General features: G+C 40.7%; 1 long non-coding RNA gene across 1 annotated transcript; it reads left to right on the top strand.

Moving 5' to 3' along the window:
- Positions 1-38969: 38969 nt before the first annotated feature.
- LOC117521708 lies at positions 38970-58022 on the top strand. Its single transcript, XR_004564027.1, has 3 exons — positions 38970-38980; positions 49349-49355; positions 57950-58022. It is a non-coding gene; the product is annotated as an uncharacterized LOC117521708 (long non-coding RNA).
- Positions 58023-72089: the final 14067 nt, after the last annotated feature.

Raw genomic sequence — 72089 nt, 5'->3', positions numbered from 1 at the left:
AATGCTAAAATATCCTTGGCTGTATGAGCACTGTCATCTTTATAATTTGCAGTAGTTTAATTAGTATCCCTCCGAGTACAGAGTATATATGGATGAGGGAATCTATCTATCTATCTATCTATCTATCTATCTATCTATCTATCTATCTATCTATCTATCTATCTATCTATCTATCTATCTATCTATCTATCTATCTATCTATCTATCTATCTATCTATCTATCTATCTATCTATCTATCTATCTATCTATCTATCTATCTATCTATCTATCTATCTATCTATCTATCTATCAAATATATTGTAAAGTGAAATATGATACCATTTTGGTGCCACATCAGTCATAATTATGAGTAATAGAGATTAAAAGAAAAACAGAAAGGAGGCAAGACAGCGCATGATTCGTCTCATTACTCAATGTAAGGTCATCAGTGAGGTATTTTAATGTGAAACTAAACAAAAGAAAGAGAAGGGTAACTAGTGCGGCTCTGTGCTGTGACTTGTTTGCGTTCTGTATTTTTAGTCCAGTGTTCTATCTCCAGTGTTCACTTGATCAAGCTGCAATCAGATCACCTCACAAAGCTTTTATTTTTTGAATGCACTGGTCATTGTGCCAGATCAGGGAAACTGCACACTGTATTTTCCATTGTAATTTTTTTCTTTCTTGTCGGGTCAGGTCTGGGAGCATGCACCTGTACCCACCACACCATGGAAACACCTTGGGTCCTGGATGGCAATGACCCAGGAAAAAAAAAAAAAAACAACCAGTCCATCCCCACCACTTCAAAGTAGCCATCTATCTGCTGCAATCAGGTGATACGTTGTCATGTCCAAAGATCCTCCAAAGATACCTAGTATCTAAGACATCAAGTTTCCACCTCTGGTCACTGGTTAGCACTGCGATCCCACAGCTGCACAGTAAGACAGGAAGCACCAGCAACCTTAAAGCATGGACCATCGTTCTCCTGGAAAGATATCAGCATCGCCAAACATTTGTGTCCAGCAACTTCATGACTCCATAACCTCTTCCCAGACCTCTGCAGATCTCGAAAGCAGAGAACTCTGAGACATGAATGTCACTGCTTAGATAAGGGGAGGCAATAGTCCAGTGGGTGATTGTGAGGCATCACTGCAAATGCTATGCAAATGCAGTCCATTTATAAGTGATCGTCACTACAACTTTGAAACTTTCACCACATACAGATACACTTCTGAGGATTGAGTCCGGAATGTCTTTAAAAATCTGGATCTTAGTTTTCATCCAGGACCAAACCTTTCCTCGTCAGCAAAGGTACATAAATTGCTGGTTTCCACAACCCTACCCAACAGCCAGCCCATGCAAGCATTGAACAGTGTAGGAACCATAACACATCCCTGATGAACACCAGTTTTCACTGCGAAACATTTAGAGATTGCGCCCCTGATCCTTACAGCACTCACAGTATCTGTATACAGATGAGCTATTCAGTCCAACATCTTGTTGGGGAGCTCAAGAATTCTCAGGATGTTCCAGAGAGCAGCCTGTTCATCTTATCTAACAGCACATATAGGAGAAATCCAGATTAGAGAGGTGGAATTCCCCTTTGGCTGACCTGGTAGAGTGTTGGCTTAGTAAATGAGGAGACTGATGTTCAAACCCTACACTAAGCCACAAAGATATATCACGTGGTTACAAACTGGCACCGTTGGCAGGATGTGGTAGCTAACCAAACAGACACAGGTGAAGGTTACGCCGCAGTGACCTCGGGACAACGCTAAAAATGGGTTGGCTTCGTGAGCACAGAGTGTGGTGTTCGAATCCCACTGGAAGCCACAAACATATAACAGTTGGTAACCAATGCATTACATTTTAATGAAAAATCGCAGAAAGTGAATTATTTTTATATGCTTACACGGTATCTTGGAGTCACTTCCACCTGAGAAATCCTGAACGTCTATTGATAAGAGTCAAGGTAATAAGAAAAAACAAATTCTTTCATCACTTTATAACTGAATACGTTTGGGAGTCATTTCTTTTTCTTAACCTCTTAAAGAAATCAACATGCTTGATAAGTTGGACGGATTCCTCTTTCACATGTGCGGTAATTTTGTTACCTGGAGTAAATACACTTTGATTTGGGGACAATAAACGATGCACCCATAGTTGAGGTTTTGATGAATCATAGTCAAAAATGAAGCTGCACAGGCGCCCTGCAGACAGTCTCACACAGTGCAATTATCCACTTTAAATAAACACAGCATGACACCTGAAAGACAAGATATTGTGATCCCATGCCTCTTAAGACAGTTTTAGGTTTGTGTTTACATCTTTTCAGATAATTAAGTGTTGCAGAATTCTGTACCTGCTTCTGGAGAATTAATAAAAACTGTCCCCTCAGAGGTCTGTAGATTTTACAGGGCAGCTGGCACATTATTTCTGGAAAGGAACTTGAACATGACGATCTAGGAAACAAGTTCTAATGTAAAGTTCATAATGCAACTGCGTTTGGGGCATGTCCAACTCCACTTTGCTGTTTATACAGTGTAGAGTCATGAGGATCCTGACGTACGGTGACACCTGGATGTATTTGGTAACAGGTCTCTTTGATGATCCTTGAATCCTTGACTTAAGGAGAGTCAGAAGAGGTGTATTGGTTGCATTGTCACGTTTTGGCTATGTGGTACCTTTCTTTATTTATGATTCAGCACTGAGGTGCCTCAGTATTGAGGACCCCAGTGGCTGGAAAAGGCCAAGGGGATGCCCACCTGTCAATAGGCTGTAGAAGATAGATGGTTACTTCTGAGAGGTGGCATACGTAGATCGGTTGTCTGTTTAGATGGTTTCCATCCAGATCCTGGGGTGGTTCTGTGGTGTGGTTCATGCAATGACGTGTGGCACTAGCACATGCTCCCACACTTGATTGATAATCTGACTGCAAAGTAGGGCACAGGATGCCAATGGCTGTGTTTCAGCCATAACAATAAATAAACCAATCAGTGTGTGGAGAGGTTGTTTGGATCAGTTGTCTGCCTGGGTGTTTGCCATCAAGGAACCAAGATGGTTCAGCAGTGTGATGGGTGTGGTAATGTATGGTACCAGTGCATGCTAACAGACCTGACCTGAGAGTGCTCCCTGTCATTCCTTTTAAAATGCAGGTGCACCAGCAACTGGCGCATTGCTATTTAGATGGCGAGCACAGAAGTGAGAGGTTTTCTGGCAAGGATACATTTCCACCTGCAAAGCTTCAAAGCGCACGAGCAGTCAAACACCACAGCTCCCTGAGGTGAAGCATTTGAGCGCCTCATTCAACACCTTATCTTCCTCAGTCCACCCAATCTCCTACATATCATCCCAGGTGAAAACAGACTGTGGTTGTGGCGCTCCACCAGTCACATGGTATAGTTTTGAGTAGTGTAAGGTGACAGAACTGTGTCATGGCTCCATGGATCTTATGGATACGTCAACTCACTTAATAATATCATAAAAAGCTCTCAAGCTGACTAATCAGGTCAGCACAGGATTCTGGATGGTGACTAAAATATCACGATGCGTTAAAGCCATAATAAATGTAAAAAAAAAAAAAGATATTATTAGTATTATTGTTATTATTAATTAATTTTATTTAAATTATTATCTATTTGACTCAAATCAAATCAAATCAATTTTATTTATATAGCGCCAAATCACAACAAACAGTTGCCCCAAGGTGCCTTATATTGTAAGGCAAGGCCATACAATAATTACGGAAAAACCCCAATGGTCAAAACGACCCCCTGTGAGCAAGCACTTGGCAACAGTGGGAAGGAAAAACTCCCTTTTAACAGGAAGAAACCTCCAGCAGAACCAGGCTCAGGGAGGGGCAGTCTTCTGCTGGGACTGGTTGGGGCTGAGGGAGAGAACCAGGAAAAAGACATGCTGTGGAGGGGAGCAGAGATCAATCACTAATGATTAAATGCAGAGTGGTACATACAGAGCAAAAAGAGAAAGAAACACTCAGTGCATCATGGGAACCCCCCAGCAGTCTGTCTATAGCAGCATAACTAAGGGATGGTTCAGGGTCACCTGATCCAGCCCTAACTATAAGCTTTAGCAAAAAGGAAAGTTTTAAGCCTAATCTTAAAAGTAGAGAGGGTGTCTGTCTCCCTGATCCGAATTGGGAGCTGGTTCCAGAGGAGAGGAGCCTGAAAGCTGAAGGCTCTGCCTCCCATTCTACTCTTACAAACCCTAGGAACTACAAGTAAGCCTGCAGTCTGAGAGCGAAGCGCTCTATTGGGGTGATATGGTACTATGAGGTCCCTAAGATAAGATGGGACCTGATTATTCAAAACCTTATAAGTAAGAAGAAGAATTTTAAATTCTATTCTAGAATTAACAGGAAGCCAATGAAGAGAGGCCAATATGGGTGAGATATGCTCTCTCCTTCTAGTCCCTGTTAGCACTCTAGCTGCTGCATTTTGAATTAACTGAAGGCTTTTCAGGGAACCTTTAGGACAACCTGATAATAATGAATTACAATAGTCTAGCCTAGAGGAAATAAATGCATGAATTAGTTTTTCAGCATCACTCTGAGACAAGACCTTTCTAATTTTAGAGATATTGCGCAAATGCAAAAAAGCAGTCCTACAGATTTGTTTAATATGCGCATTGAATGACATATCCTGATCAAAAATGACTCCAAGATTTCTCACAGTATTACTAGAGGTCAGGGTAATGCCATCCAGAGTAAGGATCTGGTTAGACACCATGTTTCTAAGATTTGTGGGGCCAAGTACAATAACTTCAGTTTTATCTGAGTTTAAAAGCAGGAAATTAGAGGTCATCCATGTCTTTATGTCTGTAAGACAATCCTGCAGTTTAGCTAATTGGTGTGTGTCCTCTGGCTTCATGGATAGATAAAGCTGGGTATCATCTGCGTAACAATGAAAATTTAAGCAATGCCGTCTAATAATGCTGCCTAAGGGAAACATGTATAAAGTGAATAAAATTGGTCCTAGCACAGAACCTTGTGGAACTCCATAATTAACCTTAGTCTGTGAAGAATATTCCCCATTTACATGAACAAATTGTAATCTATTAGATAAATATGATTCAAACCACCGCAGCGCAGTGCCTTTAATACCTATGGCATGCTCTAATCTCTGTAATAAAATTTTATGGTCAACAGTATCAAAAGCAGCACTGAGGTCTAACAGAACAAGCACAGAGATGAGTCCACTGTCTGAGGCCATAAGAAGATCATTTGTAACCTTCACTAATGCTGTTTCTGTACTATGATGAATTCTAAAACCTGACTGAAACTCTTCAAATAGACCATTCCTCTGCAGATGATCAGTTAGCTGTTTTACAACTACCCTTTCAAGAATTTCTGAGCGAAAAGGAAGGTTGGAGATTGGCCTATAATTAGCTAAGATAGCTGGGTCAAGTGATGGCTTTTTAAGTAATGGTTTAATTACTGCCACCTTAAAAGCCTGTGGTACATAGCCAACTAATAAAGATAGATTGATCATATTTAAGATCGAAGCATTAATTAATGGTAGGGCTTCCTTGAGCAGCCTGGTAGGAATGGGGTCTAATAGACATGTTGATGGTTTGGAGGAAGTAACTAATGAAAATAACTCAGACAGAACAATTGGAGAGAAAGAGTCTAACCAAATACCGGCATCACTGAAAGCAGCCAAAGATAACGATACGTCTTTGGGATGGTTATGAGTAATTTTTTCTCTAATAGATAAAATTTTATTAGCAAAGAAAGTCATGAAGTCATTACTAGTTAAAGTTAAAGGAATACTCGGCTCAATAGAGCTCTGACTCTTTGTCAGCCTGGCTACAGTGCTGAAAAGAAACCTGGGGTTGTTCTTATTTTCTTCAATTAGTGATGAGTAATAAGATGTCCTAGCTTTATGGAGGGCTTTTTTATAGAGCAACAGACTCTTTTTCGAGGCTAAGTGAAGATCTTCTAAATTAGTGAGACGCCATTTCCTCTCCAACTTACGGGTTATCTGCTTTAAGCTGCGAGTTTGTGAGTTATACCACGAAGTCAGGCACTTCTGATTTAAAGCTCTCTTTTTCAGAGGAGCTACAGCATCCAAAGTTGTCTTCAATGAGGATGTAAAACTACTGACGAGAGGATGTAACTCTATCTCACTTACAGATTTTAGGTAGCTACTCTGCACTGTGTTGGTATATGGCATTAGAGAACATCAATCAATCAATCAATCAACTTTTTTTTTTATATAGCGCCAAATCACAACAAACAGTTGCCCCAAGGCGCTTTATATTGTAAGGCAAGGCCATACAATAATTATGAAAAACCCCAACGGTCAAAACGACCCCCTGTGAGCAAGCACTTGGCAACAGTGGGAAGGAAAAACTCCCTCTTAACAGGAAGAAACCTCCAGCAGAACCAGGCTCAGGGAGGGGCAGTCTTCTGCTGAGACTGGTTGGGACTGAGGGAAAGAACCAGGAAAAAGACATGCTGTGGAGGGGGGCAGAGATCGATCACTAATGATTAAATGCGGAGTGATGCATACAGAGCAAAAAGAGAAAGAAACAGTGCATCATGGGAACCCCCCCACAGTCTACGTCTAAAGCAGCATAACCAAGGGATAGTCCAGGGTCACCCGATCCAGCCCTAACTATAAGCCTTAGCGAAAAGGAAAGTTTTAAGCCTAATCTTAAAAGTAGAGAGGGTATCTGTCTCCCTGATCTGAATTGGGAGCTGGTTCCACAGGAGAGGAGCCTGAAAGCTGAAGGCTCTGCCTCCCATTCTACTCTTACAAACCCTAGGAACTACAAGTAAGCCTGCAGTCTGAGAGCGAAGCGCTCTATTAGGGTGATATGGTACTACGAGGTCCCTAAGATAAGATGGGACCTGATTATTCAAAACCTTATAAGTAAGAAGAAGAATTTTAAATTCTATTCTAGAATTAACAGGAAGCCAATGAAGAGAGGCCAACACGGGTGAGATATGCTCTCTCCTGCTAGTCCCCGTCAGTACTCTAGCTGCAGCATTTTGAATTAACTGAAGGCTTTTTAGGGAACTTTTAGGACAACCTGATAATAAAGAATTACAATAGTCCAGCCTAGAGGAAATAAAATGCATGAATTAGTTTTTTCAGCATCACTCTGAGACAAGACCTTTCTGATTTTAGAGATACTGCGTAAATGCAAAAAAGCAGTCCTACATATTTGTTTAATATGCGCTTTGAATGACATATCCTGATCAAAAATGACTCCAAGATTTCTCACAGTATTACTAGAGGTCAGGGAAATGCCATCCAGAGTAAAGATCTGGTTAGACACCATGCTTCTAAGATTTGTGGGGCCAAGTACAATAACTTCAGTTTATCTGAGTTTAAAAGCAGGAAATTAGAGGTCATCCATGTCTTTATGTCTGTAAGACAATCCTGCAGTTTAGCTAATTGGTGTGTGTCCTCTGGCTTCATGGATAGATAAAGCTGGGTATCATCTGCGTAACAATGAAAATTTAAGCAATACCGTCTAATAATACTGCCTAAGGGAAGCATGTATAAAGTGAATAAAATTGGTCCTAGCACAGAACCTTGTGGAACTCCATAATTAACTTTAGTCTGTGAAGAAGATTCCCCATTTACATGAACAAACTGTAATCTATTAGACAAATATGATTCAAACCACCGCAGCGCAGTGCCTTTAATACCTATGACATGCTCTAATCTCTGTAATAAAATTTTATGGTCAACAGTATCAAAAGCAGCACTGAGGTCCAACAGAACAAGCACAGAGATAAGTCCACTGTCCGAAGCCATAAGAAGATCATTTGTAACCTTCACTAATGCTGTTTCTGTACTATGATGAATTCTAAAACCTGACTGAACCTCTTCAAATAGACCATTCCTCTGCAGGTGATCAGTTAGCTGTTTTACAACTACCCTCTCAAGAATCTTTGAGAGAAAAGGAAGGTTGGAGATTGGCCTATAATTAGCTAAAATAGCTGGGTCAAGTGATGGCTTTTTAAGTAATGGTTTAATTACTGCCACCTTAAAAGCCTGTGGTACATAGCCAACTAACAAAGATAAGTTGATCATATTTAAGATTGAAGCATTAAATAATGGTAGGACTTCCTTAAGCAGCCTGGCAGGAATGGGGTCTAATAAACATGTTGATGGTTTGGATGAAGTAACTAATGAAAATAACTCAGACAGAACAATCGGAGAGAAAGAGTCTAACCAAATACCGGCATCACTGAAAGCAGCCAAAGATAACGATACATCTTTGGGATGGTTATGAGTAATTTTTTCTCTAATAGTCAAAATTTTGTTAGCAAAGAAAGTCATGAAGTCATTACTAGTTAAAGTTAATGGAATACTCAGCTCAATAGAGCTCTGACTCTTTGTCAGCCTGGCTACAGTGCTGAAAAGAAACCTGAGGTTGTTCTTATTTTCTTCAATTAGTGATGAGTAGAAAGATGTCCTAGCTTTACGGAGGGCTTTTTTTATAGAGCAACAAACTCTTTTTCCAGGCTAAGTGAAGATCTTCTAAATTAGTGAGACGCCATTTCCTCTCCAACTTACGGGTTATCTGCTTTAAGCTACGAGTTTGTGAGTTATACCACGGAGTCAGACACTTCTGATTTAAAGCTCTCTTTTTCAGAGGAGCTACAGCATCCAAAGTTGTCTTCAATGAGGATGTAAAACTATTGACGAGATGCTCTAACTCTCTTACAGAGTTTAGGTAGCTACTCTGCTCTGTGTTGGTATATGACAATAGAGAACATAAAGAAGGAATCATATCCTTAAACCTAGTTACAGCGCTTTCTGAAAGACTTCTAGTGTAATGAAACTTATTCCCCACTGCAGGGTAGTCCATCAGGGTAAATGTAAATGTTATTAAAAAATGATCAGACAGAAGGGAGTTTTCAGGGAATACTGTTAAGTCTTCTATTTCCATACCATAAGTCAAAACAAGATCTAAGATATGATTAAAGTGGTGGGTGGACTCATTTACTTTTTGAGCAAAGCCAATAGAGTCTAATAATAGATTAAATGCAGTGTTGAGGCTGTCATTCTCAGCATCTGTGTGGATGTTAAAATCGCCCACTATAAGTATCTTATCTGAGCTAAGCACTAAGTCAGACAGAAGGTCTGAAAATTCACAGAGAAACTCACAGTAACGACCAGGTGGACGATAGATAATAACAAATAAAACTGGTTTTTGGGACTTCCAATTTGGATGGAAAAGACTAAGAGACCAGCTTTCAAATGAATTAAAGCTCTGTCTAGGTTTTTGATTAATTAATAAGCTGGAATGGAAGATTGCTGCTAATCCTCCGCCCCGGCCCGTACTACGAGCATTCTGACAGTTAGTGTGACTCGGGGGTGTTGACTCATTTAAACTAACATATTCATCCTGCTGTAACCAGGTTTCTGTTAGGCAGAATAAATCAATACGTTGATCAATTATTATATCATTTACCAACAGGGACTTAGAAGAGAGAGACCTAATGTTTAATAGACCACATTTAACTGTTTTAGTCTGTGGTGCAGTTGAAGGTGCTATATTATTTTTTCTTTTTGAATTTTTTTTGCTTAAATAGATTTTTGCTGGTTATTGGTGGTCTGGAAGCAGGCACCGTCTCTACGGGGATGGGGTAATGAGGGGATGGCAGGGGGAGAGAAGCTGCAGAAAGGTGTATAAGACCACAGCTCTGCCTCCTGGTCCCAACGCTAGACAGTCACAGTTTGGAGGATCCAAGAAAATTGGCCAGATTTCTAGAAATGAGAGCTGCTCCATCCAAAGTGGGATGGATGCCGTCTCTCCTAACAAGACCAGGTTTTCCCCAGAAGCTTTGCCAATTATCAATGAAGCCCACCTCATTTTTTGGACACCACTCAGACAGCCAGCAATTCAAGGAGAACATGCGGCTAAACATGTCACTCCCGGTCTGATTGGGGAGGGGCCCAGAGAAAACAACAGAGTCCGACATTGTTTTTGCAAAGTTACACACCGATTTAATGTTAATTTTAGTGACCTCCGATTGGCGTAACCGAGTGTCATTACTGCCGACGTGAATTACAATCTTACCAAATTTACGCTTAGCCTTAGCCAGCAATTTCAAATTTCCTTCAATGTCGCCTGCTCTGGCCCCCGGAAGACAATTGACAATGGTTGCTGGTGTCGCTAACTTCACATTTCTCAAAACAGAGTCGCCAATAACCAGAGTTTGATCCTCGGTGAGTGTGTCGTCGAGTGGGGAAAAACGGTTAGAGATGTGCACGGGTTGACGGTGTACACGGGGCTTCTGTTTAGGGCTACGCTTCCTCCTCACAGTCACCCAGTCGGCCTGCTTTCCCGACTGCACGGGATCTGCCAGGAGGGAACTAACGGTGGCTAAGCCACCTTGGTCCGCACCGACTACAGGGGCCTGGCTAGCTGTAGAATTTTCCACGGTGCGGAGCCGAGTCTCCAATTCGCCCAGCCTGGCCTCCAAAGCTACGAATAAGCTGCACTTATTACAAGTACCGTTACTGCTAAAGGAGGCCGAGGAACAACTAAACATTTCACAACCAGAGCAGAAAAGTGCGGGAGAGACAGGAGAAGCCGCCATGCTAAATCGGCTAAAAGCTAGTAGCTACGCAACCTAGTGGATTCCTAAAAACACGCAAAGTGAATAATGTGTAAATAATTTAGAGGTGATTCAGCAGAAGGAGTGCTTTAGTTAAGGCACCAGACAGGCCATGAAGCAGCACAAGTAACGCACGGCAACAGCGAACGCACGACAACGGTGCAAAAATAAAATAAAAATCCACTAGACAGGCTGTGGAGCAGCACAGGTAACGCACGACAACAGTGGCAAAAAACAAAATAAAAATCCACTAGACAGGCTGCGGAGCAGCACAGGTAACGCACGACAACAGTGGTAAAAAACAAAATAAAAATCCACTAGACAGGCTGCGGAGCAGCACAGGTAACGCACGACAACAGTGGTAAAAAACAAAATAAAAATCCACTAGACAGGCTGCGGAGCAGCACAGGTAACGCACGACAACAGTGGTAAAAAATAAAATAAAAATCCACTAGACAGGCCATGAAGCAGCACAAGTAACGCACGGCAACAGCGAACGCACGACAACGGTGCAAAAATAAAATAAAAATCCACTAGACAGGCTGTGGAGCAGCACAGGTAACGCACGACAACGGTGGCAAAAAACAAAATAAAAATCCACTAGACAGGCTGCGGAGCAGCACAGGTAACGCACGACAACGGTGGTAAAAAATAAAATAAAAATCCACTAGACAGGCTGCGGAGCAGCACAGGTAACGCACGACAACGGTGGTAAAAAATAAAATAAAAATCCACTAGACAGGCTGCGGAGCAGCACAGGTAACGCACGACAACGGTGGCAAAAAACAAAATAAAAATCCACTAGACAGGCTGCGGAGCAGCACAGGTAACGCACGACAACGGTGGTAAAAAATAAAATAAAAATCCACTAGACAGGCTGCGGAGCAGCACAGGTAACGCACGACAACGGTGGTAAAAAATAAAATAAAAATCCACTAGACAGGCTGCGGAGCAGCACAGGTAACGCACGACAACGGTGGTAAAAAATAAAATAAAAATCCACTAGACAGGCTGCGGAGCAGCACAGGTAACGCACGACAACGGTGGCAAAAACAAAATAAAAATCCACTAGACAGGCTGCGGAGCAGCACAGGTAACGCACGACAACGGTGGCAAAAAACAAAATAAAAATCCACTAGACAGGCTGCGGAGCAGCACACGGTAACGCACGACAACGGTGGTAAAAAATAAAATAAAAAGCCACTAGACAGGCTGCGGAGCAGCACAGGTAACGCACGACAACGGTGGTAAAAAATAAAATAAAATCCACTAGACAGGCTGCGGAGCAGCACAGGTAACGCACGACAACAGTGGTAAAAAATAAAATAAAAATCCACTAGACAGGCTGCGGAGCAGCACAGGTAACGCACGACAACAGTGGTAAAAAATAAAATAAAAATCCACTAGACAGGCTGCGGAGCAGCACAGGTAACGCACGACAACAGTGGTAAAAAATAAAATAAAAATCCACTAGACAGGCTGCGGAGCAGCACAGGTAACGCACGACAACAGTGGTAAAAATAAAATAAAAATCCACTAGACAGGCTGCGGAAGCAGCACAGGTAACGCACGACAACAGTGGTAAAAAATAAAATAAAAATCCACTAGACAGGCTGTGGAGCAGCACAGGTAACGCACGACAACAGTGGTAAAAAATAAAATAAAAATCCACTAGACAGGCTGCGGAGCAGCACAGGTAACGCACGACAACGGTGGTAAAAAAAAAAAAAAAATAAAAAAAATAAAATAAAAATCCACTAGACAGGCCGTGGAACAGCACAGGTAACGCACGACAACAGTGGTAAAAAATAAAATAAAAATCCACTAGACAGGCCATGAAGCAGCACAAGTAACGCACGGCAACAGCGAACGCACGACAACGGTGCAAAAATAAAATAAAAATCCACTAGACAGGCTGTGGAGCAGCACAGGTAACGCACGACAACGGTGGAAAAAACAAAATAAAAATCCACTAGACAGGCTGCGGAGCAGCACAGGTAACGCACGACAACGGTGGTAAAAAATAAAATAAAAATCCACTAGACAGGCTGCGGAGCAGCACAGGTAACGCACGACAACGGTGGTAAAAAATAAAATAAAAATCCACTAGACAGGCTGCGGAGCAGCACAGGTAACGCACGACAACGGTGGCAAAAAACAAAATAAAAATCCACTAGACAGGCTGCGGAGCAGCACAGGTAACGCACGACAACGGTGGTAAAAAATAAAATAAAAATCCACTAGACAGGCTGCGGAGCAGCACAGGTAACGCACGACAACGGTGGTAAAAAATAAAATAAAAATCCACTAGACAGGCTGCGGAGCAGCACAGGTAACGCACGACAACGGTGGTAAAAAATAAAATAAAAATCCACTAGACAGGCTGCGGAGCAGCACAGGTAACGCACGACAACGGTGGCAAAAAACAAAATAAAAATCCACTAGACAGGCTGCGGAGCAGCACAGGTAACGCACGACAACGGTGGCAAAAAACAAAATAAAAATCCACTAGACAGGCTGCGGAGCAGCACAGGTAACGCACGACAACGGTGGTAAAAAATAAAATAAAAATCCACTAGACAGGCTGCGGAGCAGCACAGGTAACGCACGACAACGGTGGTAAAAAATAAAATAAAAATCCACTAGACAGGCTGCGGAGCAGCACAGGTAACGCACGACAACAGTGGTAAAAAATAAAATAAAAATCCACTAGACAGGCTGCGGAGCAGCACAGGTAACGCACGACAACAGTGGTAAAAAATAAAATAAAAATCCACTAGACAGGCTGCGGAGCAGCACAGGTAACGCACGACAACAGTGGTAAAAAATAAAATAAAAATCCACTAGACAGGCTGCGGAGCAGCACAGGTAACGCACGACAACAGTGGTAAAAAATAAAATAAAAATCCACTAGACAGGCTGTGGAGCAGCACAGGTAACGCACGACAACAGTGGTAAAAAATAAAATAAAATCCACTAGACAGGCTGCGGAGCAGCACAGGTAACGCACGACAACGGTGGTAAAAAAAAAAAAAATAAAAAAAATAAAATAAAAATCCACTAGACAGGCCGTGGAACAGCACAGGTAACGCACGACAACAGTGGTAAAAAATAAAATAAAAATCCACTAGACAGGCTGTGGAGCAGCACAGGTAACGCACGACAACGGCGGCAAAAAATAAAATAAAAATCCACTAGACAGGCTGCGGAGCAGCACAGGCAACGCACGACAACGGTGGCAAAAAACAAAATAAAAATCCACTAGACAGGCTGTGGAGCAGCACAGGTAACGCACGACAACAGTGGTAAAAAATAAAATAAAAATCCACTGGACAGGCTGCGGAGCAGCACAGGTAACGCACGACAACAGTGGTAAAAAATAAAATAAAAATCCACTGGACAGGCTGCGGAGCAGCACAGGTAACGCACGACAACAGTGGTAAAAAATAAAATAAAAATCCACTGGACAGGCTGCGGAGCAGCACAGGCAACGCACGACAACAGTGGTAAAAAATAAAATAAAAATCCACTGGACAGGCTGTGGAGCAGCACAGGTAACGCACGACAACGGTGCTAAAATAAAATAAAAATCCACTGGACAGGCTGTGGAGCAGCACAGGTAACGCACGACAACGGTGCTAAAAAATAAAATAAAAATCCACTGAACAGGCTGTGGAGCAGCACAGGTAACGCACGACAACAGTGCTAAAAAATAAAATAAAAATCCACTGGACAGGCTGTGGAGCAGCACAGGTAACGCACGACAACAGTGCTAAAAAATAAAATAAAAATCCACTGGACAGGCTGTGGAGCAGCACAGGTAACGCACGACAACAGCGCTAAAATAAAATAAAAATCCACTAGACAGGCTGTGGAGCAGCACGACAACAGTGCTAAAAAATAAAATAAAAATAAAAACGAAAGCGTTAGCAAGCTAGTTAGCTTGCCAACGCTGATGAAAGTTAGCTGATAAAAGTGCTCCGTCGCAATGTTTCGACCGTTAGAGGTCTTCTTTAGGCGTTGGAGCACGGTGAAAAAGTAAAAAAAAAAGAAAAAAAAAGTAAAAAGTAAAAAAGTCTTGAAAAAGACTGTTAATTCAAAGAACTCAAACAGCTCAGTTCAAACAGCTAACAGATACAGCAGAACACCGCTGTGCTCCGGAACAGGAAGTCACAGGAAGTCAGGAATATCTCATAAAGAAGGAATCATATCCTTAAACCTAGTTACAGCGCTTTCTGAAAGACTTCTAGTGTAATGAAACGTATCACCTGACTCAGTGTAAATGAAGCCCAGAAGAAGAAGTCATCTATTGTTAACATAGCATAAATAATATAACTATCTTGTTCTGAACCGGTGTGACAGTATGAACAAATTATGAATAAAACATAAAGTTCAGACTGGTACAGTTAGACCACCTTCCACTATTGGATATGGTGATTTTGTTTTACCACAAAGTTAAATTTTCCTGTCAACAGTCTCGTAAGAAACTTACGCCAACCTCTGACCTTTGATGAGGGTTGGAAGACTCGGCAGTAGCAGCAAAATAGTGTAAATCAACCGATTAGCATTAAAATCGAGCCATCGATCGTTTGCGGTACAATTAGTTTGAATCGAGGGTCCGGATATTGATGTAGTCATACAACCCCAATTCCAATGAAGTTGGGACATTGTGTGAAATGTAAATATAAACAAAATGCAATAATTTGCAAATCCTTTTCAACCTATATTCAATTGAATACACCACAAAGACAGTATATTTAATGTTCAAACTGATAGACTTTTTTGTTTTTGTGAAAATATTTGGTCATTTTGAAATGGATGCCTTTTGAAAAAGCTGGGACAGGGGCAACAAAAGACTGGGAAAGTTGATGAATGCTCAAAGAACACCTGTTTGGAACATTCCACAGGTGAACATGTTAACTGCAAACAGGTGTGCCATGATTGGGTATAAAAGGAGCATCCCCAAAAGGCTCAGCCATTCACAAGCAAAGATGGGGCGAGGATCACCACTTTGTGAACAATTGCATGAAAAAATAATCCAACAGTTTAGGAACAATGTTTCTCAATGTTCAATTGCAAGGAATTTAGGGATTCCATCATCTACAGTCCATAATATAATCAGAAGATTCAGCGAATCTGGAGAACTTTCTATACACGTAAGTGGCAAAACTTCGATCCCTCAGGCAGCACTGCATTAAAAACCGACATCATTGTGTAAAGGATCTTACAGCGTGAGCTCAGGAACACTTCAGAAAACCATTGTTAGTTAACACAGTTCGTCACTACATCTACAAGTGCAAGTTAAAACTCTACCATGCAAAGCGAAAGCCAAACAGCAACAACATCCAGAAACACCGCCGCCTTCTCTGGGCCCGAGCTCATTTGAAATGGACAGACACAATTGTGGAAAAGTGTGCTGTGGTCTGATGAGTCCACATTTCAAATTGTTTTTGGAAATCATGGACGTTGTGTCCTCTGGACAAAAGAGGAAAAAGACCATCCAGATTGTTACCAGCGCAAAGTTCAAAAGCCAGCATCTGTGATGGTATTAGGGTGTGTTCGTGCCCATGGCATGGGCAACTTACACATCTGTGATGGCACCATCAGTGCTGAAAGGTACATCCAGGTTTGGAGCAACACATGCTGCCATCAAAGCAACATCTTTTTCAGGAATGTCCCTGCTTATTTCAGCAAGACAATGGCAAGCCACATTCTGCATGTGTTACAACAGCGTGGTTTCGTAGTAAAAGAGTGCAGGTACTAGACTGGCCTGCCTGCAGTCCAGACCTGTCGTTCAGTGAAAATGTGTGGCGCATTATGAAGCACAAAATACAACAACGGAGAAAGCGGACTGTTGAACAACTAAAGTCGCACATCAAGCAAGAATGGGAAAGAATTCCACCTACAACGCTTCAACAATTAGTGTCCTCAGTTCCCAAATGCTTATTGAGTGTTGTTAGAAGGAAAGGTGATGTAACACAGTGGTAAACATACCACTGTCCCAGCTTTTTTGAAACGTGTTGCAGGCATCCATTTCAAAATGAGCAAATATTTGCACAAAAACAATAAAGTCTATCAGTTTGAACATTAAATATCTTGTCTTTGTGGTGTATTCAATTGAAAATAGGTTGAAGAGGATTTGCAAATCATTGTATTCTGTTTTTATTTACATTTTACACAATGTCCCAACTGGAATTGGGGTTGTATGTTTTACTTTAAAATTAATTTTCGGTTTGCACTGGTTCATTGTTAGACCCCGCTGCTTACTTTAGCCTAGCTTTCCTCGCTCTGCGCTGCTCTCCATGGAGTGATTCAACCTGGTTTCACACCAAGTTTGTAACGGTGTCGTGAAAATTGATTCAAGCTATTAGTTTGTTATACCGACACGAAATGTGTTACATTTTTGTGATGGTATCACAAAATTATTTTGGGACGGTATTGCGAAATTTGGGGTGACACAGGGTGGTGGTGGGGATATGGGGGGGGGGGTAGGGGGTTTGGGGGTATTGCAATTCCAGAGAGGTTTAGGGTTATAGTTAGGATTAGGTTTAGGAATAGGCTGACTGCAACGTAACTGCATCACAAAAATGTGACACATTTCGTGACGGCATCATGAAAAAAAAAAAACATGAGACTGAGCTAAGTGATTCCAAATGGACTGTCAATGACAGGCAGTTGAGTTTTTGAGTTTTTGTCCCGAATGACAAAATGACCCCAAAACATCTCACATTAAAGCCTAGGTTGTAAAACTCTGGAGCTTGCCTTTAAAGTTTAGCTTCACCAATGAGTTTTACATCTATTGTTATTCCTAATTAGTATAGAAAAAGAGGGACCTCAGGGCCTTGTTCTTGTTTGGAGGTGTTTGGGGGGGGGTTATTTTACCAAAGATGTTATCAGATGATGAAGCTTTTACCTCATTGGTGTTTTCTGTAATTAAAGAGTCGCCTTGATTTAAAGCTGTGACCACTAATCACAAACAGGTTGCCCTTCACTAACCTGTTTGCTGAAACCTGATTTAAAAAAAAACTTTGAATTTGGAATATAATTGTCATTTATGTATTTCAGACAATTGTTCTCGTCTTAATTAGAAAATAAGCTGACGTCTTTCTCTGATGTGTTTTGAACCACGTTGAAACACGACACCACCGCCTGAAGCCTACAAGAACCCCAGAAAACCAAAAAAGACGCCCTGACTGTGTTAAGCTGGACAGCTTATCTATAACACATCTGTCAGGCTACTTAAAAAGTCTGAAACTACAGGTTGTCACGGAGACAGGATGATGAGTTCATTTCTGATGATGGAACAAAATGGACAAACTTAGAAATCTACCTCTGATTTCCACTTAGTCCACATCACTGAATGATTCATTTTTGCCATTTCAGTCACAGAAATATGAAATACAATTTGGCTGCAGGCATGAGAGCGCCTCCTTCTAAAGCTGTGAAGACAGAACGAGGGTTTTTAATGCAAATAAACAAAATCAAAAGTGTTCAGAGAACTCAGCATGCTGAGAAAAATATTTTTAAAGAGTGATGTTCAATAGCAATACACTTAGATAAAATTAGCAATTTTACGATATGAACTGAAAGATATTTTTAAATCTTATGCCCCTTTTTCTGTAGTCTGCTTGGTTCAGAAACATAAAACGTGTTTGAATGAAAAGATTCCTGAGCGACTGTGTGTTATGACATTAATATGTTGGACGAATGTGAATTTTGAATTGCGCAGTGGGCGATCGCTGGGTATTAATAAGAAGCGGCGTGATGTCACTTCCGCTTGGCGTTGAATTTTGCAGGATCAAGGGAGATTAAAGGTTTTCTTATGCACTTCCTCTCTCAGAAGTCAAACCCGTGTGCCCCTTCTAATTTGCCTCCTACTGCAATTAGCTTTGTGCAACGGTTGGCCTTTGAAGCGTTCTCTTTCATATGATGTAAAGGTTGCATTCGTGTGTGTCCGCCGCTCCAGTGCTGTGCATGCAAATGTAGCAGAGCTGGTGTGATGCTACAAAATATAAGAGATCAGCAAAGTGTAGGTTTCCTCCCGTCCTCATTCCCATGTAACACAATGCAGGCAGACAATGGAAGCGGCTTATTCACCATCATTAGGCACCAAAATCCAGTGTGAGCTTCAGTTACACGAGCACCAGTGAGGAATTACACATCCCCCCAGTGTCTCCACTGGAGACGTAACTTCTGGTTTATCTGCTTGACCGTCAGTATAAGGTTGCATATGAATACTTGTGTTTCCAAAAGATACTGTATCTGCTTTTTTAAATTATTATTATTTGTTTTTTTGCTGTTGTTGTTTTTGTAGTTGGAGTAACACAACTCTGCTTGTTATATCAGTCACTCTTTTAAAAAAAATGAAATAATTTATGAGGTTTACTGAGTTTCAAGCAGACACTTGCACAGTGCATACAGCACTTCACTTTTTCCATATTTTGTTATATTACAGCCTTACTCCAATGTGGATGAAATTCATTTTTTTTTCTCATTAAAATAATACACACAACACCCCATAATGACAATGTGACAAGTTGTTTTTTTGTTTGTTTATTTGTTTGTTTTTTATTTAAACTAGACACTTGAATTTCTTAATGCCCTGCCAATAAGCACACGAGAATAAAAAAAAGTGTGTGAGTGCTTGCATGTGTACGGTGTATTCAGAAAATATTCACAGCACTTCACACTATCCACATTTTGTAATGGTACAGCCTTATTCCAAAATGAAATAAATAATTTTTTTTCTCAAAATTCTACGCACAATACCCCATTATGACAATGTGAAAAAGTTTTTTTTTGTTTTTTTTTTTTTGCAAATTTATTAATAATAAATAAAAAACTCTAAGAAATCCCATGTATCACATGTATGTAAGTATTCACAGCCTTCACACTATCCACATTTTGTAATGGTACAACCTTATTCCAAAATGAAATAAATAATTTTTTTTCTCAAAATTCTACGCACAATACCCCATAATGACAATGTGAAAAAGTTTTTTTTTTTTTTTTTTTTTTTGGCAAATTTATTAATAATAAATAAAAAAACTCTAAGAAATCCCATGTATCACATGTATATAAGTATTCACAGCCTTCACACTATCCACATTTTGTAACGGTACAACCTTATTCCAAAATGGAGTAAATAATTTTTTTATTAATAATAAATAAAAAAAAACCCTAAGAAATCCCATGTATCACATGTATATAAGTATTCATAGCCTTCAACATGAAGCTCAAAATTGAGCTCAGGTGCCTCCTGTTTCCACTGATCATCCTTGAGATGTTTCTACAGCTTAACTGGAGTCCACCTGGGGTAAATTCAGTTGATTGGACATGCTTTGGAAAGACACACACCTGTCTACATATAAGGTCCCACAGTTGACAGTGTGTCAGAGCACAAACCAAACATGAAGTCAAAGGAATTGTCTGTAGACCTCAGAGACAGGATTGTATCAAGGCAAAAATCTGGGGAAGGGTACAGAAACATTTCTGCTACTTTGAAGGTCCCAATGAGCACAGTGGTGTCCATCATCTGTAAATGTAAGAAGTTCAGATCCACCAGGACTCTTCCCAGAGCTGGCCGCCCGTCTAAACTGTGCAATCGGGGGAGAAGGGCTCTAGTCAGGGAGGTGACCAAGAACCCGATGGTCACTGTGTCAGAGCTCCCACATTCCTCTGTTGAGGGGAAAAAATTTACTCCATTTTGGAATAAGGCTGTATCATAACTAAATGTGCTGTAAATACTTTCTGGATTCACTGTAACTCACTGACTTTCTGTGTATCTGTGATCTGTAATGAGCTTACACAATTGCAACTGTTTGTGTGTTTGTGGGAAACCAAGATCGCACTATGATTTCAGCAGTGTTTGTCTTAGGTCCTTTGTCCAATTTCCACCAAACTTGTAATGTGGATACAGTTCAACCCCAGAATTGCACTTAAAAGGTTAGTTTCAGTAAGGGTCAAGGTCATTGGAGTCAAAGGTCAAATGTTTCATTTATTTATTTATTCTGATGCCCAACAAAAGTGGCATTCACACTGTATGTAGGTGGGCTCTGGAATTCCCCATGCAAGATCAACTTTACCAAAGGTCAGTCATGGTCACTGGGGTCAAAGGTCAAAATTTAGACATGCTGTAAGTAAGTCAGTTTTGAATTGTCCATGAAAGATTAACTTCCCCAAAGGTCAGACATTGCAGTTAAGGTCACTAAGGTCAAAGGTCAAAATTTCAATTTCTCTCCCCCCACTCTGAAGTATTTCAAATGTGGCACACATACCGTATATAGGTGAGTTCTGGAATTGCCCAGGCAAGGTCATCTTTACCAAAGGTCAGTCATTGCGGTCAAGATCATTGTGGTCAAAGGTTAAAATTTGAGTTTTTCACTCTGGTGTTACTTGGCACAGATATAGAGGTGAATTCTGGAATTTCCCTGGCAAGGTCAAATTTGCCAAAGGTCAATGGGGTCAAAGTCATCCTGTTGTTCAATTCCTCCCAGATCCTTTTGCTGATTTCTACCAAACTCAGTACAGTATGTCAGTGAAGGCTGACCTCTGAATTGCCTTTAAAGAATTAATTTTGACAAAGGTCAAGGTCAAGACATTGGGTTTTCAATCTGATTTAGACCAAATGTGCACACACTAAAGTGGATTCCAGAATTGTCCTGGCAACCCAGCTAACAAAATAAAGTTCCCAAAACATTATACAATTCAGTTCAGTTCAATTCAAGTTCAATTCACTTTATTCATTTTATATAGTGCCAAATCACAACAGAGTTGCCTTAAGGTGCTTCACACACAACAATTCAAAAAACAAAATAAAATGAATTAAAAGATTAGAAAAGACACAGTAAAAGAGTAAAAAAGTAAAAAGCATAGTAACATACTATGCCAGTGTGTTTGCCATACAAAAAGGAAAACAAGTGCATCTGGACTTGAACGTCTCTACAGAATCTGACGGGTTTATTGATGCAGGGCGATCATTCCACAGAACAGGGGCACGATAAGAGAAAGCTCTATGACCTGCAGACTTTTTATTCACCCTCAGGATACAAAGTAGTCCTGCACCTTGAGAATGTAAAGCCCGGGCCGGTACGTAAGGTTTAATTAGGTCAGCTAGGTAGGGAGGTGCCAGTCCATGAACAATTTTATCGCTAGTAGCAGAACCTTAAAAAAATCCGATCTCAGAGACAGGAAGCCAATGAAGAGATGCCAAAATGGGTGTAATGTGGTCAAATTTTCTGCTAATAACATTGTTGAATGTTATCACAACATTAGCTGTAAAGCTCTCAGAACGTTTTTAAGGGAAGTTTCTTTTTGGTTCCCAGAACATTTGATAGTAACACCAGCACAAATGTTTTGAGAACATTAGGCTTAATATTCTGGGAATGTTTTTAAGGGAAGTTGCTTTTTGGTCCCCAGAATGTTTAATAGTAACCTCAGCACAAATGTTTTGAGAAGATTAGACTTAATGTTCTGGGAATGTTTTTAAGGAAAGTTTCATTTTGGTTCCCAGAAAGTTTGACAACATTAGCACAACCATTTTGAGAACATTAGACCTAACGTTCTGGGAATGTTTTTAAGGGAAGTTTCTTTTTGGTTCCCAGAATGTTTAATAGTAACCTCAGCAAAAATGTTTTGAGAAGATTAGACTTAATGTTCTGGGAATGTTTTTAAGGAAAGTTTCATTTTGGTTCCCAGAAAGTTTGACAACATTAGCACAACCATTTTGAGAACATTAGACCTAACGTTCTGGGAATGTTTTTAAGGGAAGTTTCTTTTTGGTTCCCAGAATGTTTGATAGTAACATCAGCACAAATGTTTTGAGAACATTAGACTTAATGTTCTGGGAACGTTTTTAAAGTAGACCTGCATTGAAATAAATGCAGTGAGATCTTTGGACCAAAAAAATGACTTACATTTACACATAAGATCCTTCTGAATGTAGTAAAGTAAATCTGGAAGCCCAGATCTGTCATTCAACAGAGAAATCTTCATTTAAAAATGACAAATTTACAGCTAACATTTAGCCCTCCGCAAAACTGTCCCTCTCATCATGGATGCTGCCGAGACGTCACGGAGAAGACCCTCTTTCCCAGCATGCATTGCGCGCCAACTGTAATTTGTGGATTTACGTCAGTTTGCATCTGCACCTTTTTCTTGTCTTATACGGAAGGATCTACTTTTTTAAAAACGTCATATTGTCTTGCGGCACGCTTGGTGAGTACACATTTCTTTTATTTGTGCTTGAAAATTATTTTGGGGGACTTTTTCATACGCCCGTTTGATTGAGTGGTGTCGCAATGAAAATCTGTCTTTCGCCTCTGGTACCATTGCGGGATATGGAGGCGGGACCCGCAAAGAATCCCAGTCATTAAAAATATATAAACCTCTCTCAGCGTCCATGGAGCTCTGGGGCTCCGATTGCCGAGACGTGCGGTGCTGTGGATTTTGCCGCAAGAAGTCTGTCCTTGCAGCAACAGGTGTACCGGCCGCTTCGCATCAAAACAGTGAGCGTAATCTCAGGACTTGTGCCAAGTGTGCTGCAGCTCCATTCAGTAGACAGAGAGGTGATGCCGGTGTTGTGCGCTGAATCTGGCACAACACTGGCTGCAAAGCAGACACGGGCGGTGTGAGTGGCCCGCGTCGGCGGTTAACGAGCTCGTTAACGAGCCTGCAGACTTAATAAGCGCAGCGGAGGCAGAGAGCGGGAGAGGAAGAACGGCGCCCACTGTCGATGTCGTTGCTGATCTGAGCACACAGATCTGTATCTCACATTCATTGCAGCTTACGTTTGGATGTTGAAACCAGGACATGTATAAGTAACATTACTAACAGATAAAATCAATTTCAATGCGGGATCGGACTGAAGGCTGGAGCACGTCGTCTTGACCCTGACGTCATGGAAATGATACGGCTGTACAAACTGTTTTCACAGAGGGCTAAATTTTAGCTGTAAATTTGTCATTTTTAAACGAAGATTTCTCCGCTGAATTACAAATTTGGGCTTACAGATTTACTTTACTGCATTCACAAGGGTCTTAGAAATACATATCAGCTATTTCTTTCTGAAATCTGACCACATTTATTTCAATGCAGGTCTACTTTAAGGAAAGTTTAATTTTGGTTCCCAGAAGGTTTGACAACAACATTAGCACAACCATTTTGAGAACATTAGACCTAACGTTCTGGGAACGTTTTTAAGAGAAGTTTCTTTTTGGTTCCTAGAACATTCTGGTAATGTTACATAAAGTCACCTAAAGGTATGTTTCATCCAGACATTTCCAGAACATTCTGGTAGCACTACATAATGTCATAATCTAGTCATTGAAAGAAATCTAGAGTTAAGAACGAGAGTGAGACTAGAATTAATATATTTGTCAAATTTCCCTCAACTATAAACATGACTTGTCAATATATAAAAAGAAGTAATAACTTCAGGAAAATATTCTAGAAACATTTTTGATAACCATAATCTAAATATAACCAATATATAACATTACCAAAATGTTATGTGTTAGCTGGGAAGGTCAGTCAGAGATCAGACATTTTAGAGAAGGTCAACATCACTGCAGTTTTGTCTTCATGCCCATGGGAAATATGCCACAGTACTTTAAAATATAATGGGCAAGCACTGAAATTTTGACAAAAATCTGCCAGAAAATTTCTTCCTTTATTTTTCTGGAACAATTTTACTTTCTGACTTCACAAATATCTAACGGACAGAAAGCCTCTGTTGCTAGCCAGTATAAACCTGCACTGAAAAAAGAGAATTTTTGAACCAATTATAAAAAAAAGTGTTACAATTTGTAAAAGCCTGAATGAATTAAGTTGTTTGAACTTACGTTTGAAAGTTAAATCAACTCTAACTTACAAACTTAAGTTCAAACAACAAATTCATTCAGGTTTGTACAAATTGTAACACTTTTTAAGTTGGTTCAAAATTCTCTTTTTTCAGTGTGGCAGATGTGCACGCTCTCCGAGTGCACACCTATTTATGTTTTAGCTTCCCTTTATTCCACAACCCTGAGCTCTTTCAGTTCACGAGATGCAAAACAGCCAACCTGCATACAGCAACTCCACTCTTACACATCAACCTGTGCAAATAACATCATATACACTGAAAAAGAACCAACTTAAAAAAGCATTACAATTGGTAAAACCTGAATGAATTAAGTTGTTTGAACTTAAGTTTGTAAGTTCAAACAACTTAATTCATTCAGGTTTTACCAATTGTAATGCTTTTTTAAGTTGGTTCAACTACTCTCTTTTTTCAGTGTATTGTACTGCACATCATTCATCTAAACTGTAAGTATAACTTTGTTTGTTAAATATTTTCCCCAAGCACATATATAATGAGCGTTTTCTTATCTAGCTGAAGCTGCTCTATCAGTCTGATCTCGCGTGCAGGGAGACTGTGTGCAGGACCTCAGCTGGTCATTTGGTCCGTTGACAGACGTTAAAATGTTTGTTCATCTGATAGCAGCCGAGTCTTTGATTAGTAAAGTGAAACAACAATTCTACAACCAGAAGGAGACAGAAAATAAAAGGCAGAGCCAGTAAGACGGAGGGTTGTCAGGCAGATACTGATATGGATGCTTAATTACAGAACAGCACGGAGTCCAAACAGCCATCCTGAACGTGCAGCACGATGCATTTTAACAACGGAGGGAGTTCTGTTATAAAGTGGAAAAAAGAGGAGGACTGGACCAATTTAAACAAGTATTTTTTGTATATTAGTTATACAAATTAGTTAAATATTAATGTTTATGCCAAAAAATAGGTTAAATATAATTATGTTTGTGCATGACAAGGCGTCAGCATTATTTGATTACCCATAATTCTCTTCTTTGCATCAGCCGGCAGCAGTAGAGTTGTGCAGCGAGGATGTTAAATGCAGACTTTAAGGGTTAAGAAAATGAGACGTTCAGTTACACGCAGAGATGTTGGCGTAAGTGCAGCGTGACCTTCGTGTTACAGTATTCCTGACCGTACACTGAAAAAAGTGCTACTTTGGATCAACTTAAAAAAATTTATGTAATTTGTTATAGCTAATTTTTTTAGTTTCTCACAATGTATATTTAATGAATTTGTAAAGTGATTCCAGCAGATTTAAACTGGAAACCACAATTTTCCATTAGACCAATGTAAATAAGTACTTTGAATGAAGTGCACTGTGTTTCACTTTTTTCAGTGCAGTGTCACGCTGACAGTGCAGTGACTGGGCTGTTGCCATGGTTTCCCCTGTTATCCCCACTGCTTCACGTTGTTGCCTTTTACAGATTCCAACTGTGTGTTACGATGTTTGATTCCGTGTCAACAAACAAACTGTAAATCATCACATTTTTATTCCATTGCTGCAAATCCGCCTACTGTAGCTGGTCGAGCAGTCATTCATCTGTCATGTTGGGGGGCGGGGGGTTCTGGTGCCCTGCACAGCTCTGAGACGGCTCCAGCAAGCAGGTCAACAAGACCTCACAGGAGCCGCTGGCATCCCGTGCCCGATACAACCAACTCCCCGGAATTCAGCAAGACAATAACGCAGGAGGGCCTTCACAATGCAGCGGCGAGACTAAAGCAGCAATCAATGCAGGACTCCCAATGAGGCAAAGCAGGGGCTGTGCAGACGTCTGGGCTAGGGATTTAACCAGAAGCCTCAGGCCATCATACCTGACTGCAAGCAACCTGAGAATGGGAACAGGGGGAGGGCTGGAGACGCTCGGATGGTTGAGTGATTCAGAGCCAAAATCTCTTTTAAGGGGTGGAAAAAAAATGAAAAATCCACCAAAATTTACTGGCAATTTTTCTTGCATTCTTGTGAATGTATCAAAATGAACTCTGCATTACATATTTCCAGCAGCTGTAAGGAAGATGGATGGAAGAAAAAAAAAATTTAAATCATGTTTTTGTAATATTTGTTCAGCTGAAGTGTGATTTTTATCTGGAGCAGGGAGCAGCGGTTTTTGCAAAACTCTAAGCCTTTGACTCTGAAATACCATTCCATCCCACGCACATAACACACGCTAATGGCTTGTCACCAGCAAATCTTTGGCATTTTGCTAATATTTTGGTATTTGGGGTTTTTCTTTTCTTTTGGAATGACCAGAACATGACAAATACAAACTCCAGAGCAGAGCAAATGCTGAAATATTTGATGTGGGAACAAAAACCTGTGGATGGTTTTTGGCTCACAGGATGTGCTTTTCATTACAGACATATTGTACTTTCACAGTGAATTACAACCTCATTTAGTTTTTGCTGTCAAAGGAACAAGCCATTCTCTGTGTGCACAAAGTCGCTAAGGCAGTTAGATTACGATAGTAAGTATAGCATCAATAATGATGTGGACGCATCGTGTAGCATAGAATTTCCAGATAAGCAACACAATTCATAGCCTAGTGGAAAATGGACATTTGACCCCAATAACCTTGACCTTCATCCAGTTGATTGCCCTTTGGCAATGACCTAACCAACCTACATATGCATGCCAATATTGATCCCAATCTGCTTTTTTTTTGTGTATACATACACACACAGACACACACACACACACATATATATATATATATATATATATATATATATATATATATATATATATATATATATATATATATATATATATATATATCAATCAATCAATTTTTTTATATAGCGCCAAATCACAACAAACAGTTGCCCCAAGGTGCTTTATATTGTAAGGCAAGGCCATACAATAATTATGTAAAACCCCAACGGTCAAAACGACCCCCCTGTGAGCAAGCACTTGGCTACAGTGGGAAGGAAAAACTCCCTTTTAACAGGAAGAAACCTCCAGCAGAACCAGGCTCAGGGAGGGGCAGTCTTCTGCTGGGAGTGGTTGGGGCTGAGGGAGAGAACCAGGAAAAAGACATGCTGTGGAGGGGGGCAGAGATCGATCACTAATGATTAAATGCAGAGTGGTGCATACAGAGCAAAAAGAGAAAGAAACAGTGCATCATGGGAACCCCCCAGCAGTCTACGTCTATAGCAGCATAACTAAGGGATGGTTCAGGGTCACCTGATCCAGCCCTAACTATAAGCTTTAGCAAAAAGGAAAGTTTTAAGCCTAATCTTAAAAGTAGAGAGGGTGTCTGTCTCCCTGATCTGAATTGGGAGCTGGTTCCACAGGAGAGGAGCCTGAAAGCTGAAGGCTCTGCCTCCCATTCTACTCTTACAAACCCTAGGAACTACAAGTAAGCCTGCAGTCTGAGAGCGAAGCGCTCTATTGGGGTGATATGGTACTACGAGGTCCCTAAGATAAGATGGGACCTGATTATTCAAAACCTTATAAGTAAGAAGAAGAATTTTAAATTCTATTCTAGAATTAACAGGAAGCCAATGAAGAGAGGCCAATATGGGTGAGATATGCTCTCTCCTTCTAGTCCCCGTCAGTACTCTAGCTGCAGCATTTTGAATTAACTGAAGGCTTTTTAGGGAACTTTTAGGACAACCTGATAATAATGAATTACAATAGTCCAGCCTAGAGGAAATAAATGCATGAATTAGTTTTTCAGCATCACTCTGAGACAAGACCTTTCTGATTTTAGAGATATTGCGTAAATGCAAAAAAAGCAGTCCTACATATTTGTTTACTATGCGCTTTGAATGACATATCCTGATCAAAAATGACTCCAAGATTTCTCACAGTATTACTAGAGGTCAGGGTAATGCCATCCAGAGTAAGGATCTGGTTAGACACCATGTTTCTTTTATATATATATAAAACCCAGAACCCATAAAACTGTCATTAATCCTACAGAGGTCGAGCACATTTCTTGAAATTTGTTAGACTTAAACTTCAGTCAGTGTACCATCATTCCCCAAAGTTTCAGTTATCTTGGTCACTTTGCATAAATGTCATGTTCTTTCCAAATTATGCTCCAAATGGTGTGATTTGTTGGTGAAACAGGCCTCCACGCAAAATGTTTTTTCTTTGGTTGACCAAGGAACAATGGAACAATCGTCTTCCCCAACATGACATTTATGCAAACCAATCAATCAATCAATTTTTTTATATAGCGCCAAATCACAACAAACAGTTGCCCCAAGGCGCTTTATATTGTAAGGCAAGGCCATACAATAATTATGTAAAACCCCAACGGTCAAAACGACCCCCTGTGAGCAAGCACTTGGCTACAGTGGGAAGGAAAAACTCCCTTTTAACAGGAAGAAACCTCCAGCAGAACCAGGCTCAGGGAGGGGCAGTCTTCTGCTGGGAGTGGTTGGGGCTGAGGGAGAGAACCAGGAAAAAGACATGCTGTGGAGGGGAGCAGAGATCGATCACTAATGATTAAATGCAGAGTGGTGCATACAGAGCAAAAAGAGAAAGAAACAGTGCATCATGGGAACCCCCCAGCAGTCTACGTCTATAGCAGCATAACTAAGGGATGGTTCAGGGTCACCTGATCCAGCCCTAACTATAAGCTTTAGCAAAAAGGAAAGTTTTAAGCCTAATCTTAAAAGTAGAGAGGGTGTCTGTCTCCCTGATCTGAATTGGGAGCTGGTTCCACAGGAGAGGAGCCTGAAAGCTGAAGGCTCTGCCTCCCATTCTACTCTTACAAACCCTAGGAACTACAAGTAAGCCTGCAGTCTGAGAGCGAAGCGCTCTATTGGGGTGATATGGTACTACAAGGTCCCTAAGATAAGATGGGACCTGATTATTCAAAACCTTATAAGTAAGAAGAAGAATTTTAAATTCTATTCTAGAATTAACAGGAAGCCAATGAAGAGAGGCCAATATGGCTCTCTCCTTCTAGTCCCCGTCAGTACTCTAGCTGCAGCATTTTGAATTAACTGAAGGCTTTTTAGGGAACTTTTAGGACAACCTGATAATAATGACCATGATAACTAACTTTTGTAGGATTTTCTTTCACCAAAACATTAAATCTAGGCTTGTATCTCAGAAGAACCTTCTGGCAAATTGTAGCTGAACTTTCAGGTCTTCTTTTTAATAAAACCCTCCTCTGTACCACTTCATCATGAAGCTGTATAACTGGGGATATAAAATGCAAAACATCGACTATGCACAATTTCTCCAATTGCAGCCACAGAAGCCTGTAACTTCTTCTGGGTTGTCTGTGTGTCTTGGCGGCTTTCCTCACTCTTCTCCTTCTTGCACAGTCCCTCAGTTTTTGAGAACGGTCTATTCCTCACAGATTTACCATAGAGTGTCATACTGTTTGTATTTCTTTATAACTGATGTAAATAAAATTCAAGACATATTCACTGACTTGGAAATGTTCATGTATCCATCCCCTGGCTTGTCTGAAGAAAACTGGCAATAAAATTGATTATTTACCAGTATTATACCAAAGGGGCTCATTACTTATGCAACCCATCATCTTTGGTTTCATATTTTTAATTAATTTATATCAAGTTGTTGAGATTTGCTTTTAGTTGGAGTCTAAGGAAGATAATTTTACAATTTTATATATTGAGAAGCCTGATTTACTTTTTGTATTTGAAATGCCATAAACAAATTAAAATGTGTGAAATACCAAGGGGCTGAATACTTTTGCAAGCCACTGTACCAGGGTGTTTTAACAAAATTTAGAGCTGTTGAAAAAATTTTTTAAAAGTGTTGAAATATACCGATTTTCACACCATAGTATTTGCAGCATATCATCTTGAGATATGTAAGAATACAACCCCTGGCAATAATTATGGAATCACCGGCCTCGGAGGATGTTCATTCAGTTGTTTAATTTTGTAGAAAAAAAAGCAGATCACAGACATGACACAAAACTAAAGTCATTTCAAATGGCAACTTTCTGGCTTTAAGAAACACTATAAGAAATCAGGAAAAATAATTGTGGCCGTCAGTAACGGTTACTTTTTTAGACCAAGCAGAGGGAAAAAAATATGGACTCACTCAATTCTGAGGAATAAATTATGGAATCACCCTGTAAATTTTCATCCCCAAAACTAACACCTGCATCAAATCAGATCTGATTAGTCTGCATCTAAAAAGGAGTGATCACACCTTGGAGAGCTGTTGCATCAAGTGGACTGACATGAATCATGGCTCCAACACGAGAGATGTCAATTGAAACAAAGGAGAGGATTATCAAACTCTTAAAAGAGGGTAAATCATCATGCAATGTTGCAAAAGATGTTGGTTGTTCACAGTCAGCTGTGTCTAAACTCTGGACCAAATACAAACAACATGGGAAGGTTGTTAAAGGCAAACATACTGGTAGACCAAGGAAGACATCAAAGCGTCAAGACAGAAAACTTAAAGCAATATGTCTCAAAAATCGAAAATGCACAACAAAACAAATGAGGAACGAATGGGAGGAAACTGGAGTCAACGTCTGTGACCGAACTGTAAGAAACCGCATAAAGGAAATGGGATTTACATACAGAAAAGCTAAACAAAAGCCATCATTAACACCTAAACAGAAAAAAACAAGGTTACAATGGGCTAAGGAAAAGCAATCATGGACTGTGGATGACTGGATGAAAGTCATATTCAGTGATGAATTTCGAAACTGCATTGAGCAAGGTGATGATGCTGGAACTTTTGTTTGGTGCCGTTCCAATGAGATTTATAAAGATGACTGCCTGAAGGGAACATGTAAATTTCCACAGTCATTGATGATATGGGGCTGCATGTCAGGTAAAGGCACTGGGGAGATGGCTGTCATTACATCATCAATAAATGCACAAGTTTACGTTGATATTTTGGACACTTTTCTTATCCCATCAATTGAAAGGATGTTTGGGGATGATGAAATCATTTTTCAAGATGATAATGCATCTTGCCATAGAGCAAAAACTGTGATAACATTCCTTGCAAAAAGACACATAGGGTCAATGTCATGGCCTGCAAATAGTCCGGATCTTAATCCAATTGAAAATCTTTGGTGGAAGTTGAAGAAAATGGTCCATGACAAGGCTCCAACCTGCAAAGCTGATCTGGCAACAGCAATCAGAGAAAGTTGGAGCCAGATTGATGAAGAGTACTGTTTGTCACTCATTAAGTCCATACCTCAGAGACTGCAAGCTGTTATAAAAGCCAGAGGTGGTGCAACAAAATACTAGTGATGTGTTGGAGCATTCTTTTGTTTTTCATGATTCCATAATTTTTTCCTCAGAATTGAGTGATTCCATATTTTTTCCCTCTGCTTGGTCTAAAAAAGTAACCGTTACTGACTGCCACAATTATTTTTCCTGATTTCTTATAGTGTTTCTTAAAGCCAGAAAGTTGCCATTTGAAATGACTTTAGTTTAGTGTCATGTCTGTGATCTGCTTTTTTTCTACAAAATTAAACAACTGAATGAACATCCTCCGAGGCCGGTGATTCCATAATTTTTGCCAGGGGTTGTATATGGTAAAATAGGAATATGATAGTCAGCTGTCCACATTGGCATCTGGGGTGTTGAAAATTGGCATATTTTGACACTTTTTCAAAAGTATCATTTTTCAACAAGTATAAACTTTGTTAAAACAACCTGGTGTATCATTTAAATGTGTAAATATGTTCCATCACAAACCATCATACAAAAAGTTCTCCAGCCATAGCTAGTATATTTCTTTGATTTTGAACTAATCAAAGATACGAACGGCATGTAAAATTTTGGGTTTTCTACCATTTTAAGGACTTTGTGGAAGGCAGATCATGCTGGATACACCAAAACTGCCAACATTTCCAAACTTTACACCAAAAATTAGCCTGGCATGAGCAGTTTCAAAGCTGTGAGGCATATAGGGAGCTGATTATTAAAAAAAAAAAGTTGCAAAGTTGGTAGAAAACACCATTTTAACGATATGTGAATAATTCACAAAAATTTCCAAAGGCTGTAACTTCAAATGTTTGCAAGATATAGACCTAATATTTGCCATTTCACCATAACTCTGTAATAGGAATAACATATCAAGCTGACAGAAGATAACTGAGGGGTGACCTGGGAGCCTCTGGGTGACTTGAGATAGAATGACCCCAATAATGCCTTTGATGTTTTGTCCCTGCGTTTACATACAAATTAGGTACCCATTTATATAGACATGCTCTGGGTTAAGGCTCCAAAAAGATAGCAAGTGCCTTATCTTGATGATTTATTGAGCATGGAGTAAAGTGCATAACACAAGTGCATTTGGAGTTTTCCCAATAAAACTTCATCTGCATGGCCCCAGTTCACTCAGCTGTAAATTTGCATCAGCCTTACCTGGAGAAGTATCCTGTGATGGGCTGTTGTCACTTCCAGGGGGTATCGTCCGGCGGTAAGCACCAGCAGCAATGGGCCTCTATTACATCTTCTACATACGCTCACCGGCCACTTTATTAACACAACAGCTAATCAGCCAATCACATGCCAGCAACTCAACGCATTTAGGGATCTAGATGTGGTGAAGATGACTTGCTGAAGTTCAACCGAGCATCAGAATGTGGAAGAAAGAGGATTTAACTGACTTTGAACGTGGCATTGTTGTTGGTGCCAGACGGGCTGGTGTAAGTATTTCAGAAACTGCTGATCTACTAGGATTTCCACACACAACCATCTCTAGGGTTTACAGAGAATGGTCCGAAAAAGACAAGATATCCAGTGAGCGGCAGGTGTGTGGATGAAAATGCCTTGTTGAGTTCAGAGGTCAGAGGAGAAAGAACAGACTGGTTGAATGGAAAACTGTGTGATGCAATCATGTCAATATGGACTAGAGGTGGGCAGATCGATCCTAATATCGATAATATCGATACCAACACTGGTATTGATACTGAACGATCCTCGTGTAAAAAGATGATACTTAAGCTTTTTTTCCTCTCTGACACGCACTGACTGCTGCGCACGCAGATTAATCAAAGTCTACACTCTATCTGTAAGAGCAGCGCTGTGTCACACAACATGGAGCAGCGCACCCTCCCCCTCTGGTCTTTTGTTGTTGTGCCGTCACGTGGCTCAACGGCACCAGCCAACAGCCCTGCAGGTAGGCTCAGCCTGGCCCGCCCACTCAGCGCTCTCCTTGAGTCAACCCTCTACCTCAGGAGATTTTGTTTTAAGTTGTGTTGAGTGATTTTTTTTAAACAAAAATGTTGATGTGATAATAAAGTATTTTGTTGTCACGTACAATGTTTGGCGAAATTCTATCCTAGATCTTTTGGATCCTTTGGATCTATGAAGCTTAAATATGAAAAAGTATCGGTATCGGTATTGATATCGGCGATACTGGGCCTGTATTTACTTGGTATTGGATCAATACCAAAATTCCCAGTATCGCCCACCTCTAATATGGACCAACATATCTGAGGAATGTTTCCAACACCTTGTTGAATCTATGCCATGAAGAATTAAGGCAGTTCTGAAGGCAAAAGGAGGTCCAACCCGGTACTTGTAAGGTGTACCTAATAAAGTGGCTGGTGAGTATACACGCTTTGAGGAAATCGAAGACGTGGTACATCCATCCAGACTAAAATAGCTCATGCATGCAGGTGGAGATGTTGGCATCAGCCACCACAGCTAAAGACACTGGCAACCGTATTTAAACTGCTGTTAGCCGGTGAAGTGATGCTCTGAGGAAATGTCCTTTGTAAGTTTAGACTTTTATTTTGAAATTTGTCTTTTACCTGCCAAGCCACAGAGATTGACACCCACGCTGACATAATTTTTCATCCACTAACATTTTACAAACTGTCCTGACCGGCAAAAATGAAGCCTGTGGAGCAGCTCCTTTGCTTTAAACAATCAGGAGCTACAGAATTCCTGCAAAGTGAGACTATTAAACTTTGCAGCTGAAAGTAACAATATAAATGAAACCTGAACAAGCGAAGGGGTAAAAGCGTGCTTGCGTGTGTCTGTGCACGTGTGCTATGTGTGCGCTTGTGACACAGCGTATAAATATTTACCATCTCGGACCAAATGAGTGCGCTGATGCAGATTAAGAAGCAAACATTACAGAGGATGAAATAATGAGGCTGTGGTTTCAAGGAGCTGGAGGGAAACACGCTTGAACAAACAAGGGCTCGATAAATGGGCCCTTTGTTGAGCACTGCGATACTTCTCGTACTGCACAAACAGAAAAGAGGTGTTGGAGGTGATTAGGAAAACAAATGTCAGGTTCTTTCACTGTGCTATCATGCCTTTTACAATTACATCCTGCACAGGTGCACGAAGCAGAGAGAGAGCTGCTTCCATTGCCTCCGCCACCGTCACCGCCTCCGCCACAACACTTACAAATTAATAATATAACACAATGCTAAAATACTGCAAGCTGTTATAAAAGCCAGAGGTGGTGCAACAAAATACTAGTGATGTGTTGGAGCATTCTTTTGTTTTTCATGATTCCATAATTTTTTCCTCAGAATTGAGTGATTCCATATTTTTTCCCTCTGCTTGGTCTAAAAAAGTAACCGTTACTGACTGCCACAATTATTTTTCCTGATTTCTTATAGTGTTTCTTAAAGCCAGAAAGTTGCCATTTGAAATGACTTTAGTTTTGTGTCATGTCTGTGATCTGCTTTTTTTCTACAAAATTAAACAACTGAATGAACATCCTCTGAGGCCGGTGATTCCATAATTTTTGCCAGGGGTTGTATTACAATACAGATTATGTTTAAAGTTAAAAATAAGCTTTTGCCTCTACATGTCCAGAATCTGTTTAAAATGAGAGACTCCAGCTACAGTTTGAGAGGAACATTATTATTTGAGAAATTGAAGATCCGTACTACTGTTAAAAGTCATTGTTTCCATCAGGGGTGTTAATATTTGGAATAATTGTCCTGATAATATTAAAATACTTGGTACATTGGTTGGCTTTTCTTGTACAGCTATTATGACCATATGTGTAGGTGTGTATGTATACATATATATATATGTATGTATGTATATATATGTATGTATGTATGTATGTGGTATGTGTATATATGTATATGTGTGTATATGTATATATACATTCTTTATTGTTAATGGTATAAAGGGAGGGTGCTTATAAGCTTTGCTTCTGCCTTCACCCTTTCCGCCACACGGGTTTTCGTACGTTGTTTCTTTTATGTTTTGTTATTGCCTTTGTTGTTGCTCAGCTGTGTGCCGGATAAATAAATAAATTCAATTCAATTCAATTCAATAAAAAAACAACATTTACGTTTTAAGAGCAAAACTTGTGTAAATCAAGGAATATTTGTAGATCACCCTCTGTGCATTTACAGATATTAATGAGACATGGAAGTAATGAATTAAACGTGGTTGAATTTTTACACAATTGATCAAATATCAGTGTTACACAGAACAATATGTTATAGTATCACTGAATATTGCTACCACCAGGTACCTCACTGACCACATTCTACTGTCTACTGAGCATAAGGGAATTTCAATTCTCAGTATGCATTGCAGAACTGATAAATAAAGTTGACTTGACTTGAATTTATTTGGATGATTCAGTGTCAAAGGTGAGGACCAGGTCCTGCATTGAATGCAACTTCTTGCTCCCCACGTCTCAGCCAGTGGGCTGCATGTTACTATGTGCAGGGAGTCAGTCAGATTATTTCAGTTGTACTGGCCCACTTGTATGTGTATGTGTATTTGTATATGCATTATGCACAGTGACTCCCAAGAAGCTTGTTGCCTTTGGGGTCAAAAGCAGCATACTTTGCCAAGTTCTTGTGAGTGCAGTAACTTCCTTCCTGATTGCCCGATTGTCACCAAACTTTGGTATAAAAATGGAGAACCCAAGAGGCCGCCTGATTTAAAGATCTAAAAGTCAAAATCACTAAACTGTATTTTGTAAAAGCCTTTTGCAGAAGAGCGTCTCTTGTTAATGCTAAGCTTATCAACGTTTGCACAGGGCGCCGCGGGTGAGTGCAGAATACACGCTTGTTTCTAACTCGCAAGATTTATTGCCAGATTCAAGACAATGTAACTGCATGTGAACTCACGCTGAAAGACAATCAGAGAGAGAGAGAGAGAGAGAGAGAGAGAGAGAGAACGGGATATAAAGGAATTCTTAAAGAACAATTTATCTTTTTGTAAAGTGGAAATGTAAGAAGTGACTGAAACATTTAATGCATTTGTTTTTTCTACAGACAGGTTGAACCTGCACGACTTCTATGAAACTGCAAATCCGCAGTGAGAACTGGGCGAAAAATTCAAACCTGTCACTGTGTGTATCTGCACAACACTGATGCGCTTCATGAATTGTCATACGGAGACCGGACAGACTGGCTCTGAATGCTGTGTGCACATCCACTGTCAAAACCCAACAGAAAAGTCTTTCAGAAACAATCAGCCAGCTTTTGTTGTTTTTCTCTCTCTGGCTGCAGAAGTGCATGTTTAGTTTATGATGCAGTCATTAAAATACTTGCAGAGTCTCAGGTAAGACTTCAGTGGGAGGTCACGCTGAAGGAGCTCCTCTGGAAGGAGGTTTTATGACACTTTTATCACTTTAACAGAGTAAAACACGCTCCTGAAAACTTTGTTGGCGTTTTTTCACTTTGTTGTGTTGCACAACTCTCCGGGAGGCTTAGACATAATTGTGCTAATGAGCTTACAGCAGAATTCAAAATATCACACCACACTTTAAAAAAAAAAAAAACAACAACAACAACAAAAATAAAATTTCCAGATGCATTCATGGGTTCCTGCAGATGGTGAGATCAGTTACCTGAAATGTTTGTGTCATGTATTGAAATGGATAAAAATGAGGTCAGAATCTGCTTCGTGAATACTTCTATGACACACTGCACAGAAAAAATTGGAAAAAATAAATTAATTTTAAACTCCAACAAGAAAGGCAGATATGGTGAGCATACCTTTCCCAAGGCTGAACAATCCTCCACATCTGCTTTGGAATTTATAACACTGTTGTGTGTTTAGTGACAGGTTTCTAACACTCACTCACTCATCTTCAACCGCTTACTCCAATTAAGGGTCACAGGAGGGGGGAGCCTATCCCAGCAGACATAGGGCGTGAGGTGGGGTTCACCCTGGACAGGACGCCAGTCTGTCGCAGGGTCACATATAGACAAACAAACATATTCACACCTACGGTCACTTTAAAGTTTCCAGTTCACCTAACCTGTATGTCTTTGGATGTGGGAGGAAACCACGCAAACATGGGGAGAACATGCAAACTCCACACAGAAAGGCCACAGGTGGGAATCGATCCCATGACCTTCAGTGCTAACCGCTAGGCCACCACGCTGCCCAGATTTCTAACAATCTGAAGAAAACAAAATAAACCAAAGACCATTCTAAAAGAAAAAAAACAAAACAAAAAAAAAACAGAATAGCCATTGGGCAGTTTGATATTTTGGATCAGTATTGTTCTGACTTTGGCCAAAATTACAGTACTGGATATCGGTAGGAAAAAGTGCTCTATTGCACATCCGCGTCATGCTGAAAGCTATGCCTGTTTTTCTTCAGCGAAGTAGAATATTTGTGTGACAGTTTTGGCTGTTAGCCAAGCAAGTCTAAACAGATGTGGTTATTAACAGATTAGTTGTTTTAAGCAGTGTGAAAAGGTATCATATCGCTATCGTATTGGTGTCAGTATCAGTGTCAGTATCTGGTTATGAATGAGTGGTCATGCCATCCCTAGTAGAAAATATAGACTTAAAAATAATGGACAAACCCTCTGAAGAGCAGGAGTGAAGCTGAATTGAACTGAATTTGAAAACTGATGTCACCATTTTGACAGTGACTGACTCCGCCTACCTCTCAGTCAACCCATAAATTGGTAAAGGGGTGGAGACTCATGAAATCTGGGTGGGATGAATGAAGCCTGATCATGCCCACTTATCCTGAAGTTACCAAGCTAATACAGGCTAAGAAGCTAGGTAACCTGGGTTCAAGTGATTGATTAATGTGTATTTTTGCTGACAATCTATGGCTGCCTTATAGCCTCAATAACTGTGGCAATATGAGTGTAGCTAACTTTACCTAGCTATTGATACACACCAATTATGTAATGGTGCTAACATACAAATTAAATAAAACTCAAATCACACACCAAAAATACTGAAGTACAGACTTCTTAGATGGTTTGTTATGGTTAATCACACAACAAGCTGTGCTATGTCACACTGTCATGAAATTGCTCAGAAAAGAGCTAGCAGTCCGCGAGCAGACTGTTAGCTCCTTTCTGAGCAGTTTAATGACAATATGACTAGCTAGTGGCTAGCTGCCTGGAGAGTAACGGCCCCTCAAAGTGACCACACCCCTTGTTATGCATAAGTTTATGGGTCAGTAAAATTATAACTGAAGAGTTATTTAGAAATTCACCTCGCATACGGTTGTCATGAACTAGGAAACCAGGCTGTAAACATTTATTTCTGCTGTAAAGTTGGACATTTTAACATGGGGGTCTATGGTAATTTGTATGTTTTTGGAGCCAGCCTCAAGAAACTGCAGGTTTTGCATTTATGTGTTGGCTTCATTTTTGAGCACAGAAGGTTCTTGTTTGGTAACAGCAACCACAGCAAAAATATTCGGAATCCAAATCCAACTCCTGATCACCACACACCTTTCACACATTATTCCTCTGAGTATAACTGATCATTACGTTATTTTTGTAGCAATCACTTGAAACCGCATTGAATAATTCTCTTAAATCCCAAATAAATGGAGGGAATAATATGCATGTTTATGAATAATCCCTACAGAGCTCCTCCATCTGTGCTTCAATGGTGTAATGCAACTACAGAAATATATAATGTACTATTTTTAAAAACATGTTTAAGGTGTGGTTAAAGTGGATCAGACAGGTAAATGCACATAAAGAATGTAGTAACAGGTTTATAAGCCCATTTAAAACCAAACACACCTACAGTCTGCAGTAAGTCACAGCACAAAAACATGTCCAGTTGATTTATTACCCCGACACAAGACTGTGATTGAAATCATCCAACAATCACGCAGCAACCTATGGTTTCTCAGTTAATCACATTATGATAAAAAAAGTTAAATACGAAGCAATCATGTTGCTGCCAAAAAGTAACCTTTGTCAATAATGAATCAGCTTCACCTTATCAATAAAAATAAAGATAAGTCAGAAATGAAAACCATATTGCAGCAGAGTTGATGTCGACGCCCAGTGCTCTGCAAACACATTAGACATTCTTTGAACTCTGCATTTACTCTGAATGATAGCAGAAACATTATCAGCTGCAGCAGTGGAGTGAAGAAAACTTTTTTCTGAATTGCACCATACGCACACACGTACACACCCAAGCATGCATGTGTGTGTGTGAGAGAGAGAGAGAGAGAAAAGAGAAGATAGATTGTTATTTTTTGTTCTTCTCTCCTTTTTTCCTCCAAGAAAAAAACATTTCCTTGCTGTCCAGTATGAATCAAATCCAATCTTTTTAGTCATTTTCCCACATGGCGGTCAGGTCAGATCAGGTCTGGGAGCGTGTGATGGTGCCACATGTCCCCACTTCCACCACCCAACAGAATCCCCTTGGGTTCTGGATGGCAACCATCCAGGCAGATAACCGCCCCATACCCACCTCTTAAAAGAAACCACCTCGTTGCTGCAGCCAAGTGAGACATGTGCGTCCTCTTGGCCTCATCCAGCTGCTGTGTGCTGGATCATACACAGCTGATCATGTCACGTGGTAAGTGGTTGCATTGCACTTGCATCACTTGCACCACATGGAACTGAATCACAATGATGGAAAACAATCTGCTGTAAGAAATGTGGCATGTCCACGCGGGTTTCTAAGTCCGGCTATTATTATGGCACTGCTGCACATCAGTGCTATCTTGACCAACCAGCCGACATGGCTGTATGTAGTACTTGCCTATGTACTTCACCACTTGGGGGCAGTGCAAAGTAAAGTAGCAGAAAGTGCACCCTAAAAAACCCAGAAGAAGAAGCGAGACATTTTCATTAGAGGTGGGCAATACCGGGAATTTTGGTATTGATCCGATACCAAGTAAATACAGGCCCAGTATTGCCAATATCGATACTGATACTGATACTTTTTCATATTTAAGCTTCATAAATCCAAAGGATCCAAAAGGCCTAGGATAGAATTGCGCCAAACATTGTACGTGACAATAAAATACTTTATTATCACAATCAACATTTTTGTTTAAAAAATATCACTCAACACAACCTAAAACAAACTCTCCTGAGGTAGAGGGCTGACAAAGCACAATACAAGGGTGCACTGCTCCGTGTTGTGTGACACAGCACAGCGCTGCTCTTACAGACAGAGAGTAGACTTTGATGAATCTGCGTGTGCAGCAGTCAGTGCGTGTGGGAGAGAAAAAAGCTTGAGTATCGATCTTTTCACATGAGGATCATTCAATATCAATACCAGCATTGGTATCGATATTATCGAGATTAGGATCGATCCGCCCACCTCTAATTTTCATCCTGGTGCCATAGTGTGTTAGGCCTTGATCGCATTACCACTCAAAAATGGATTTTTAACAAATCCAGATTGTATCAAGCTCGATTTTTTTATTTATTTTATTTTATTTTTGGACAGATAGATAGATAGATAGATAGATAGATAGATAGATAGATAGATAGATAGATAGATAGATAGATAGATAGATAGATAGATAGATAGACAGACAGACAGACAGACAGACAGACAGATCTTTACTGATCCCTTGGGAAGACTCCCTCAGGAAAATTGAGGTTCCAGCAGCACTGTATAGCAGCACACAGGGTAAGAAGCACATAGAGCATCAAAAGTAGAAGTAAAAAAACAATTTGCAAAATGTAAATACAAATATGAATACCAGAAATACTGATCGCTCCTAGTTTACTGGCTATGACTGTTCCTCTCCTTCCTGTCTCCTGTCTTCCTGTTTCTCCTCCTCCCCCTGAGTGAGGAGTTGTACCCTTCTGATGACCTGAGGGACAAAGGAGTTTCAGTCTGTTGGTCCTGCACTTGGGAAGGAGCAGTCTGTGACTGAAGAGGCTCCTCTGGTTGCTGATGACGGTGTGCAGAGGGTGACTGGCATCGTCCATAATGTCCAGCAGTTTGTCCAGTGTCCTCTGCCACCGTCACCAGAGAGGAATAAATGGAAAAAGTGCAGAAAAAAAGTTGAAGAAAACATTCAAAAACAGCAGAGCATGGAGGAGACGAATGAGGAAATAAAGTGCCTGTTAGCTATCTGGGCTTCACATAACCATTTTGGACAGAAACAAGCAGTTTGCTTTCACCCATGATTTTCCAGGGTGTAGCCTGTTCCCATAGCAACCAGTATGGATAAGATTATGCCAGTGTGGACTCACAGATCAGATCTGGTCACTTCCTATTTATATTGTAGAATGTGGAATAAATTTGGAATAAATCCGATTTGAACTGGCAGTGTGAACAAGGTTTTATGTGCTGAAATGAATCTGTTTTTCATGAAGTTTGATGAAAACTCTTCAGTTTTCTCCGTTATTTTGTTGTTTCAAGCCCATCATGCAGCAGAGACGACGCGGCGTTGTGAGTTGCATCAAAAAGTCCCGCATTAGTCTCAAACCCATGACCATAGGCTCAGGAGGCAATCATCAGGAAATGCTACATGTCATGCAATATACTTTTTAGCAGAAGGATAAACTGGGAATATTCCTGCAGTTTTCCTTCCATAACAAAAGAAAGCTTTTGTTGCTTTTTTTTTTTTTGTTGACCTCTGGGGTCAGGCCTGAGGTGCATCTGTTGTCTCCAGGTGAGAGGCAAGTCCTCCTTGTACTCGTGTTCTTCATGGGTACGCTGAGGAGCTGCTGAGTGAGGTCTGTGTAAACCAGGATTAACCTTCCCCACTTTCTGCTTGACCAGAAGGTCAGGGGAACTGAACCCGCCTTTCACTCAGCACCCTTGCTTTTACGTCTTTTGTCTGTAGAGCCATCCAAAATATTTCAATCACTTAAAGCGCTTTGCTGAGGGTTACCTCACCCTGAGTGCCCTCCGATTCACTCAGGACGAGGAGCAGGTACAACAGGAGAACGCCGGCAAGCGGAGGAATTTACTCCAAAAATGCCACTGCATTAAACGGCTCGTTATCACGTTACATATTTAAAGGACAAGTTCATTTTTTTAGAAGTTACAAGCCGAGTCATATTACAAGATTGTTCCCAATTAAGCCCCTGAGTGCTGTTCTCGCATCTGCTGATTGCTTTGTTTTGCATTAGTTTTGTGAGCAACCTGCTTTAGCGGTAAATCAACGTCTAAAGAAGTAGCACATGGCTGCAGGTTCAAGACACTTCTGTTCAGCGGCGCTCTGACATTGAGCAGCTACGACAGAACTTCGTAGCACCATGTGATGATTAACGACGTATAGCAGTTTTAGTACTTTGCTAGCATGTTTCCCGCGGGGATCCACGGGCTCTAGATTGGGTTGTGTTTATAAAATAGGTAGCTGACATTTTTCAAGGCTGGTAATGAATTATGCAAAGTTTCTATAATGATTTTAACTATGTAGTAGTACAGGAAATTAAAATGAGAAAGTTTTGTGAATAATTGCATTTATTTTTTGGCAAATGTAATTGATGTCATGTTTTACAACTGGTAAGGTTGAGATAACTCCTTTGTTCAGAGCTTGTCTGGTTACCAGGGACTGATTCATGGTGATATCAAGGTCCATTCTTCACTGTTGTTACGTAATATCCCTAATTTGTCCAAAAATATTAGTCCTATCAACTTTCCGTTTTCACGGCGTTCATCCTTGATCTAAAATACATAAGCAAACCAAACGGCAAACGTTAGCTCTCCCCGGTTTCTCCGTGATCAAAGTTAAACACACACACGTACACAGAGGCCACTTTGCTTTAAACAAATAAACAAATAAAAAACTCTAATAATATAAAATTCTCAATTTTTGGGGGGGGGGGACTTGTGTCACCATTTTGAATTTGGTGGAAATTGCATGTGACGCATACAGCAGGATTAGCATGACGACGGTGACACATACAGCAGGGTTAGCATGATGACGGTGACACATACAGCAGGGTTAGCATGACGACGGTGACGCATACAGTAGAGTTAGCATGACGACGGTGACACATACAGCAGGATTAGCATGGCAACGGTGACACATACAGCAGGGTTAGCATGACGACGGTGACACATACAGCAGAGTTATCATGACGACGGTGACACATACAGCAGGATTAGCATGACGACGGTGACACATACAGCAGGGTTAGCATGACGACGGTGACACATACAGCAGAGTTATCATGACGACGGTGACACATACAGCAGGATTAGCATGACGACGGTGACACATACAGCAGGGTTAGCATGACGACGGTGACGCATACAGTAGAGTTATCATGACGACGGTGATGCATACAGCAGAGTTATCATGACGACGGTGACACATACAGCAGGATTAGCATGACGACGGTGACACATACAGCAGGGTTAGCATGACGACGGTGACGCATACAGTAGAGTTATCATGACGACGGTGATGCATACAGCAGAGTTATCATGACGACGGTGACACATACAGCAGGATTAGCATGACGACGGTGACACATACAGCAGGGTTAGCATGACGACAGTGACACATACAGCAGGATTAGCATGATGACGGTGACGCATACAGCAGGATTAGCATGGCAACGGTGACACATACAGCAGGGTTAGCATGACGACGGTGACGCATACAGCAGAGTTATCATGATGACGGTGACACATACAGCAGGATTAGCATGACGACAGTGACACATACAGCAGGATTAGCATGATGACGGTGACGCATACAGCAGGATTAGCATGATGACGGTGACGCATACAGCAGAATTATCATGACGAAGGTGACACATACAGCAGGATTAGCATGATGACAGTGACGCATACAGCAGAGTTATCATGACGACGGTGACACATACAGCAGGATTAGCATGACGACGGTGACGCATACAGCAGGGTTAGCATGATGACGGTGACGCATACAGCAGGATTAGCATGACGACGGTGACGCATACAGCAGGGTTAGCATGACGACGGTGACACATACAGCAGGATTAGCATGACGACGGTGACGCATACAGCAGAGTTATCATGACGACGGTGACGCATACAGCAGGATTAGCATGACGACGGTGACGCATACAGCAGAGTTATCATGACGACGGTGACGCATACAGCAGGATTAGCATGACGACGGTGACGCATACAGCAGGGTTATCATGACGACGGTGACGCATACAGCAGGGTTATCATGACGACGGTGACGCATACAGCAGGATTAGCATGACGACGGTGACGCATACAGCAGGGTTAGCATGACGACGGTGACGCATACAGCAGGATTAGCATGACGACGGTGACGCATACAGCAGAGTTATCATGACGACGGTGACGCATACAGCAGGATTAGCATGATGACGGTGACGCATACAGCAGAGTTATCATGACGACGGTGACGCATACAGCAGAATTAGCATGACGACGGTGACGCATACAGCAGGGTTATCATGACGACGGTGACGCATACAGCAGGGTTATCATGACGACGGTGACACATACAGCAGGATTAGCATGACAACGGTGACACATACAGCAGGGTTAGCATGACGACGGTGACACATACAGCAGAGTTATCATGACGACGGTGACACATACAGCAGGGTTAGCATGACGACGGTGACGCATACAGTAGAGTTATCATGACGACGGTGATGCATACAGCAGAGTTATCATGACGACGGTGACACATACAGCAGGATTAGCATGGCAACGGTGACACATACAGCAGGGTTAGCATGACGACGGTGACGCATACAGCAGAGTTATCATGACGACGGTGACACATACAGCAGGATTAGCATGATGACAGTGACGCATACAGCAGAGTTATCATGACGACGGTGACACATACAGCAGGATTAGCATGACGACGGTGACGCATACAGCAGGGTTAGCATGATGACGGTGACGCATACAGCAGGATTAGCATGACGACGGTGACGCATACAGCAGGGTTAGCATGACGACGGTGACACATACAGCAGGATTAGCATGACGACGGTGACGCATACAGCAGAGTTATCATGACGACGGTGACGCATACAGCAGGATTAGCATGACGACGGTGACGCATACAGCAGAGTTATCATGACGACGGTGACGCATACAGCAGGATTAGCATGACGACGGTGACGCATACAGCAGGGTTATCATGACGACGGTGACGCATACAGCAGGATTAGCATGACGACGGTGACGCATACAGCAGGGTTAGCATGACGACGGTGACGCATACAGCAGGATTAGCATGACGACGGTGACGCATACAGCAGAGTTATCATGACGACGGTGACGCATACAGCAGGATTAGCATGACGACGGTGACGCATACAGCAGAGTTATCATGACGACGGTGACGCATACAGCAGAATTAGCATGACGACGGTGACGCATACAGCAGGGTTATCATGACGACGGTGACGCATACAGCAGGGTTATCATGACGACGGTGACACATACAGCAGGATTAGCATGACGACGGTGACGCATACAGCAGAGTTATCATGACGACGGTGACACATACAGCAGGATTAGCATGACGACGGTGACACATACAGCAGGGTTAGCATGACGACGGTGACACATACAGCAGAGTTATCATGACGACGGTGACACATACAGCAGGGTTAGCATGACGACGGTGACGCATACAGTAGAGTTATCATGACGACGGTGATGCATACAGCAGAGTTATCATGACGACGGTGACACATACAGCAGGATTAGCATGGCAACGGTGACACATACAGCAGGGTTAGCATGATGACGGTGACGCATACAGCAGAGTTATCATGACGACGGTGATACATACACCAGGGTTAGCATGACGACGGTGACGCATACAGCAGAGTTATCATGACGACGGTGACACATACAGCAGGATTAGCATGGCAACGGTGACGCATACAGCAGGGTTAGCATGATGACAGTGACACATACAGCAGGATTAGCATGACGACGGTGACGCATACAGCAGGGTTAGCATGACGACAGTGACACATACAGCAGGATTAGCATGACGACGGTGACGCATACAGCAGGGTTAGCATGACGACGGTGACACATACAGCAGGATTAGCATGACGACGGTGACACATACAGCAGGGTTAGCATGATGACGGTGACACATACAGCGGGATTAGCATGACGACGGTGACGCATACAGCAGGGTTAGCATGATGACGGTGACACATACAGCGGGATTAGCATGACGACGGTGACACATACAGCAGGGTTAGCATAATGACGGTGACACATACAGCGGGATTAGCATGACGACGGCTTTGTAGATGAGGATTTTTGTCTCGTGTCAAACGTCTTTGCTGGTGAAAACACGGGTGTGAAGCTGACCGAAGACAGTTCCTGCACACTTGAGTCGGCGTTGGATCTCGTCATTGGTTTTGGCATTTGATGAAACTTGGCTGTCCGGGTATGGTAAGTGGGTCATGTTCTTCAGGACCCGTCTATGCATTCTCAAGGCAGGAAGCTTTGGATTGACCATGTTTAGTGGAGCCTGATACAGGATCTGTGTCTTCAGGTGGATTTGAAGCTTCCCGGCTTGGTGTAGGCTTCAGCAAAGGTTTTAAGGATTTTATGGAGACCTTCCATAAGAGATGACACCTTGCTGTCGCAGGCATACTGGAAGTTCAGGAACAAAGTGGTGGTCATTTTTCAATAATTTAGGAATTTAATTTAGGAATGTTCTCGTGGTCATATTACTGACAATGTTTCAAAAGTGGTCATTCAGGAAAATCTTTATAAAACTGTTCTCAGTTTACATTGTTACATCTACAAGTAATACAATCATCAGTGTTTATTTATTTATTTGCCTGTCTGTTAGCAGGATTACATCAAAATGTTCACCACAGATAGATATTAGGCCATGGAAGACTCCAGTACATTTTGGACATGATCTGGATCTGGATCAACATATCACTTTATCACATATCACAAGGATTATGAAAAAAAAAACTACTTCATGGATTCTCACCAAACGTGCACCACAGATACATATTAAACCATGGAAGACTCAACTGAATTTTGGAGGTGAACTGGATCTGAATTCTGGATCAGGATTTCAATTTGTATGCTTCACTTTGTCTGATTTTGAGGATTACGTCAAAACTACTTAACAGATTTTCACCAAATTTTCACCACACATTGGTGTTAGGTCTTGGAAGACTCCATTAAATTTTGGAGGTGATCTGAAGCTGGATTTGGATTCTGGATCACGATTTCACTTTGTCGACTTTTAAGGATTACGTCAAAACTACTTCATGGATACGACATCACGATGTAAAACCAAGATCAGGAAGAGACTGTTTTGTTTCTGCTTGTGAATTAAATGTCAGATTGCAACATCATGATCAATTAGACCATTCTGGACCAGTATGCAATTATTGCATTGTGTTGTGGAATCCAGAGCCAGGGTTGGGAGGGTTACTTTAAAAATGTATTCCGATACAGTTACTAGTTACCTGTTGAAAAATGTAATCAGTAACGTAATCCAAGTACCATAATATTAAAGTAATGTAATTTGATTACTTTCAATTACTTCTGGATTACTCCAATATCAAATATGCTAATACAGACTAAAAAAACTAAATAGAAATAGTCTTGACCACATAGGCATGCTCTGTTTTAGTTCCCATTATGATTTAAGAGCACCCACAATATTGTTTTAAACACACCCAGTGTTCACCTGCTAAATTTTCAACAAAAAATGCCAAACAAATGAAGGATAATGAAATGAATGAATGAATGAAGGATAATGAAATGAAGGAAGGAATGAATGAATGAAGGATAATGAAATGAATTTGTAATTAAAAGAGGCTTACAGAACAATATACAAAACAAAAAAGTCTACTATTTGTTCAGTAAACATAAAATTATGTTACTTTAGTCTTTCACATGGCATTCGCACCATGTTTAACATATCAGTCCACTTATTGAACTTTCAAAATAAGAACAACAGCATAATGAAAACCATTAAGTCAATCCTGTCAGTAAGGAGGCGTGATCGCCATTTTAATTCTGGGCAAGTTAGTGATTTGCGCGCATAGAAGTTCAAGAAACAGGTGGAATATGCCAAAAAGCTGCACATGTTGGTAAAGTCACAAAGGGAGGAACAAGGGAGACAGCATTTCCTTCCATAAGTAAGTGAGTTTGGTTCTTGTCACTTTGTCCGTGATATTTGGATGATAAACAGCTGTATGTCTCCTGCCGTACCTGTGTCGCCCATTAACTCTTCACTTATGTCTAGTTGATATTTTCCACTGCTACACCAATATCTAGTTAAAATACTTGTCGTTAGTGATAAAAATTGTTTGACAAGACTGGGGATTTTTTTTTTTAATTTGCACCTTAAAATAATGAGATTATAATGACCCGCGCTGTGCCGCTCACAGTCACACCCACACATAGAGATGTGCACACACACACACCACTGACTTCATGAATGAAACTCAGTCAATAAAGGATAATTGTGTAAAAATATAATATTTATATAAATGTATTGCAATGGTTTTAGGAGCTGCGCTGCGTTGAACCCAGCAGCTGCTGCAGCAGGAGGCCTCAGCTCAGCAGCTGGAACAGCGCAGATCCGTGTAACTTTCAACACTAATATTTGGGAATGTGTGTGTGTCAGAGTAAGTTTAATACTTTCCTGACATAATTTAATGTGTCATTTAATTTTACTGGCTTGATATCCAGGTCAAAATGGCATTTTAACACGTATTTTGCGAGCATTTTTCTGAGTGTGTTCAGACGAGAATGTCCATTGAAAATGCATCAACATCCATGTACTTCATCAATATTTTGCCCGGTTAGGAGACGTCATGTCGCTGTCCATGAAGGGACATTTTCGTTTCAAAGAAAAAAAAATATTATATACAGATAATATCATAAAATGCATTAAATAAATAGTAGTAAATAGTAATCCTGCGAATTAATCCCCATTTTTACTAAATATACCTGTAATCTGAATACGTCTTTTTTCCTGTAACTGTAGCAGAATACAGTTACCTTTTTTTGTATTCTAATTACATAACACCGTTACATGTATACCGTTACTCCCCAAGCCTGTCCAGAGCCACGTAAAGTCCGGGTCACCATGTGAATCACATATCTTCTTGAGTCCTCGTCAACCCCTGGCGGACGTCAGAAATCTCTGATTGCTCTTGTTTTCTATTATTCTCACCTGGCTTGTTAGTACTTGTGCTCTTTGAAAAATCTCTTTATTGCTGCAAAATGCCATATTAAAAAAAAGGGAAAAAAAACAGAGGACGAAGAAGCAAAACTCTTAACAACACAGTAAACGCTTATTTCCTTTCTGTTACAGATCACAACTGTCTCATGACCATTCACTAAACCATGCAACTGGAAATATATGACATTAGCGCTGAAGGTTTGCAGCAAGGCCATGAACTTGGTCTGAGGACACTCCAAAGCTGGCTGTGGTCACTGTGACCTCCCAGGCAGTGTTTGCTCTCCGGCGCAGCACCAGCATGTTTTCACTGTGGATCCTGGGCTCATAAAGCGTACTAATTAGAGGGCATCCTTCAGCCGAGCGCAGCTATCAGTCACTCATTTTACATTTATGAGCGTTTTTTACTCTGGCAATAAACTCTGGCGCTGAAGTGGTGTATGGTTGACTTGAGTGGGCCCGTAGCCAAGATAAGACACCTATAATGTCTCCATATCAGCACTGAGGTTAGCACTGTCTCCGCTGGGCTGTAACCACTGACTGGGCACCACCACTTTGTCTGGCACCTACACATTCACAAAATGGCTCTTTGGATGAACTCAAGTCAATTATGTGCAGGATTTCCATCTTATAAATATATGTAGCCCCTACTCAAATAAAGTGCATCCATGCAAGATAATGTAATTTAATTTTGTTGGGACTACATATATTTATTAGGTGGAAGTTTGTGTGATACACTTAAACAAATGACTCATTGGATGAACTCAACTCAGTTATGAGCAGGATTTCCATCTAATAAATATATGTAGTCCCAACTAAATTAAATTACATTATCTTGCATGGATAATGTATTTATTGGGTGGAATCCAATCCAATGAGTCATTTGTTTGAGTGTATCACACAAACAAATGACTCACTGGATTCCAATATATGTAGTCCCAAGTCAAATAAAGTGTATCCATGCAAGATAATGTAATTAATTTAGTTGGGGCTACATATATTTATTAGATGGAAATCCTGCTCATAATTGAGTTGAGTTCATCCAATGGATTGGATTCCACCTAATAAATATATGTAGTTCCAGCTAAATTAAATTACGTTATCTTGCATGGATGCACTTTATTTGACTTGGGACTACATATATGTATTAGGTGGAATCCAATCCATTGGATGAACTCAACTCAATTATGAGCAGGATTTCCATCTAATAAATATATGTAGCCCCAACTAAATTAATTACATTATCTTGCATGGATACACTTTATTTGAGTTGGGACTACATATATTTATTAGGTGGAATCCAATCCAATGAGTCATTTCACACAAACAAATGACTCACTGAATGAACTCAATTATGAGCAGGATTTCCATCTAATAAATATATGTAGTCCCAACTAAATTAAATTAAATTATTTTAAATGGATGTGCTTTATTTGACCTGGGGCTACATATATTTATTAGATGGAAATCCTGCTCATAATTGAATGGAGTTCCTCCAATGCACCAGTTTTTTTTAGTGCACTCATTCACTCCCTGGCTGGTTGCACGCTTTGGTTTCTCCAAAGCCTCAGAATATCAAACCAGCATCAATCCCAAAACATCACAGGTTCAATACTGCTGGTACCGTGTAGGAATGTTGCTGTGCTTATCCTTTTTTCAAATTTTATTAATTTACTTTTTGGTCATTTATGAAAAAAAGTGATTTCTGTCATATGATGCAGACATCAAAGTTGAATAGTAAGAACACTTTAATGTGACTTGTCATGAGTCTTGCCCTTGAATAATCCCGATGTATATGCACTGTAACGAGCAAATGATTCCATCTTCAGTGTTATGCAAGATACAAATTTGCAGATGAAAGAGATGTCTGACGTGCACATGAGCACGTGAAATATGCAGGTGAGCATACCTAAGTAATGCTCAGGCCAAACAGATACTGCACTTAAAGCACGAGAAGAGCTCGGTGTTCTGGGTCCCATCCAGCAAGCATGAGTCAAATCAACCCGGATAAACAGCGTTGTCTGGAGTGACTCATGCCTACTGACACTTGGGCATCCATAACACGCGGATGGGCACGCAGCGGGCAAGTCGAGGCAAATGGCTTCATGCAGCCGAGCAGCCATTTACACCAAACCGGGTGTATAGGTTTGAGCACATTTGCACGTGAATCCACGACTTTTTGGTTTAATTTAAATATTCTCAATGTGCCTGTGAAGTCCATGCCACTCCACCTGAAGCAGGATCCTGCTCCTCCACCCGTTCACGTCCTCATATGCCCCTGATTAATTGCCGAGTGCAAACAGAAACAATGCGGCTGTGAGTCACTGAGTCAACAGACCAGTTGTCTTCTCGACTTTGGCTGTGAACTGTTTCCCATCACCTCGTCTGAGCCTGTCTCCGATGCCCGGGTGCAGGCGGTCTATAGCTGTCGTGCGTGCATATGAGAAACCTGCATAAAATACATGTATGTTTGTTTTAACTTACTGAGTCATTGTTTCAAGTGCAGTTTGCAAAAGCAAACACACACGCCTGCCGCGCCGGCGTTTTCTATCATATCCTCCTCTTCGAACAGGATTCAGAGATTAATCTTTCATTGTGAATGAATAAAGCGCTGCGCCCAATCTGATAGGAACCAATCTGGTGCAATACGCCGTTTTCAATATTTGCTTGCTGATTTCCTCGGCCAAATACAATACAGCTGTGACAGCTGCTGAAGTGTTTGTAAAATTAAGGCTGGGCTAAGGAGTAAGAATGGACAGGTTGTCTTCAACCTGACACAGCAGGACTGTGCCAAAAAGAAGAAGAACTCGAGAACATTTAGTACTCTGAAGTGCCGTATTGTACTGTGTGCATCCAAGTCGCAGGTAATTCATTTAAAGGAATGTGAACACTCCTGCTGATGCCTAAGGGAAATAAAAGAATAAAAAATATAAGCACTCAACCAAATGTCCAAAGCAAATGTCTTTTCACATTATTCTGCAGTCCTGAGATGAGTCTGCCTATTTTTAGTGTTAATTCCTGACTCGTCTGAAGAATGTTTCCAACTCTAGAGAGTAATCTGCAGATTTAAACATGTCTGCATTAGACATCCAATAACATTCATCACAAAGGTCCAAAAAGGTGAGAGCAGCATAAACAAGGAGACAATGGTTTGATTTGGATGTATATGACACACACACACACACACACACACACACACACACACACACACACACACACACACACACACACACACACACACACACACACACACACACACACACACACACACACACACACACACACACACAAACAGATTAGGAAAATTCTTCATCACTCATTACAATAGTTTTGAGTTTTTAACATGTTCACTGTCAGTTTTCTAATATTCATAGTTTGAATTCATAAATCTGCAAGCAAAAGTGAAAATCTCAGAAGGGGACAAGCAGATTTTTTAGACCTTCATTTATTCAAGTTCTTCTGCTTATCCAGGTAGTGGCAGCAGACCAAGCAGCTCATGCCACATTTCCCTATCCTTGGCCAAGTCCTCAAACACAATTGGAGGGATCCCTAAAGTATTCCCAAACAAGCTGGGAGAAATAATCCCCTGGATCTTCCCTGGGGCCTCCTCCCAGTTGACTTGCCATAGAAGACCTCCTGATGGCGACAAACTAGTTGAGTGTCTCACCCTGTCCCTGAGTGTAAGCCCTGATACCCCACAGGGGAACCTCATTTCCATTGCTTGTATCTGCAATCTTCTTGTTTTGGTCACTATCCAAAGTTCAAGACCATAGGTGAGCATAGGAGAGTCATTCGTCTGGCAAACTGAGAGCCTCGTCTTCTGGCTCAGCTCTTTCTTCACCACAACAGTCCAGTATAGCATCCATAGGACCTCAGATGCAGCACCAATCCATCTATTGATCTCATGGACACCAAGATACTTTGATGGGCAGTGGACAGGAGCATGAGCTCACAAGGACTCAGATTTATGACATGTTAAATGTTCAGTGTTAGGTGTAATTTTGACTGGAAATAGTTCAACTACAGGTTCCCACACACACACACACACATACACATGTGCCATAGAACCTTGTTGGGACCTTGATCTCTTGAGCTACATCAGCATCCAGCAAATCATAGCTCCCCACGTTTTGTAAAGACAAGGAGCAATGAACCATTTTTTACCATGGCTACCAGATCACTGGGAACTGTTCCAGTCTTGGTAGCCCACCGTTTAACTGCCATTGGCCTTATTGAAATCACTCATGACAAAAGGAGTGACACCTCTGGGGTAGCCTCTGTTTTTGTCATGTTTCTATTAATAAATCAATTATGGAATGTCACAGAGATGTCATCCAACCACTTCCTGAAACTACAGTGTCACCTCTTGTTTCAATGCACGTTCAAGGCGATCCATTCCTCACAGCCAATCCTAAAGCCCAGAGAAAGTCACGCGAGTTTGTCTCTCTCTCTGTCTGCTGCTTCAACAGGTTCATTCAGAACACATCGTCGCTCTGTTCAGGAGTCAGACTCATTCATACGAGTCGTACTGGCAATACGATATAGTGCCAATACTACGATATAGTGCCAATACTTGTATTGGCACTAAACCCTCATAAATGTGACATAAAACTTGCCAGCCTGAAAACACTGTTTACTTTTTTCACCTTGTGTCATTCATCACAGTCATAAAGTGAAAAATCCTGGAGTGATGATGGTCCATTGTCCAGTAAGACATTGACATCAGTTTGACCAGCTAATGATTAACCTTGGCTTGTATGTCTTACATCACAATGACAAAGTGAGGAACCTTGGAGGGATTTTTTTCTACTCTCCCTCTCGTATGGCTAGCATACTAGCATAGATAGTATGGATCTGCGCTTCCTATCCTGTTAATTCATTATATTAGCAATGGAGCAGGTCTCAGCCTCACTTCATCTAAATTTCTGAGTCTGTTTGTGAAGCACAGGGCTAGCTACCGGTGATCACCTTCGTATTCCCTGTGCTTCCCTGTCAGTTTACTGCTGGTGAACTTTACCTTATGCCTTGTTCACATGGCAAGATAATTAGGCTGATATCGGACCCCATCTTCCCCTTCCGACAGTCTTAAGGATATCATATCATGATGATGCTAAAGATATTCTCATCAAATATTCCTGCCGTGTGTGGTGTGTTAAGTGCACTCTAGTCTGTTCGGAAGGACGTCAAGACCGCTCAGACTGCAAATCGGGGATATTCAACATGTTGGATCATCTTGGCTCAATATCACAGTGTGTGTGGTGTCCCCTGACCACAAACAAGCACACAGCCTGCTGAATGTGATGTGTACCCAATCAGAAAGCGAGGCGACGGACACACGGAGTGGAATCCAAAATCAAAACGGCTGTTATGATTTACCAGAAAGTCCGGTGGTTGCGCTGTCTCCACTCCTTTAACCATCGCCCTTTTGTTTTCTTTTTGTATCTTTTTTTTCTCCGTTAGAAATAGTCCACAAACTTATCTCCGTTGCGTCTTCCTCATCCACCATGTTTGTTTACTGTGAAGTCATATTTAATCTCAAGAGATTTTGCGATATTTCCCAGATGACCTGGGAATGTTCGTGTGTGAAATCTGTTTGTGTATGGTCTTTATCATGTGGCTGCACACCACACACCGTATGACCAAAACTGTTAGATCTATGATTTTTTTTTAATCTCCATGTGTGTGGTCTCTCAGGTATTGGAAACCTACAGACAATTTGAAAATCTTGCCATGTGAACCAGGCATTAGTTACAGAGACTTCATTCAACCACTTCCTGAAACTACATAGTCTCACCTCTAGTTTCAATGCACGTTCAAGGCAGCTATTTCCGGCCAACTGATTCTGCTCTTGTTCACTCTGTCCGAGGCACCGAGGCTGACAACTCCATTTAATGTACATATATTTTACATCATATCTTAATCAAACGTGCTCTAATCGCTATCATATTTGAAAGTGAGGTGCAGACTGGCACTCACTATCGCCTGACAAAGTTTGATCCGGATCTGATCCGGATCAACAATTCAGCAGAAATATATTCGTGTGTATTAGCGACAAACTAAACATAATGAACAAATGTGTGTGTGTGTGTGTGTGTGTGTGTGTGTGTGTGTGTATATATATATATATATATATATATATATATATATATATATATATATATATATATATATATATAAAACTTTAGACCTATGGGGTTGTAAACCTATGGTGTTTTGTTTTGTTTGGAATAATTTGACAGCAAAATCAAGACAATATAATCAGTCCAAAAATCTGCACTGAGGATGGATTGTGCCATAGGCGCTGATGCACCTTCAGGAAAATGTATCTGTTTTTGTAGATTTGCATGTCAAACATTAACTGGTACCTAATGAGAACAGTTTGAGTGTGAAATTTTGTGGAGGCTGCAGCAGAAAATGGACTTGTGGAGTTGACGTCTAATGGTGTTACATAGAAGGAAGGCGTACAGATGAAAAAGTACTCCATCCTCCACACTCGCAACACAGCTGTTCCATGTCATAACCACACTGGAAATAAAATACCCGGCCTGCAGTGCCAAAAAGCTGTTACCGTTTAGTTATTACATTTATGAGACCGATAAAGGAAAATCCTAATAAAACACGTTCTGTTACAAATTAACCTAAAGATCCTGATATGTTTAATATGAAGTCCAAATGTTTTCATTTTGTGTCCCAAGGCCATCGCATCATCCAGTTCTTCTACATCTGCTGTTCTACTTTCTGCAGAAAATCCACCCTGCCGTGACTTCGCGCCAAGGCCAAGACCTCGCCCATCACTGCCGGACGATGAAGACAAAGTCTCCAGGGTCTCGATGTGGTTGCTTCACTGGGCACCGCGGTTTAGGCCAGAAAACGGGTAAAGACTTTTGTTCTTTTTTTTTTTACTCCAGGGTCACATAAACACCAGTGCCAGACCTGAGTGGGATCAAAGTGCTCATTAAAGAAGCCCACAGCCCTGAGAAATGGCAGACCAAATAGCAGCTCATGGTGGCGGGCAAAAACTATATTTGGAACAAGGACAAGCATTCATTTCTCAGGAATGGGGTGTCTTAGGCAATTGGCATTGAGCAACGACAGTGTTTTAAACATCAATAACAAAAAAAGCTACAGTGAGAAGGAAAGGAAGCTGTTGAAAACAAAGGAGGAGTTGTTCTTCAATAGATAGATAGACAGACAGGCAGATAGATAGATCATGGCAATCTCAGGATGGCAAGGAAAATCGTCTCTTGATCGATTCCCGGGATATCTACATCCGGGATGTTACATTCATCTAGAGAAGCCTGTGTCTGTTTAATGTAGAAATGTCTTTGCACGCCAATAAACACGATTCTTGACAGATCTTTAGCCTGGTTCAGTGGGTGGGAAATCCCAGACGATCAAGGTCTGAGGAACCACTACACCCTTCGTCCGCTTTCACAGCCTTTGGGTTACAAGGCATCACCTCTTCCATCTGATCTGCCATTAAGGACTTCTTGTAGCCATCTCCTGTTCAAGGTTCCTGCCGCGCCTACCTGGTTACCGTAGCAGCCATGATGCACACAAAGGTTTTCACTGTATTTCACCCCAGCAGGCAATACCCTACTAGATCCGTCACTCAGGTGTCACGAAGCAGACAAGGGGTTGGATTTTGAGATAGATAGATAGATAGATAGATAGATAGATAGATAGATAGATAGATAGATAGATAGATAGATAGATAGATAGATAGATAGATAGATAGATAGATAGATAGATAGATAGATAGATAGATAGATAGATAGATAGATAGATAGATAGATAGATAGATAGATAGATAGATAGATAGATAGATAGATAGATAGATAGATAGATAGATAGATAGACAGTCTATGCAGTAGGAGGATCATTGCATGGGTTTTCCTCGGCTGAAGTCCTGGTATTCCAAATCACATGGTTCCCCATATTTTTCACAAACTAAATTATTTTGTTGACGTGAGAATATTTTATGTTTTCTATTGTCAAGAGGACACAAGCCAGAAATGATGTACTGTATTTTCTCAAGTATACGTCACACTCGGGTATAAGTTGTACCTTTTTTCTGTATGTGAAACTCACTTTTTATTGTAGTGTTTCTCTGTTACTTAACATAAGGACTTTTAAATTCCAAAAATGAGCAAGATGGACTGAGAATATGAACATATTAGATGTAATTTGATGCTGTTTGAACAGCAGAAAATGTCAGATGGGCCCAGATGGAGAACTGAACAGTGGATGTTTGCAGGAAGCCTTCAGCTTGTGGTGTGTGCCAAAAGGACTTTTAAATTCCAAAAATAAGTAAACTGGACAAATAACCATATGATGGACAACATACTGGATGTTATTTCATGCAGATGAATGTACATTGTTGACCCACATTGTAGGAAACACTACAATTAAAATGTGTGTATATTAGCTTTTTTAAAATCAGCTCTTTAATTTGTGATTTTTGTGCATTGTTGTAATGTACTTTTATTGTTGGATTTTCTTTTAATTGCATTGATCTCATGGAAAGCTTAACAGAAATAGTTATTGATGATGATGATTTTTTTTAATTATTATTATTCTTGTCAAGCATGGGTAGTGGCCAAGGGGTTAAGTAACACCAAATCACAACATCAGTCGCCCCAAGGCTCTCTTTGTTAACTAAGGTTAACAAAGAGAGTTAAGGTTAGGATTTTAATGTTTTAAGACAAAGCAACCTGTTGTCACAATCTATAGCACGGTCAAAAGTGCATAGCACAAGTACCTTTGGGATGTGTCTAAACTGGAAGGTGGCTAACTTTGATGCACCATATCAAATGAAAAAGCAACTTTTGCTTTTGTTGTTTATGCTGATGTAACAATCAATAGACGCATCTGCCTCCTGCTGCACACTTAGTCCACCTTCATGTCAGTGTCAGCTAACACGTTAAGCTGGCGGCTAACTAAAGACAAACCTGAGGCCAAAATATACAACAGAAGGCAAAGTAAAAGCAGAATTAAAGAATGGCTAGAACATGCAGCTTGGGGATTACAACAAAACTTTTCATTGATATTGCAAATTAGTGATGGCAAACTTAAAAGACTACTCCAGAACCTTTGCAACACCTATGTTTTCAAACATCATTCCACATTGTACCAAAATGAATACATTATGCCCTGTGCTAAATGAAGTCTAATTACATTTCAAACCATTTTAAAGCAAATGTTTCAAATTGGTGCACTTGATTTTCCCCCTGTGGCGTTGAAACATAATAAAACAGACGTGCATAGGGTCTGTAGTGCTCTAGAACATATGATGTTTGTACTATTTACATGACAATAGGGTATATGGTGCAAAGGACACATGGCACACTGTGCTGAATGTGTTAAAGTGCACATGCAGAGAGCAGCCACCAAAGCACCCTGAGGTGAAACAGTAGAGCAGTAAGGTGAAATTTGACATTTTATGTTGATTTTTTTGTTGTTGTTTTCAATTTAGGTTTACTGCATGTACAGGACTTGTGCTGTGAACCCAGCTATGTAAGGCAAATCTAAATGCTATAAATACAGTGCACTAAACTTTAGACCAGACCTTTGGCGTTCTAAGACAAAACCTCTTTCTGCTGCCTTACATTAGCACTGCACCTGACCACGCCTCAGTTTAAGACCAACACACCCATGGCTACACAGATGATCGCAAGTGCACCTACTATTTAATTGGGTAGTGTTTATAAAATTGGTAGCTGACATTTTTCAAGGGTGTAATAAATTAAGAAAAGCGTGTATAATGAGTTGGAATGGCGTGAGTTCAAAATGTTTTAGAACGTTAGACCTCAACAATTTTTAGAAGAGGAACTCATCCCTTTTATTTCCTATTAATCATGTACTTTTTGAATGTTAATTTACTGTCTCAATGTATTTATAAATTGTTTAGGTTCCTGTTATCATATACACACTATTATTATTATTATTATTATTATTATTATTTTGCTTCTATTTTGTCATTTGATTTTATATGGACTACAATGGAAATAATCATTTTCACTTTCTTCCATGTATTTTTACCATATTTACAATTATATTATGTACTTACATTGAACTTACTAAATAAAATCACGCACTCATGCACTCACACTTTTAATATAAAGATGATTTACCACCCCCTGCTGGAATGGCATGTGAGTCCAGAATGTAGTTAGCAACGTTAGCTAATATATGTAGCATCTCCAAAACTATTAATCCTATCAACATTCCGTTTTAGTTTCATCCTTGACCCAAAACACGTAAGCATACCAGATGGAAAATGTCAGCTGTCCCCACGCACGTACGCACACACACACATGCACGCAGGAAGGGAGAGGTTTTTGTCTTTTCTGCATTCTGCCGCAAGCAGGTGGTTATAATTTTAGACATGCAGAGTCATGGCAGAAGACATCAAATGCAATACACTTCTCTTTGGTCAGTATAGTGAAGTGTCATGTTGCTTTTACCATGATTGACTTACAGTAAGTCTCATTTTTGATACTGGCACCATGAGACTTACTGTAAGTCAATCATGGTAAAAGCAACATGACACTTCACTATGCTGACTAAATCAATTGTACTACAAAAACACAATAAATCAATAACATGAACCACAATAACAACATTTAAAACCCCAAACACCCATGGTGTATTACAGCACAATGTCCATCATTTATTGGTTAGCTAAAATTGCTAATTTTTCCTATTATAATACTAATACTAATACTATTTGTCCTATCAACTTTCCATTTTCTCAGTATTCATCCTTGACCCAAAATTCATAAGCATACGAAAGGGCAAATATCAGCTCTCCCCGGTTTTGCTGTGATAGAAGCCATACACACACGCGCGCGCACACAGAGGGCACTTGGCTATTATAATATGGATGTATTGTGAACATGGAAATGAGAAAATGGCATTGGTTGGAAACTGCCTATAACACTTGTACTGCTCTTTGCTTTGCTTTTCTCGAGTGGACGATTGGTCCTGTCATCTTGTAACGATGCTTGCCCTCTTCCTCCCATTATGTCAGTGTTTTCCATCTATTGCCAGCTGCTGCAAATGAGTCATTGCTCACTACTACCACCTGGTGTTTTGGAGTACATCGCAGGATAGAATGTGCCCGTGTAAAAGCCTTTTTCAGGTGCCCTACCTCAACCTGCTTCATTAAAATGGATATTTGCACTTATTATGTAAAGAACAGCCTGTCAGTTACTCGTTGCACAAGTTACTGCAACTCAAACATGAACATTAGCTCTATAAACAGGTGACCAAACAACCTGTTAAAATAACTGACACATGCATGGAAAGAAAACGTGCATTTCATCTCATGTTCTTACCATGGAGGTGTCATAGTTTCTGCTCATTTAATGGTTTGTGCCAGCTGGGCTGGAATAGTGGAAATGCAGTGTTGGTGCATAACAAAAAACACACTGTTGTACGCCCGTGCACACAGGAGAGCCATTCACAGCTCACAACTGATTCAGATCAGTGCGTGTTTTGTTGTTGTTTTTTCGTGCTTTTTTTTTCCATTTTGAGGTTCACAATCCAGAAAGGCACACGAGGCTTTTCTATCTGCAGGCGCGATACTGAAAAACACCTTTGATGTGGTGATGTGATGTGAAAGCAAAAGCACAAAAACACAATGCATGTCAGCGCTTCGATGCTTCTTAAAGACTCAATCAACGAAATGTTAACATTTGTGTGAGGGACAATAGGTTTTCCAGCTTCCAACGTAAATCAGGAGGGCTTTGTGTAAACAGAAGAAACGAGACAATCTGGACTCATCTGTTGATTCAGATTTCTATTTAAGTCTTTGTGATTATGGCTTTGCCCACTATTGCTGTGTAATTACAAGCCTCCTCTCCTCAGCAGTAAGGGTCACATTACAAGTGCGGTTATCAACATGTGTGTGAGCGCGAGTGAGAATGTGTGAGAGTGAGTATACGTGACAGGCAGCAGAGGACTTACAGCGACGGCCGAGCGTGCCTGCGGTCGACCTTTTAGCCTTAATGTCCGTGTGTCAGATTAATTACCAGACATGATGCTTTCAGGCAGGTTCAACAAATGCTGTCCAGTATATGGACAGTTAGAAAGCTAATATTTATGGCACTTTTCACAAGTGTTTCATTTTTAGCGCTATTTCACATCCGACTTCTCAGCTACATTTTACAACGGACAACGTCAGTGAGACTTAGACCTTTGAGTGCATCTGTATTTGGAAAGTCACAATGGCTCATTTAGTTTGAAACACATTTCTGCTGTCCCTTTTTCCTTTGAATTAAATGTCAGGACTAGACATAATATGGGACACAACATGGCACACTACTGGGTGTGCATGATAGTACACAACATGGCAGTGGTGAAAGAGCTCAGCACACTTGTCTCCCAACAAAAAAGTCCCTGATATCCATCATGTGAACATCTGGAGTTGCATCACGAACACTATCCGGTGTAAAATGCGTCAAATCAACATGCAAGATCTGCTGCTATTGCCAAGGAAATGGAAAAAGCCAACAGAAGTTCTCATATTCAACAGAATATAACATGTTATTATATCCTTTAAAACACGCCTAAAAAAATTGGGGTTGTCTTATATTCAGGGCCAAGATGTTTATATATAATATACATCCACAACAGCAGGTGCCGCCAAACACCCATGAAACGAGTGTGCCCCTCTGGTTGTCTTCGACTCTTGTGCCTCTTATTGTATACACCACTTTTAATGCACAACCATCTGCAAAAAAGAACAGGTACTATTTGCACTCGTGGCACCGAATTTCGCTTTTCTGTGTTTTAACACCACAATAACATTTAACAGCACATAACATTCATGAAATAACACAATACCAGTGGTGGGCACAGTTCTGCTAATCTGCTAACCGCTAATTTTCAAAGCTAATGTTTTCATTATTGGATTTGAAGATATGTGTTATATTTTAACTTAACTTAAATGTCAGAACTGACATTAATGGAGTTATTCTATCTAGATTAATTTGATTTTAAAAACAAAACCATAAGTCAAAACTGCTTTATTTTCCAAGACCTCTGCATCACGGCGGCACTGCTACATCCTATTAAGGAATAATGGCTTGTTTTTTGTGTGAGCTTACATCCTCTTAACTGCTTCAATGCTGCAAAATATGTAGTAAACAGGAGCTTCCAGCAGTGGGCAGGGCACACAAAGACAGAAGTGCTGACTCATTGTTTGGGTTTGTGGTTGCCTTTGATGCTACCAGAACTGATTGTGGTGTTAAAACTCAAAATCAGCTTGTTAGTAGCTGCAAGTGTACTGGAGACAATACTGAAAGTTATCGGTTAGCTACAGCTTCCGATAAATTTTTGGGTGGTTTATTGGTTTAGCTTTATAGAAGATAACTTTTCAGTTAGCTGATTAGCTGTTACTGAAGCTAACGTTTTGGTTAGCTGTGCCCACCACTGCACAATACAAATCACAACTATATTTTTAATTATTTACAGATCTCCCAGAAGTCTCCTATTCTTGTGGCAGATTGAAGTCCTTCTGTGGCCACTATAATAGAGCTATTTTGACATATGCACAAAGCAGCTCCATCAAGAGAGACTTTATCTTACCCCTCAGAGTCCTTGTGACATTCTCCTGCATCCTGGTCACCTTTTTTAATCATATTTCTATGAACAGATCATATCATTACACAGTTATAGACAAATATATGTCTCATCTTCAGAAAGCTGGGATTGTTCTGAACATTTTGATATGCAACACATGGTCATTATATTCAAAGAAAGTACTTTAAAATGGGAATTTCTTAAGGTATGATAAAACCAAGAAAAATACCTTTAGGGTTCAAAGGATTAAGAAAGAGAGCAGCAGAATCACACCACATCGTGAATTTTTCACTGCCACCTTTCTCCTCTTGGAGCAGACTTTGTAACAGGGACATGTGGATAATACTTGAGACAGAACAACTCGTTTTTCTATTTGTTTGACGCCATCAGAACAGTTAAAGGTTCTTTTAAACTCTAAAAATCTCTGATGCTCGATGCCCCGATTGCAGCTCTTGGGAAGTTGACTAATGAGTCAGCATGTCTGGGTTTACGATCAAGACTAGACCAAGACTACGATCTAGGCGAGAACTACGATCTTGTGGTGAGAACATATTGACAGATTCAGTTGTCTTCATGTCTCTGAGGCCTCACCCTTGATGATTGAGGGCTTGATTGAGGGGACTTGGGAACAGCTTACCAAGTCAAGACGCCAATGGACAGAGGGATTTCACAATGCCAAAGTCTTTGTAGAAGAATGAGAGTCCAAGTTGTTCGGGTCCTGGTATTTCCCGTCTTACTGTATGGTTGTGGTATCTGAAAGCTAACCAGTGACCTAATGTGACGTTGTTGGTAATGGGTCTCTGGAGGATTATGGGTACTGCTTTGGTGACTTTGTATCAAATGAATGGTTACATAGGGAGATGCTGATGCAGTCTGCTACTGCGCTGTAAAGGAACGTAAGCTCTGACTCTATGGCCACGTGGCAGATAGATGGTTATTTTAGGAAGGTGCAGATAAACCAGTAGTCTGTCCAGATGGTTGCCAAATCAGGGCAAGGGCGGTTCCATAATGTGGTGGATACGGTGATGCATGGCATGAAGACCTGACCTGGACAAACATGTGCTTCAAACTTTATCCCACTCTTCACTGACCCGAGTCCTGCCTGTCCACCAAACTCCACTGAAATCTGCTCATGTCTCTGAGATCCTGCTGAACAACAAACAAACAGGCCTGAAAACCTCAGGAAGTGGCGCCTCCTCTGTCAAGTGGTTGGACTTTGGTGCAGCTTTTAGGTCAAACCACATTTTAACTGTAGAATGTTGATTCTCCTGAGAAGCCATCATTCAGTCAGGGGAGTGAGTTGTAGTTTCTTTAAGTTTGTACGTTTACAGTGTAGATAGAGATATTCCCGTATGAGGTTCAGACAGACCTAACGCCGAGTGATGAATTAGACTATTCATCTCTTGGAGTCCACACAGACCTCTGTGTGTTTTGTCACATGAAAACACAAGGTTGCCTCTTGTTCCCCAGACCCAAGTATGTAAAAACAGAGGAAATAGCTGAAAGAAAATGTGTAATTTTTCTTCATCTGAGAGCACGTGTGTGTGGGTGCGTGCGTTCATGTACAGCTCAGAGGAAGAGAAAAGTAAGAGTGCCTGTAAGCATGAGAGGGAAAGTGAGCACGATGGGATCAAGAGAAACCGACGTCTAATTCGCTGATCTCAGCTGATTACATTTTCCCGTCCAGACGGTAGACATTCCTCCAACTTGCAGCCACAACCAATGGGCCCCTTAGTTTGAATCTCCTGCAGGGTCCCATTAGAGGTAAACAACCTGAATCTGTGCAGGCCACAGGAACAGGTGGGTGTGGAGGTGATACTGTGTCACCAAAACCCTGCTGAGGAAAAATCACACAGAAGATCTTCAGTTAAACATTTCAGATATAACAACTTTATTAATGTAGGAGCCACGTATAATGTTTTTGAGCCTCGCCCTCGTCTAGACGGAGTGACCTGCATTTTTGTTTGTTTTTTATTGCTTTTTTCTCTATGATAGGGTTTGATGCTGAAAACCATTGATTATCTTTTGGGAATAAGGTCAAGAATTTATAAATATAGACTGCAATGCTAAAGTACCCTTGGCTGTATGAGCATGTAATCAATGAAAGAGTGTGTACAAAGAATGTGACCTTTTGACTATATAATAGGTCAAGTTTAGCCATCTTTGAACTTGTCCAAGGTTTGTGTCCCAAGAACGTTCCCTATGAATTTGAAGACCCTGATAGTAATAGGACTGGAGTTATGCTGAGCACAGACAGACGCATGGACGGATGGACGCAAAGTCTTCGCAATACCAATGGCCATATTTTGGCCTCAGGTAAAAATGATTGTTTTTCATTGAGACATGTTGGCCTCTACCTTTAATGAAATAGTTTTAATTAATAAGAAAATCCTACAGGATTTACTATGGAATACTATGGAATACTGGAATACTATGGCATATAGTAGGGAGGGGTGTTATCTCAAAAAATTTTTAAATCTATAAATGTTTGCATGGAATATGGAAATATACATGGAATAAACCATAACAGTATAATTTTTGGGTCATTTGGTTCCAAAAACCCATATGGACGGAGCGTTTGAAAATTTCAAGTAACGTGTATGTTGTATATGTGCTGTTGACGTAGAAAACCACTCTGTTGCTTATAATTAGTTCATTGTGGCCATGTCATTCTTTACATGTGATGATTATACTCAACTTACTCTTACACACCTCTCTGCAGCTTCTCTCCCCCTGCCATCCCCTCATTACCCCATCCCCGTAGAGACGGTGCCTGCTCCCAGACTACCAATAACCAGCAAAAATCTATTTAACCATAAAAATTCAAAAAGAAAAAATAATATAGCACCTTCAACTGCACCACAGACTAAAACAGTTAAATGTGGTCTATTAAACATTAGGTCTCTCTCTTCTAAGTCCCTGTTGGTAAATGATATAATAATTGATCAACATATTGATTTATTCTGCCTAACAGAAACCTGGTTACAGCAGGATGAATATGTTAGTTTAAATGAGTCAACACCCCCGAGTCACACTAACTGTCAGAATGCTCGTAGTACGGGCCGGGGCGGAGGATTAGCAGCAATCTTCCATTCCAGCTTATTAATTAATCAAAAACCCAGACAGAGCTTTAATTCATTTGAAAGCTTGTCTCTTAGTCTTGTCCATCCAAATTGGAAGTCCCAAAAACCAGTTTTATTTGTTATTATCTATCGTCCACCTGGTCGTTACTGTGAGTTTCTCTGTGAATTTTCAGACCTTTTGTCTGACTTAGTGCTTAGCTCAGATAAGATAATTATAGTGGGCGATTTTAACATCCACACAGATGCTGAGAATGACAGCCTCAACACTGCATTTAATCTATTATTAGACTCTATTGGCTTTGCTCAAAAAGTAAATGAGTCCACCCACCACTTTAATCATATCTTAGATCTTGTTCTGACTTATGGTATGGAAATAGAAGACTTAACAGTATTCCCTGAAAACTCCCTTCTGTCTGATCATTTCTTAATAACATTTACATTTACTCTGATGGACTACCCTGCAGTGGGGAATTATTTCATTACACTAGAAGTCTTTCAGAAAGCGCTGTAACTAGGTTTAAGGATATGATTCCTTCTTTATGTTCTCTAATGCCATATACCAACACAGTGCAGAGTAGCTACCTAAACTCTGTAAGGGAGATAGAGTATCTCGTCAATAGTTTTACATCCTCATTGAAGACAACTTTGGATGCTGTAGCTCCTCTGAAAAAGAGAGCTTTAAATCAGAAGTGTCTGACTCCGTGGTATAACTCACAAAGTCGTAGCTTAAAGCAGATAACCCGTAAGTTGGAGAGGAAATGGCGTCTCACTAATTTAGAAGATCTTCACTTAGCCTGGAAAAAGAGTCAACCCCAGGTTTCTTTTCAGCACTGTAGCCAGGCTGACAAAGAGTCAGAGCTCTATTGAGCTGAGTATTCCATTAACTTTAACTAGTAATGACTTCATGACTTTCTTTGCTAACAAAATTTTAACTATTAGAGAAAAAATTACTCATAACCATCCCAAAGACGTATCGTTATCTTTGGCTGCTTTCAGTGATGCCGGTATTTGGTTAGACTCTTTCTCTCCGATTGTTCTGTCTGAGTTATTTTCATTAGTTACTTCATCCAAACCATCAACATGTTTATTAGACCCCATTCCTACCAGGCTGCTCAAGGAAGCCCTACCATTATTTAATGCTTCGATCTTAAATATGATCAATCTATCTTTGTTAGTTGGCTATGTACCACAGGCTTTTAAGGTGGCAGTAATTAAACCATTACTTAAAAAGCCATCACTTGACCCAGCTATCTTAGCTAATTATAGGCCAATCTCCAACCTTCCTTTTCTCTCAAAAATTCTTGAAAGGGTAGTTGTAAAACAGCTAACTGATCATCTGCAGAGGAATGGTCTATTTGAAGAGTTTCAGTCAGGTTTTAGAATTCATCATAGTACAGAAACAGCATTAGTGAAGGTTACAAATGATCTTCTTATGGCCTCAGACAGTGGACTCATCTCTGTGCTTGTTCTGTTAGACCTCAGTGCTGCTTTTGATACTGTTGACCATAAAATTTTATTACAGAGATTAGAGCATGCCATAGGTATTAAAGGCACTGCGCTGCGGTGGTTTGAATCATATTTGTCTAATAGATTACAATTTGTTCATGTAAATGGGGAATCTTCTTCACAGACTAAAGTTAATTATGGAGTTCCACAAGGTTCTGTGCTAGGACCAATTTTATTCACTTTATACATGCTTCCCTTAGGCAGTATTATTAGACGGTATTGCTTAAATTTTCATTGTTACGCAGATGATACCCAGCTTTATCTATCCATGAAGCCAGAGGACACACACCAATTAGCTAAACTGCAGGATTGTCTTACAGACATAAAGACATGGATGACCTCTAATTTCCTGCTTTTAAACTCAGATAAAACTGAAGTTATTGTACTTGGCCCCACAAATCTTAGAAACATGGTGTCTAACCAGATCCTCACTCTGGATGGCATTTCCCTGACCTCTAGTAATACTGTGAGAAATCTTGGAGTCATTTTTGATCAGGATATGTCATTCAAAGCGCATATTAAACAAATATGTAGGACTGCTTTTTTGCATTTACGCAATATCTCTAAAATCAGAAAGGTCTTGTCTCAGAGTAATGCTAAAAAACTAATTCATGCATTTATTTCCTCTAGGCTGGACTATTGTAATTCATTATTATCAGGTTGTCCTAAAAGTTCCCTAAAAAGCCTTCAGTTAATTCAAAATGCTGCAGCTAGAGTACTGACAGGGACTAGAAGGAGAGAGCATATCTCACCCATATTGGCCTCTCTTCATTGGCTTCCTGTTAATTCTAGAATAGAATTTAAAATTCTTCTTCTTACTTATAAGGTTTTGAATAATCAGGTCCCATCTTATCTTAGGGACCTCGTAGTACCATATCACCGCAATAGAGCGCTTCGCTCTCAGACTGCAGGCTTACTTGTAGTTCCTAGGGTTTGTAAGAGTAGAATGGGAGGCAGAGCCTTCAGCTTTCAGGCTCCTCTCCTGTGGAACCAGCTCCCAATTCAGATCAGGGAGACAGACACCCTCTCTACTTTTAAGATTAGGCTTAAAACTTTCCTTTTTGCTAAAGCTTATAGTTAGGGCTGGATCAGGTGACCCTGAACCATCCCTTAGTTATGCTGCTATAGACGTAGACTGCTGGGGGGTTCCCATGATGCACTGTTTCTTTCTCTTTTTGCTCTGTATGCACCACTCTGCATTTAATCATTAGTGATCGATCTCTGCTCCCCTCCACAGCATGTCTTTTTCCTGGTTCTCTCCCTCAGCCCCAACCAGTCCCAGCAGAAGACTGCCCCTCCCTGAGCCTGGTTCTGCTGGAGGTTTCTTCCTGTTAAAAGGGAGTTTTTCCTTCCCACTGTAGCCAAGTGCTTGCTCACAGGGGGTCGTTTTGACCGTTGGGGTTTTACATAATTATTGTATGGCCTTGCCTTACAATATAAAGCGCCTTGGGGCAACTGTTTGTTGTGATTTGGCGCTATATAAAAAAAATTGATTGATTGATTGATTGATTGAACTGATGTTCCTGAAATAAAAACTACATAGATTTTGTTTGTTACAATTGATCGTAACATATGTACTGAAATTAGGTTTTTGTCAATTACTCTTAAAAAACACCAGATAGGCTTATTGTTACTATAGAAGTTGAATATAAACTTGGGGTCAAGCAACATTTGGAGCCAAATTTCAAGTCTCTAGGTGCAGCAGTTCTCAAGATATGACATTTTATTTTTGTCTATATTTTTGGCGATTTTTGAACCCGATATCTTCACTGGCTCCGTCCATATGGGTTTTTGGAACCAAATGACCCAAAATTTATCCTGCTATGGTTTATTCCATGTATATTTCCATATTCCATGCAAACATTTATAGTTTTCCAATTTTTTTTAAATAACACCCCTCCCTACATATAGAACAGGTGGGCAACCAGTATGTAGATCTATGTTTGATTCAGTCATACTGTGCTTCCTACACAGGAAATTTTGCTGAGTAAAATTTACTCTGCTGGGATAGCATTTGATCCCAGTCCAAACAGAGTGAATTATACTCTATCACAGAGCTAAATCAACTCTATCACAGTGTGAAATCAACTCTTATTGGAGTAAAACCACTTGCATTGAACAGACGGTGTCGCCGACCGAACGGTCCCCTCTCAGCTCTGCCTTCACTGCGCACGGGTCATTAGCCGCGGTTCACGGATTATCACCTCATTTCGGCTTCAAACTTCACTCCAGTCATCATCCATCTCAGCGACAGATGTCTGAAGCTTTTGTACAACAATCATGTCCGCATAAATTCAACATTATTCCATAATAACAGACAGAGGAAGCGATCGGAGCGCCACGGCTACATGAGCTGCTAGGTGATGTGTTCACTGTGCGTCTGTCATTTCAAAGAGTCACCGATTATTGCTTAGTTTCTGCTTAAACGGCTTTATTTCTGCTTAAAACTGACTTTAGAATGATTCAAGAGGTTTTACCTTGTCATCTGATGGTTAATAATCACATTAATCCATTTGATCGCTTTGGGGAGACTCTGTTTCAGATGGGCTGCTGGGCTCCGGAATGAGACATGTGCAGTGGAGGCAGGGTGGACCAATGTTTGGGGGGGGGGCACCGTTCAGTCTGCGACAACTGTCGAGCTGATTTCACTCTATGATAGAGTTTATACTGCAGCGATCAAATGCTATCCCAGCAGAGTAAATTTTACTCAGCAAAATTTCCTGTGTACCCTTTTAAATTCATTTTATGAGTAAATGGTGCGGGTCGCAGCCTCAATTTTATCTAAAGTCTGGGTCTTTTAGTGAAGCTTTGGGCTAGTGGCCGGCGATCACCTTAGTATTTCTTCTGTTTTTCTTGTTGCTTAATGCTGACAAATTATACTGTATTTGTTGTCTTTCTGATACCTGATTCTGTTTTTCTTTTTTTCTGTTTGAGGTGCGGCTCCATCCACAGGTGGGAGTGGGTGTCTTCCTCTGTAATGGTCATGAAGTAAACGGACCCCCAACTAGGCAGTCTCCCATCCTGTACACCAGCATGGACTCCCTAAATTTCCTGTATATTTCTATTATCAAGTGTGTTGGTAGCATGACCCAAGCAGAGGGTCACCCCCTTTGAGTCTGGTCTGCTTGAGGTTTCTTCCTCAAATCATCAGAGGGAGTTTTTCCTTACCACTGTCACCTGTGTGCTTGCTCTGGGGGTTGGTAAGGTTAGACCTAACTTGTGTAAAGCGCCTAGAGGCAATTTTCTTGTGATTTGGCACGATATAAAATTAAATAAATTGAAATTGAAAATTGAAATCAGACTGGTGCCCTTGACTGTGTGTCAATTCAGGCGTTGCTTCCTTTGAAGACCCTCCTTACAGAGGTCTGCCCTTCAGAGACTCCGGAGGCCAAACCAATCAGATGGTTTAGCCCAGCGTTGCTCACATCTATTCCTGGAGGGCGCCTGTACTGTATGTTTTCATGTCTACATTCTCTACTCACACCTGATTATTTAACTCTGGTGTTTCCCAGCTCCTCATTAGCTGAGCACACCTCCACCTTAGCTGTGGGTGGAGCAGGGAGAGTGAAAACACATGCAGGGCAGGTGACCTCCTGGAGCAGATTTGGGCAGCACTGATCTAGCCCATGGAGCATTTTGCAACTGCATCATTAGTTTATCCCGGTGTGACCGACTGAACAGTCCCCCTAAAAATCGGTCCCCCCGTTCAACACCTCGTTTCTGCTTCAAACTGCACTCCAGTCATCATGTATCTCAGCGACAGATATCTGAAGCTTTGGCACAACAATCATTTCCATATAAATTCAGCGTTATTTCATCATAAAAGGTGGCAGAAGCGATCAGAACGCCGCGGCTAACCGAGCTGCTAGCTGATGCATTCACTGCGAGTTGGACGTTTCAATGCATCACAGAATTGAAGAGGTTTTACCTTTATCATCTGATGGTTAATAATCCTATTAATCATTTGATTGCTTTGGTTTGAAGAGACTCCATCTCAGATTTTTAGCGGTGGACCGTTCGGTCTCCGACACCGGTCCTACCTCCTGTCACCTAGCAACCTGGACAAGTGCATGCAACAAGCTCACATAATGTGTGTAACCTGTAATTTTGTAATCCTTTTTCAATACTTATTTATACTTTACTTTCAACATTACTTAGTTTTAATTGTTGACATGGAGCCTGAAATTTGTCC

Source organism: Thalassophryne amazonica, chromosome 12 (genome assembly GCF_902500255.1).
Source record: "Thalassophryne amazonica chromosome 12, fThaAma1.1, whole genome shotgun sequence".
Taxonomy (NCBI): domain Eukaryota; kingdom Metazoa; phylum Chordata; class Actinopteri; order Batrachoidiformes; family Batrachoididae; genus Thalassophryne; species Thalassophryne amazonica.
The sequence above is the reverse complement of the archived record's forward strand: the minus strand, read 5'-3'. Positions and strand labels throughout refer to the sequence as shown.